This window comes from Varanus komodoensis, unplaced genomic scaffold (genome assembly GCF_004798865.1).
Source record: "Varanus komodoensis strain SLA01 unplaced genomic scaffold, ASM479886v1 scaffold48, whole genome shotgun sequence".
NCBI classification, from domain to species: domain Eukaryota; kingdom Metazoa; phylum Chordata; class Lepidosauria; order Squamata; family Varanidae; genus Varanus; species Varanus komodoensis.
In genome coordinates this window covers 4,896,678-4,966,532 of record NW_025336059.1, presented here as the reverse complement: position 1 = coordinate 4,966,532, position 69,855 = coordinate 4,896,678, and the positions used below count along the sequence as shown (strand labels likewise).

At 50.5% G+C, this 69,855-nt stretch overlaps 1 protein-coding gene across 1 annotated transcript; it reads left to right on the top strand.

Annotated features, from left to right (window-relative positions):
• Positions 1 to 19,522: 19,522 nt before the first annotated feature.
• Positions 19,523 to 68,075, top strand: CFAP74 (cilia and flagella associated protein 74). Its single transcript, XM_044445314.1, has 31 exons — positions 19,523 to 19,594; positions 21,012 to 21,169; positions 22,185 to 22,392; positions 23,098 to 23,274; positions 24,612 to 24,785; positions 26,115 to 26,233; positions 30,061 to 30,127; positions 31,294 to 31,383; positions 35,237 to 35,487; positions 36,671 to 36,822; positions 40,117 to 40,229; positions 41,289 to 41,411; positions 41,686 to 41,807; positions 44,442 to 44,570; positions 49,102 to 49,189; positions 49,864 to 50,037; positions 50,566 to 50,703; positions 52,744 to 53,016; positions 54,270 to 54,404; positions 54,869 to 55,005; positions 56,854 to 56,988; positions 58,230 to 58,339; positions 59,173 to 59,228; positions 60,344 to 60,460; positions 61,170 to 61,325; positions 62,036 to 62,162; positions 62,874 to 63,028; positions 64,534 to 64,669; positions 65,435 to 65,562; positions 66,083 to 66,217; positions 67,491 to 68,075. The coding sequence occupies exons 1-31, from the start codon at positions 19,538 to 19,540 to the stop codon at positions 67,638 to 67,640; spliced, it is 4,290 nt and encodes a 1,429-aa protein (XP_044301249.1). The 5' UTR covers positions 19,523 to 19,537; the 3' UTR covers positions 67,641 to 68,075.
• The last annotated feature ends 1,780 nt before the right edge of the window (positions 68,076 to 69,855 follow it).

Here is a 69,855-nt window from a genome sequence, read left to right as displayed (position 1 = left end):
AGGAGACCCATGTGCACTGGCTTAGAGGACATGCACTGGAGAGACAAACACGAAAGCCTTTCTCTTCTTTTTTGGGAAGCAATGTGCTGCTTTTGCAAAGCAAGTTCAATCTGGGATTCAGCCCATTTGGCAGTTACTCTGGAACAGGCTGGGAGGATTGAAAATACTGAGACACTGTTAAGTTTCTGGTGACTTAAGGGTTTGGGAGAGAGCTGTGTAATTCATGTTTCTGGCTATTTGCAGCCCCATATTTGATTAATTTTAGGACATGCTATTTAGGAAAGGGGCTAGTTCCCCTTATTCCCACAATGCCCCATTTCAGACCCTGTGAGTGTTTTTCACCAGCGCACCTAATTATCTGCATAACTACTCAGAAGTCCTACTTAAACCCTGTAGGGCTCCTGAGCAAGCATGCAGTTGCAGGCCAAATCTTGCAGGCAGGCATGCCCAAACCCCCAAACCTTTTACTTATAAAAAGAAAAGGACCTTGTTAATATTGCTACAATGCAAAATGAAAGTAACTCCTGTTTAAAACAAAACGAAAGTATTTGCCCTTCCTGCAGCTTAACAGTGCAATCATGTGCATGACTGTCTATTGAGAGGTAAGTTGAGGTACTATGCACCTGGTTTGTACCTTTCACATGCGTACTGGGAACGATTTAACTGCTTGTAGCAATTCTGTGCACTGGAACCAGGAAGTAAGCACCCTTCTACTCCATGGAGCATGCGTCTAAGTAGACATACGTCAGATTGCCTGGGTTGTATCATTTATTTATTTAGGACATTTATAGGCTGCCCATCACTGTTGTCTCTGGATGGCTTGCAATATAATATAGTCTATATCCTAAACTAGGTAAGTTAGCTATATCATGACTGTGAATACCTGGGATAGTTAAAATAAGTTAATTGATTTTGATTGCATATTTATTAATTTAACATTAACATATTGGTGAAATAAAAGTCTTGACCTGGTGCCAGAAAGCATATAAGAGCTGGAGAGCCAGTGTGGTGTAGTGGTTGAGAGCGTGGGACTGGAACTCAGGGGATCTGGGTTCGAGTCCCTGCTCAGCCATGGAGCCAACTGGGTGACTTTGGGCCAGTCACAGACTCCCAGCCCAACCTACCTCACAGGGTTGTTGTTGGGGGGATGAGGAGGAGGAGAATGATGTAAGCTGCCTTGAGCCCTTTGTAGGAAAAAGGCAGGATATAAATTGAAAAATAAAATAAATATAATGATGGTGCCAGGCAGACAGGGCTATCTTGTCTACTCAGGAGTAAGACTCCATTGAGTTTGTGGGGGCTTGCTCCCAGGTGAGAATAGGAAATTAGCCTTAGATACTTCAGAGGTAGAATTGCCTATGATTTGATATTCCATGCAGCAGGGCAAATCAGGATGAATGTCCTTCTGCAGTGGTCATTTCTGAGAAGAGACACCATTAAATTATTTCAAGTAAGCATCTTTAGGATCTGAGTGTTCATCCTTTGCCCTGCAAGGCTGTTGAGAAGTTTTGAAACTTCTTAAAATTCCAATCCTTCTTCCTGTTCCTCCTACAATTTATATTATTGGTGACATGACAGGAATGTACTACTCATCCTGAATGTGTCCCCGTGTGGGTGTTTGAACATTTCTGTGTGAGTTTCTCTATCCTTCCTACACACCGAAATCTAACGTGGCATCTCTGCTGCAATCATGTCCTTAGGCCAAGTGGCTTGACATGACGGGTTATATGAAAATGGCCCTAGAATATTGGAATAACCAGAAAATTACTTGGGAGTGTAGAAGTCCTTACTCTGGAGTCTCTCAGGAGTTTGTTTTGACTGTCCCTGGAGAATTCAACCCGTGGCAGCGCCGTTGCAGGTTCCTTCACAGAGCTGTGGTCTTTTGCATACCTGAACTGGGCCTCATTGAACTCAATGGGGCTTCATTCTGAGTGGGGGTCTCGGGGTGCACTGCCAGCCCCACTGAATGTGGAGGGACTTGGGTTTGGGAATGTCACCAGTGTTAATTGTGCCTTTGCTTTTTCTGATATTGCTGGAATGGGCTGCCACACAGGCCGGGGGGACCTAGGTCACATCTTGACAAACTGTTCCATCTAAAATGAATTTTTAAAAACCTCCCTGCAAGTAGAGCTGGGAGCAGGGCAAGGTAGCACCTTATCCTCACAATTTGTTCGTTTTCCACTCAATTTTCTTTTGAAGGGTCGCATTATACCAACTTCCCAATCACCCACGACCTGGCACTCTAAGATCTTGCAGTTCTTTCTTTTGTGGGACTTTGACCCCTTCGTTCTGCAGGTTGTGTCTAGCCCTGGTCTGTCCTGGAGTAGAATATATGAATGGGCCAGGAAATTCAACAATGGGATCTGGCTGGGGGCGGGGGAGGAACTGTGCATTTAGGATACAGGTGAATGGGCGATATTTTATTCAGTGTGTTTTGCAAGATCTCAAAGGAAGGGCCCATGCACGGCACAGAGGCAGTGCGAACGGGCAGCCTGAATCGGAAGCGGCTCCAGTCCAGGGCCAGCTGCTGAAATAGGGACTCCATTGCATTGAATGGCCCTAGCTAGCATCTTGATTGCATGCAGTTCCTCAATCCACCTCCCAAATCCCTTTTTATAAAGAGGGGTTCTTTGGAGACGAAGCCCCTTAAATCCACCCAGACGCTAGAGCCATGTGTAAATGTGCGAGTTTGTGGTCCTTGAGGCTGGAGCCCTGGATCTTTCTTGTACCCGGGGCTATCTGATATATAAAGCTTATCTTGCGGCAACTGTTTGACCTCTGGGTAAGATGAACTTCGAACTGCGATGAGAACTGCTAATGTACGCAGCCTTACAGAAGAGCTCCAGGCTCATTATCTGAGAGGAGAAATGTTTGGCTGCAAGAACTAGATATAAATGAGGCTCATACATGTTGGAAAGTGCTCTTCCCTGCTGTATCCAGCTGTTTGTTTAAGAGTAATGTTAAAGGTAATTAATTCCTGTCACAAAACAGACCCCGAAGCAAAGAAGGACCTAAACTGGCCTGAGAAGTAAATAAAATAATAGATGCATTTTAATAAGCATCTTGTGGAAAATGCAAGCCTGTGAGACTAACATGAGAAAGCAACTTTAGTGATCTACAATATTTTTGTTTTGTGGCTGCACACAAACAAAACTGCTTAGATCTTGCTGGCTTGAATATGGTATGGAGAAAAAATGATCTCCCCCCTCCGTGGCAGCTTTTGGGGTGGGGGGGAAGGACATGTGAAATCCAAGCTAAAAATAGTAACAAAGAAATTGTCACTCAAATGTTGCAGGAGATTTAATTTTATAGGAGTGTGTGTTCGGTTGCCAATTCTAAAAACAGAATGGGGAGAAGAGGGAGCGAAAGAGGGCTGCTTGGAGGAAAACGTGTGTATATATAGAAAATCTGGAGGCCTCTTAATAAGGATTTGGCTGACTGGTTCAAGTCACTCATATTTTTTGGCACTTATCACTGTTGTCCCTCTGTCCCCTGCCAGCTCGTTGGCAAACCTAGTGCAATATGGAGAACGCAACCGGAGATTTGGTTATTAATTGGGACCTGGCATATGGAACATATTTTAGTGGCTTTGAAAGCACTGTCTTTTCTTATGCAGATCAGCTCATTCAGAAGCCACTCCGTGTATGGAATAGAGGCCCAGATCAGCCAGGAAATGCACTTGGTGGTCCTGGCCTACCTCGTAGGGTTGTTGTGAGGATGAAGCAATGGATCATCCATGCTACCCTGAGCTGAGTAGAGGGAGAGTCAAGTCATTTAATGATGAGAACGTTGGGTGTAATACCTGCTCACAGTCTCCCACATGGCAGTGAGATGAGTTGTTTCTAAAGCAGGGGGAGTATGTAAGTATTCCTAGCTTTGCATCTCTACAGCTAAATTAGCAAATGCAAACTTTACCAAAAGAGACCAATCCGTGTAATTTAGGTCTGGGGCTTGAGAGATCTGAGTTTTAGTCCCCACTTGAAGACCAAACTCACTGGGTGACTTTGGGCCCGGCACTGAGGCTTGGCTCAACCTACCTCACAGGCTTGTTGTGAGTGGCGGTGGTGGTTAGTGTCAGACTGCAAGTTGAGAGACCTGGGTTCTAGTTCACCTGCCATGAAGCTCAGTGACTCTGGATCAGTCCCTGGCTCTTAGCCCACCTACCTCATAGGGTTGTTGTGAAGAAGAGAGCTATGCAAGCCACCTGAGGTCCAGGGCAAGAAAGGAAAAGGTGGGATATTCGTGAAATACCTGGAAGTGAACCCAATCCCAGAAACTGGGGACAGTGCCTGATTGGGGGGCTGCCTCGGCTTGAGATAGCTCCCCAGCTGTCTACAGAAGCATCCCCCGTCCTTTGAGGAACTGCACCGGGACGGGGGCTGTTTTCAACCGCTCCAGCATCTCCTTGCGGCCCGATTCCCCCGGTAGGGTGTGCCGCCCAGCCTTTTCCCAGTGCAAGACCCTGGCAAAGGCGAGCGCCCGCAGTCCCGCCTGCACGGGACTCGAGGCGCCTTCGCAGGCACGTGCTCCTGGCCGTCCGGAGCCTGGCCCGGGGAGGCGAGCGCTTCGGACTGCACCATGCCCTCCCCGGAGAAGGGGAGCAGCCGCGCGCTCTCCGTCGCCTTCAGCTCCTGAGAGACCGGCCGAGACACCGAAAATCGTGAGGAAGAGCCCTCGCTCGTCTTGCGGGGCTTCCACGGGGACTGGGGCGCAAGCTGCCGCCGCCGCCTCCAAAAAGGGAGCATGGCCCCCCCTCTTTTCCGCACTTGGTATGCCCCGTTGCCTTAGAAGCCAAGCCAAACGGACGACTCGAAGGCGCTCGGGAGGTGAGTCCGCGGTGGTGGGTTGCTAGTTTGGGCTTTCCTCGTGGCGGTTGGGCGATACCATGCGGAGGGGGCGCGGGAGGGAAGTTTTCCTGAGGGGAAATTTTGGATTGAGGCGTCTAGGAGGAACTTAAGAGGCGCGCGGGGGGGGGGGAAGCCTACAACTCCCAGCATGCCCCAGCAGCGCTGCACCCCAGCATGCCCCAGCTTTGCTGCCTGGGGCATGCTGGGAGTTGTAGGCCTTTATGCCAAAATTTCCATGGGTTTGCATGTTTTAGATACCCAAAGATGGTAGAATTAGGAAAATACAAATAAAATAAAACTCCTCAGGGGTTTCTTGCCATTTTTATGCTGAGTTTCACTGGAGCAAAACTAATAATGAATTTAAAAAGGACAATATGTCCCTATATAGATAAGTGGCACTGAGGTTACATGGACTCAGGAGTTGCAGGTTCCCATCTGCTCATGGCCATGAAGCCCCCTGAGTGACTTTGGGGCCGGCCTCACCTACCTTTCAGGGTTGTTGTGGGAGCCAGGGCAGTGCAGTGGCTTTGATAGCAGGGCGCCTGGATGGCCGGGGCTTGAGTCCGCTTGGCCCCAGAGCATGCAGGGAGGCCCAGAGTCAGCCCCCGAGGCTTGGCCTCGCTCCCTTCACAGTGGCGTTGTGAGTGGCAGTGCCACATAGCGGTTGGAGCGCTGACCCGGGATGCAGGAAATCCGGGTTCTAGTTGCTGCTTGGGCGTGGAGCCCCCGGGTGCCTCTGGGCTGGTCACCTGACCTGCTCGGCCTGACCTACCTCACAGGGAGGGTGTGAGGAAGTGGGAGGTGATAGAAACAGCCTTGCAGGGAAAGGTGGGCCATTAATATCACACGGTGAAAAGTGTGCTTACGCAGAACTGCTTAAAAATAGAGGTATAATGAGTTTACAGGAGCACCTCACCCGCTGGCGGGGCTGAGGGGAAAGCAGCTGAGTTTCATGTTCTTCACCTGTTGAAGGTGCTCACAAGAGGCAGGGTTAAGGTTTCTAACTGTGCCAGGTTGAGGGTTTTAATATTTGTGTATTTATTAGATGCATATCTTGCCCCATTAGCCAGACAGGCGCTCTACTATCTCTACGGGATAAAAAGCAAAGTAATAGGCAGGTTAAAATGCATGTTCAAACAGCATTTTTGTTTTCATTACGTTGCCAGCCTCAGGGCCCTGGGTAAACGGGCCATTTCCGTACTAAATTCTGGCCCTCAGCTTCATCCTTGGTCATGTTTCCAAGTCCCATGTTGGGAAGCAGACTTTGCCCAGGTGCCAGGTTTTTAAATCTCAGAAGTTAGACTGCAGGAGATGAAGCCACCTGTGCTCATCCGTCCCAGTATTAATTTACCTTTATATAGCTATTTATATAAATACCTATACTGCTGTTTTTCCCACATACCCCAAAGTCCCCAGTATGCTTTAGAAATACAAATATGTATCATAAAACAATTCAAATATATATCCATCATATAAACCTGGGCTCTGGCAAGTCCTGCAAAATTGCACCCCAAATTAACCAGGTATAAACTTTGCTTCTTTCTTGATGCCCTCTGGGCCACTGTTTCTGCCTAGAATTGTTTCGAAAGCAAGCTGGTGTATATTTATTTATTTGGAAGCCAAACCGTAACATTGTGACTTAAAAGGACTGGATTTGTAAGCTACAGCAGCTTTGTGTAAATTTCTTATCCTTCAAGATCAAAGGTGGTTACATTAATTTAAAGTGGTTACAGTAATTTAAAGTTTCTTTTGAGGAAACTTAAGTGTTGCCATATATGATTTCTCCTTTTGCTACTTGTAATGTTTGTTTGATAAAACCTGTACAGGCCTGTGGAAAGAGTGGTAATTATTGCTAGAACTAAATGGCTACAGAAAGTCTGAAACTGACAAGAAAGGTTTTAAACTGTTGAGGGGGCATCTTGAACAAAACAGGAAATTCATATTGTCAGTCCTGTTTCTCAGGTACACCTGATTTAGGTATATCAGTGTACGTGGGCCCTGGAAACTCTTTTTTGTCTCTTAGCTCAATCATTCAACCCTGTTGTTTCTATGCCTATGTGCCTCTAGTTTAACTGCCTTCTGATCTCTTACCCTCCGTAAAATTCCTGCCGTAACTAATAGAATATCCTGTGCAGAATCCATTTTCCTTTTTGGGGTCTACCTACATGCTACAAGTTTTTCCTGTGTGTCTGAATAAACTCAAATGCTCTTGTTTGCACACCTATGTATCTGTGTCCACTATCTCTTGACAGTTCACACATTGCTCAAGGGCTTTGCAGAGAGGAAAACTCTAAAATTCAGTGGCCACAGATGCGGTTAAAGTGCCCCTTTCTTGCCATTAAACAGCCTGATGCTGAACCTTCGTTGAAGAAAGTTAGCCAGCGTGTTGTTAAGTTGTAGCTTCTTGCAGGCCTTTATTCAGTCTTCTGAGCTGAGAGGTAACCCTAGCAAAGAGGAGGTGTTGAGGTGTGTGAACACATGCATGCACGCAATTAGCAAAAATTATTATTATTATTATTATTATTATTATTATTATTATTATTATTATTGTTATAACATTTCTATGCCGCCCCTTGCCGAAGCCTCGGGGCGGCTTACAACACAATAAAATACAGTGAAATACAATAGAACATAATAAATTACACTAAATACAAAAATACAAAAAATAAAAAAAAATCAACCATCTAGGTGAAATGCAGGCCAGGGAAGCCTTGAACTCCACATCAAATGGACAAGCCCCTGTGTTAAGGCACATGTGTGCATTGTGGCAGGAAGTCATTAGATTGCACCCTTAGATAATCGTGTTGAGATAATAGGAGGTTGGGCTTTGTTTGGTTCAGGCATGAACTGTATCAAAAATATATATAATGGACATATATATATGTTCAATATATATAAGCACAATAACTGAAGGATTGCTTTGCAGAGACATTGACTTGCATAGAATGATGCATTCATGGAATTTTGCTGCAATTTTTGGCCAGTGCCATATCTGAAAACAGTGGCTCTTGGCATAATTGGGAAGCAAAATGGTTGTTTTTGCAAGGTAGAAGAATAGTTATGATCTTTGCTTTAGTCACAAAACAAGAAGAAGCCCATTCTGTGGTTTTTTGTTTCGTATTGTATTGTATAGTTTGTCTGGAAATAGGGTGGTAATGTCATCTATTTTCTTTGCTAGCTAAGCACCGTTGGAAAGGAGGAAAAAGCTTGCACAGAGGAATGGCATGGCGTTCCCCAGTATTTCAGAGGAGGAGCTCACCCCTGATCTGTACTTTACGGAAGACAGCAATAAAGAAGAAATCAGCCTCACCGTGCCCCACATGCAAGAGAAGGAGAATGGGAAAGGTTAAGACATTAAAATAGTGTGACATTTTGCAAGCTCACGAATTCATATTGTGCTGTGCTTATGGTTGTAAAGCCCTGATACAAACTGATCGAGCTGGAGTGAGAGCACAGAATGTTCACGAACACTCCAATTTCTAAGGGAATAGTCTCAGCACTTGCCTTCCAGCATCTTTAAATGAAGGCTGGATAGTCATCCCTCAGGGCTGGGACAGTGGAACCCTGTGCTTAAAAAGGATCCCTCCTAGCACTGTAATTCTTTGCCCAATCATATTCCTCAATGCATTTGCTGATTTGACCCAACCCTTCAAAGCACTGTAAACTGCATGTCCTCGTTAGGCTCTTTCAGGCCGATTGTCCATGACAGCTCTGGTGGAGAGTGTTGGTCTGCTTAAAGTCCCTGGGTATAAAATTTCTATATTTTCTGGCAAGATTCCCCTTCTCCCAGTTAAACACTCTTAGCAGCGGAACTCTTGGCATGTCATCTCTGTGGCTGAACTTGGCTCTGACTTGGCAAGAAGGAGGTATCAAAGCTGCACATCTGTTAACGGGGAAGTCTTTCATTTCCATCAGGACCTGAAGAAGAGCTCAGGGAGGAGCAGGCTGGTGCTAAAGGTCCTTTGGAAGATGCCACGGGGCCTTCAGCCGCTTGTGGGTGAGTCTGTCTTTGAGTTCTCAGCTATGGCTCTTTTTCATTAGGGCCCGAGAAGACATGCTTTTCACAACTAAAAATAGATCCACTGGTTTTTCTTAAGAACAGAGCAAATTAACAAGACTGAGTGTGTCTAACCAGGTGAAGGGAACACTGAGCAGAGATACAAGAGTGCTCTTCGAATATTTAAAGTCCTGTCCTATATAGGGCAAAAACTTGTTCTCTGCTCCTCTGGGGAACAGATTAGATCTAATGGACTTGAACTGCAAGAGGGTAAATTTCAGCTGAACATTAAGAGAAACTTCTTGAAAGTGGGAGCTGTGATGGGTCCTGCTATCAACGGTGGGCTCATTCTCCGGAAAGGTCTTTAAACATCTTTCAGGAGTGCTCTGTCCCTAGAATTCATACACTGAGCAGGGTTTCTGCATTCAGGTGACAATGTTTATTTCCCTCTTTCCAACCTCAAGGGAAAGTTCCGAGCAACCCAAGGCCCGCAGCAGCAGAAGAACCATGAACTACACGGACAGAGTCCGTGTTCTCAATCTGCGTAGGAACCTGAATCAACTTGACGGCCTAGCCAAAGAAAAGGAGATGATGATTCAAAAAAACAGGTTAGCTTTCCCCTGGCCTCTTCCTGCAATGTAGTAAAAGCTGCTTGAAGGGCTAAAGATTAAGATCGTGTTCTGCTGGAGGGCGCTCCAGCCGATGGACCAACTGTTCTGCCGCCGTGTGTGTGGAGTGCTAGACTAGATGGACTTTCGGTCTGATCCAGCAGGGTTTTTCTCAAGTTCTTAAAGCCCTCTCCTTTGCCATTCTTAGAATGAAAGTGTTCCTGCGTCAAACTACTCCTAAGTTCCTTGCTACAGGAAAGAGGGGCAGGAAACTGAGCTACCAGTCGAGAAGTCTCTAGTGTGAAGGTTCATTTTTTTACCTGTGCACCAAGTGTCACCCCTGTAGAGCATGGCAATAATACCTGTCTCATCCTTGTAAGCCGCTGCCAATCAGTGTTGACAGAACTGGGCTGAAATGCACCCCTGCTTGGGCTCAGGATGAGGCATCCGTGCCTTCTTCCCCTGGCCCTCAACCAGAAAGAGAAAGTTCCACTGCTCCAACGCTTGTTTTCCTCTCCCCTCCTCATTCCTTATTCCTCTTGTGCCATGTCTGTGGATTGCAGGCTCACAGCAGGAACTGTCACCTTTGAATCTCTGCAGAGCACATAACACTTCAGCTGATTTATAAACATCTTAACCAATGCAAAACTATCAGGGATGGAGCTGATATTAAGTGACTGCCAGTGTTAACACCCGTCAGTCAAATCCAAAGAAACATGGATAACATTTCCACTCATCCTCTGCTTATTTTCAGGGAGGAATTGAATGGCTGTCATTTCCGGATGGATTTGCTAACAGCACAGCAGAGGCGCGTGGAGGAAGAAATTGAGAGCGAAAAGGAGGCCGGGAACACGTATGTAGCAGTCTCAGCCTTTCAAATATCTCTTCACATGACCTGGTGCGAGGGGAATCTTGTTACCATCTCCTTGCTGCTGGGTCTGTCCGTCACTGTTTGATTCTCTTCCTGGAAAGGAGGCTTGGTGAGTCCATGATTAAAACCCGCAATAAAACAAATGCGTTTCTCAGAGGGCTTCATCGTGTGGCAGGAAACATGAGCCTTTTTTGGTCTGCTGGGAAGCAGATGGAGGACCAGGTCAGTGAAATCCATCCGTACCACGTATCCATGTGTGCAACAGTTTCGGGAATGCTGGACTCTCTCCACACGTAGCTTTGAGGTCAGATTCCAGCTGGTCAGTTAGAAATGAGAAAGGTGGCTGAGCTCAGCTCTTGGAGCTGTCCTTGTTGCCCAACAAATCAAATCAGTGAGAGACAGTGTGGTGTAGTGGTTAGTGCTAGCCTGGGACTTGAGAAGGCAGGTCTGAGTGCCCACTTGGCCACGACTCTGGGCTCACCACTGGTTCTCAGCCTACCCTCCCTCACGGGGCTGTTGTGAGGATAAAATGGAGAGGCGGATTATGGAGGCCGCTTTGGGTTCTCTGAAGTGGCAAAAGAGGAAATTAATATAGTAATCCGTAAAGGCAGGAGTGCTTCAGAAACAGTAACTGATTTCCAATGTACCCCCATTACATCAAGCTGTTAAGAAGGCAGCAGCAAAATAGGCTTGTTGCTGCAAACAGTTTTACTCACGGGGCTAATTAAAAGTGGAGGGTAATAAGGTCTCTGTGTTCTTAATGGCTCTGTGCACATGGGGGAACAAAATTACAGGGGACCACAATGGTTTAGGCACGAAGTGAATTTGTTCTCAGTACAAACCTCTGAAGAAATTCCACATGTTTCTAGAAACTGATCCTGGCCTCCCCTCCCATTTTTGGTTCTATAAAACAGCATCAAGATCACAGGAAATGCTGGTTGGGTTTGCTCGACTCCTGTGGGTGCTTTTCATCTGAAAAACCATGGATTTCATTTGGCTTTGGATTCTTGGGCAGTGTTTATCAGGCTGCATACTTGCCGGGCTTCTGTGGACCTCCCCGGCTATTTCTGTGCATATTTTCAATTCACCAAAAAGGGTAGGCTGGACCTGCGGTCAGAAAAGCAGCAGTGTAATTTTTTGAAGCAAAACCATTGCTAAAGCTCGGTAGGCTGACTATTTTGGTCCATTGATTCTTCAAGTGCCTGGTTCCCCCCCTCTCTCTCCTTGCGCTTGCTGCCAGGTTACATCTCTCTCCCATCTGTGATTGGGCCCATTTCAATATGTTGCACTCAGAGTCAGTGCTAGCTTCTTTCTTTGTAATCTCTGAGAGCTATTTAGAAACGTGTTGCTAAATTTAGGATACTTATTTGCAGTTTGGAATATTCTTTTACAAAACACATCACAGATGTAGGTTGCATCTCTAGGTTTTGTTTTTACAATGATTTAAAAACCACTAGAAATCTAACACAACCTTGGCTCCTCTATGTATTAATAAATACTTCATCAGCCCTGAGCAGAAGAAGCCTTGTCTTAATTTTAGGGGTAACTTTTGCCTCTCCCTGGCTTGCATTCTGTTATGTAATTTGCGCGTAAGTGAACCTACCCTCTAGTCCTTTCAGGACATTGTCAAAATCTTCCTGGTAAAAAGTGTCCTGAAGTTTCAGCCATTTGCCTTTTACAGGTTTTTGTTCTATAAACCAAAGCAGGGCTGGGGTAACAAAATGTCCCAAATTTTGCCGAAGTATAGTTTTGTGGGGTACTTGAATATCCGCCCAAAATGTCTTCAACAAAGGAGATTAACTGACTCCAAGTTACAACCAAAGCAAATTGAAATCCATTGAAGGAAAGCTTTTTCATGCAGGTTTAAATTTTGTTAGCCAAAATAATTGTAATGCAAATTGAAGGGCAATAGGCTGGGCCTTGTTCTATAGATTACATTGTGATGCATGGCTGAAGAAAAAATGCAATCTTAAATCACCTGTGCTAGGTGAAACCTGAAAGCCCTCCTTGTGCTAATGGAAACCTCGTGGGGGAAGCATCTAGCCCAGGAAAGGCCTTTTCTTTCTACCTGGGGTAGAAAAAGACCCCTTTGAAACCTACAGCTACCTTCTGGGCAGTGTTCCTCAGGTGACCCTGCAGCTGGGACTTGGATCACTGCAGAGAAGCAGAACAATCTTGTCATCTGTCCAGTGGCCAGTGAGCAGAGGCAGGTGGACTTGGGGCCCAGAAGTCTGGAGGTGCCGAGGAAGCCCTTGCCAGCTTCCCCAGGGGATGCCTCATGAGTCAGCTGGCTTGCAGGCCTTCACAGTCCTCCACATCAAAGACATTCCAGCCACCACCCAGCTGGGAGAACCAGAACCGAGGGCTTCGCTGGGCTTGCAGCCTGGTGCCCAGTCATCCCCTGGCGCCAACCAGTCCAAGACTACCCTGTCTGTGGGTCTAGAAATTCCAGGCCCTGGACCAGGTGCTGTTACTTCCACTTCAGGACTGCCCTCGGGCTCCGTTCTCGGTCCTCCCGCAGTGGCCCGTCTCTCCCCCATCTGCCGTTGTGCTGCAGCCCATGGAAATGAGTGGCCCACCCTTTCGGACTGGTTCCCGGAAAGCCCATCCCTCCACCGTTTCCGTTTCACACAGGTGGGGCTGGCAGTAGGAAGCCCCTGCAGGCCCCTCCTGGCTGCACACCGCGTCTTCTCTGCCTGGACACGCCCAATGCTTCCCACTCACTTGCCCTGGTCCCAGTTGCCTGATGACCGAGGGAAGGCACCACCTGCGGGAGCTGCCTCGTTCATGGCCCGGCCCGGCCCGCCCCCTCCCTCCCTCCCTCCCGGGGGCACGTGTGAAGCAGGAGCAGCCAGGCTGAGACTAGCCCAAGCACACAGCCGGCGAACTGGCCCCATGGCACGGCCTTGAGGGCCCCGGCAGCCCTGACCCCACTGCGCGGGGGCGACCACCAAACCCATCCTCTGGCGACCCTGCTTTCTGTCCTGGTGATGCCACCTACATTTGTAAGTAGGCGCCTATTGCAACGTCTCTTCTCCTTTTAAAATCACAAACCACTCAGACTAAGCCGTATTGCCTGCAAAAAGGTTCTTGCTTTGATTATCGTCACTCAACCAGTGCGGAGGGTTTTAAAGAGAATGAAAGGCAAAGGGGGGATACTTTCGGAATGTAATTGAAAGACATTCCATTAATATAAACCAGCGGAATTCTGAAAACAGAGGCCTCCATCCCTCAAGGCGCCATAATTGTTTCTTTTTTATGTGCCAGGTTTTAGCATTATTTCCCATTTTCTTCTCTCCCTCCCCCCCACCCTTTATTGTGACAGCGCTGCAGTGTTCCGCCTACAGGCAATGCATCGGCGCTTGTGTGATGAACTGGCGAATGAAAAGGACCTCGAGTCCAGAATTGCTGCAGTGCTCAACGAAAATATGTAAGTTGAGGAGCGTGAAAGAGATGGCGAAAAGGTTGCCACGCTTTTCTGCTAATGCAGCCTAGCAACTTGGCCCTGCTGGTGTGTCCTGCTTTTAAAGTTTCTTTCTGTCTCTCTGTGTCTCTCTCTCTCTCTCTCTGTGGTAATCAGTAAGTATGCAAATGTGGAACACTTGAGTGGAAGGGAAAGGATAGCTGGCCCATTAGAGGCTGAGCTGCAGTAAAGCAACCTTTTGTGCTTTTCCACCACTGCCTGGAAATACGCTGCCTTCATATCATGTTGGTTCTTGCTAGCTGCCGTGCGCCGGGGAAGTGACAATCTGGTTCCATAGAAGAGCTTTTATTTTAAATAAAGGGGGAACTATCTGTTCCTTTCCCTTGCCTTGTCTCTGTCGCTTTAAAGCCATCTCTCTCGCGCCGGCCTGACTTCAGGCCCGAGGCGATTGGCATCTGTGGGCAGTGGATGGCGTCCCAGGACCCACCTTGGATTCTTGGGGTAGGACCTCGGATTCTTCGAGGCCAGGATGTGTCAGCCTCGGTTTTAATTCCCACAATCACCTGGAGCAAGGAACGGGTTTGGTTCCTGCTCTGATAAGGTCCTCCAATTGCATCGGTCTGTTTTTCTCCATGCGAGTTCATGGCAATGTACATTACCCAGCGGGGACATAGAAGCAGGGAAGGGACGGTGTGAGAAGTCACCTGCAATTTCTGACAGCACATGGTTCTAGCCATGGCCATCAGAGGAGGCTGGCCTGGGGGAAGCTTACCCCTCTGCCCCCGTTTTGGAATCTGTTCTGGGACACGAAAGAGGGACTGGTCCTTGAATTGCAGTGCAGGGAAGGATTCTGCCTTTGGCTGCAGCTCAGGCTGCAGTGCAGGGCCTGCTTACATACCTGGGAGTAAGTCCCACTAAACTCAAGCACACGTCTGGGTAGAAATGTCTAGGACTCTGCTGTTCTAGAAGATTGCAGAAGGGGGCTGCGTTGGTCACGAGGGGAGAGAATTCAGAGGGCTCCCGCAATGTGTGCATTGGTCCATGCTGACCCCCTCCCTATTTTTCAGACCTTTTTGTTAGTACGAAGAATGAAGCAGTCAAAATACTCACAGTGGCTTAGGCAGGGAGGAGATAACCAGCAATGCCTGCGGGTGCATGCTTGCCTCTCTGAGGTAATTCTCCTCCGAGATTTCTGGATTTCTCAGGTTGCCAGTCCAGGCCTCTGTCACTGGCTCTCCGAATAGGGAAAATAGGCTTGTTCTTCCCTTTGTTTTCACCCGACAGCTGTCAAAAGGTAAGCTGCCAGGTGAAAGCAAAGCTGCAAACTCTCTTAGCTTGCAGAAAGGGTGTGTGTTCCACACTTCAGCCTGATTTTATGGACTTGCTTACAGGATTAATGTGTTGCTGTCTATGCCAGAAAGGTGATTTTGGAACAGTGAACAAGAAAAGATAATGCATGTAAAAGGATAAAATATGTAAGAAAGAGGAAACAAGCTCTCTGGCATGGCGGGGGGGGGGGGGAGATTTGGGAGGGGTGCGAGAAGCCCAACCTTTTAAAAGTTGCCTTGAGGTCACAGTACTGTGGCAACTACATCAAAGCCAGCCCAGAAAGAACTACTTATGGAAGTGGTCAAGCAGCGATTAAGCCGAAATCATTCCTTCTGCAGAAGAATTACATTAAAAGCTTCTTTTTCCCCCCTCAAGAAAGAACACTTCTTTGACACTGCTTAGTAGAGCGATTAGCAGGAAATATTTTTAAAATTATAATTCTAAAAAGCTGTCAGGGATAGCCTTGGATGGCCCTAGCTCCTTTGGAGCCAGGAATAGAATTGAGGTGGTTACGCCAGAGGGCACACGTGATGCTGCAGGTCTCGTCCGTATTTTTCATGGCTCCTGTTTGCTCAGAAGCCCCCGTGGATCCTTTGTCCAGCCCTTGGAGGCCTCGTGGATTCTCTGGGGGAAGCCCTGCTTTTAAGGGTTGGCGTTCCCACTTGCATCGCAATGGCAGACAGTCCTTCTGCCTGCCCACCTGGCTAGTGGCTAGTTCTGGGCGGCCTTTGGCACAAACCGTCCGCTGCAAACAAGCTATCTGCCAGAAATAATGGGACATTAGCCTGTACTGATGGAGTGGCTGCCTCATTTAAAGAAATCTGAATCTCAAATAAGCTCTGTTTTAGTCTAACGATTGGCTGCACATTGCTATGCACATCTCAGAAGTTAATCCAGTGGTAGTTATTCCCAATGAAGTATGCATAGGATTGTGGCCTTTATTAATTTTAGGCTTTCCATGTGTCCTGTGCATATTCCTCAAAGCAGCCAGCAAGCCAAGAGGCCAGCGATGCTAAGGTGGTCAGTCCCGGTTGCATTGTTTTGGGTGTCTCCTCCCAGCTCTTCTAGGTTTTTTACCTACTTCCACAAACCTTGGAATTCTCCAAAACACGCCAGTGCTTCTGACTTGTGTCTTTAGATGGGCTGTGCTGCAAAATCGATATGCCTATATCAGCGTGGAAAGGAAGAAAGCAAGCCACCAGGGAAACAATTTTAAGAGCCTTCCTGCAATCAAGTGATGTTTAGAGTGTTGGACTAGGACCAGGGAGACCCGGATGCAAGGTTCCACCCAGCCAGAAAGCCTACCTCACAGGCTGCTGTGCAGGAGAGGACCATGCTTGGTTTGAGTCCTGTGGAGGAAAGACCAGATATAAGTGCAATAGATAAATAAGAGCAGGATAGGCTAGAACATCAGACAGTGGCCAGTTTTGCATTCTGTGTTGTCAGTATTAAATGGTGCTTTTACCTTTGTATGCGTTTAGAGAGTGGCTAACTTTCCCGAAAGACACATGCAGCTTCCATGTAGCCTGAAGTGTCTGATCCTGCCTAATCTTGGAAGCTAAGCAGGGTCAGGCCTGGGCAGAAATGGGATGGGTGACTTGAGTCTATGATTCTATGATTATTGCTGTCAACTGCCTAGAGAGCTTTGGCTATGGGCAGTATAAAAATGTAATAATAATAATAATAATAATACTTCTTGCTCCAAGGAGCTTGTAGTCTGAGCCATAGCATAGCAAGCTGAGCATCACGCAATAGGAAACTCTGCCCTAGATGTCCAGGGACGAGCACGGCGGTATCCAGACAGTTCTCCCTAGAACTAGATCCATGACTGCGGTACCACAAGCCTCCATTGGGCTTCTCCGTAGAACGTCTTCTGCAGGTCTCAACAGGGAAGGTTCATTCTGAAGGCCATGTTCTCAGCTGGGCAACTCATCCCGGTGCACCAGCTCTGGCGATATAGCCTCCAAAGTTCGTGGCAGCGGTCAAACCCCAGCCACCTTCGTGCAACTCAGCCGTTGCATCCCAGCGCATGAGCTGCCGAGGGCTTTCTGCGTGTATTAGTCAAACAAAATGCTTGCTTTGTGTAAATGCACTTTCCTTTCACGGCATCAAAGATGCTGTCGTGCCTGGTTCTGCTTGCATGCGGCCACATCGTTATCTGTGACTTGCAAGTTCGTTTCATGAGCAGGGCAAGCAGTCCTGGGTGGGTGAACTGTGTGAAAACACGTTGGGTGATGGTCTTCGCGAGTGACACCCCTCCCGTAAACACTTACAAGGCTGGAGATATGGAAGATTGAAATCGAGCAAGGCAATTTTTCGGAGCTCCGCAAACAGATCAGGCGCGATGAGGAAGAGCTGGACCAGCGACGCCAGGAGCAAGCGGAAGAGCGACTCCAGAAGCAGGAGGACAGGAAGCGCCTTCTGAGTCGGAGGTGGCTGACCACAGAGCAGTGAGTTGCATGTTGACATGCTTATTAAGCATGCTTCCGAATTTCTCCCCTGCCAAATCTTCCTCCTGGATGTCTGAGTTCTAAATGTCTTGCTTTGTTTGCGGAATGAAAGCACCTTGGTTTAGGAATCCTCCCTTTCTGTATCTTGGTCTCTACATATTTCTACAGCATATATTACTTATAGCTCTAGAAATAGTAGAAACAGTAATAGTTGGTCCATTAAAAAGAAACTCTTCTGTATCTATCCACTTTAGTTCCAAGCACATTCACTGTGATGAATCACCACCAAAACAGAATAGATTATGAGCACATGCTTTCATTAAAAATATGTTGCGCATACTATTGGACCGATAGTACAGAAGCACACGTGAACATCATCAGACATGGCACTGCTTTTTTGGCGGTGTTTCAGCATGAAACTTTTGCTGGATAAAGCAGCAGAGAGCCAGAAAGAGAAGGCAAGTTGTAATTTCGCTGCAAGCTGCAGGTGTTCTAATTCCAGAATAAATTTTAGAAGTTCTCCTAATCAAACCCAGCGAGGAGTTTGAGATTTGGCAGGTGGGGCAGGGATGCGATGATGGGAAGCCAGTGCTCCCTACTGGGGCTGGTGCATGAACTGGCATTGGATCGGTTCTCCAAGAGCACCCAATTCCCAGGACCGGGCTGGTGTTTTACAACTTGGGTACCGACCGTTCCTTCCTTTGGCCAGCGTTTTAGCGGTGCAAAGAGTCCGTGTCTTCTGTCTGTGTATCCATGCCCAAGCAGAGCCTGATGGCTTCGGAAGGAGCGATGCTTGGTGATCCCGAACTGTATCCCCCGCCTTCACTGCTGAGGAATCGCTCCAACAGCCAACCTCTGTTCAGTAGTCTAGGTAAAAGGAGGAAGCTAGGCAGAGAGAGCTAAAAATCCAGGAGCAATACAGCAACATGTGAATCCTCAAACAGCCCTGTTAGCCCTGGTCCTGTTTGGGGAGGGGAGGTGTTCTCAAAATGTTCTCGGTTGGCTTGCTTCCTCCTCCTCACCTCTGTTTCTTAATTACTCGCCTCTCCCTCAGGGCCCAGTCAGCAGCGTCTCTTGGAGAGTAGCGGGGCAATGGGTTTTGGTCGCTCATGCCCTTGGAGAGAGGGATAGGTGAGCAGGCGGCAGCTGGAAGGAGAAAGTGGCAGTGCTGGGGGCTCTAGCAACCCCCCCCCCCCAACTAGGGGGCAGCCCTTGACAGATGCCCGATGCTGCTTCACTCCAGTAACAAATCTATTTGGCTTCTCTGCAGAAAAATAAAGCAAGGCAGCAAGGCGTATGAAGACAGTCTTCCCCAAGCCTTGGAAGATGCTCACCAGAACCACCGGAAGGCAGTCCAGTTTCTGAAGAATAGTTTAAGAAGGTTTGTCATTGGTACTTCTTAAGAACTGTACCTGCACTGGATGGGAAGCTCCGTTCTTGCCTCTGGCAACAGCCACCTCCTAGAGCAGAGGTGGCGGACCTTTGGTGTGTGTGCTGCAGCGGGCACACAGAGCCCTCTCTGGCGGCACACGAGCCAAGCCGCCCCAGCAGCCAAGCGTCAGATAACAGTGCACATAGGGGCCATGCGCATGCTCGGACAGGAGTAGTGGCGCCAGGCGATGATGTCACGAGCCGCAACTTGTCCAAGCTTTTGCATGGCCCGTCAGTGTGCTGCCAAGGAGATGTATATATAGCTTGGACTGGCTGTTTTCAGGTTTTACTGCAGTGTTGGCCCTTTGCGATCAATAAGTGGGTTTTGGGTTGCAGGTCAGATACGCGGTCTCTAAAAGGTTCGCCATCACTGCCCTAGAGGCTTAGCCTGTCTTTCCAAGCTGGATGGAAAGAGCAAGTAAAGGGAGAATGCCAAGTCTCGATCTGGTCTAGGTGTCTTATGTGTGGCATAGCAGAGAGCATCTTCCAATGTTGACGGGTGTGCAAACTTGACTGGCTGTGGTTTTCTGACAGAGTCCGTGAGAAGGAAGCCAGTGAGGAGCTGAAACTCCAGGAATACATGCAAAGGAGAATGGACACCGTGTTGTCGCTGAAGAACAACATCACTGCTAAACGGGTATTTGCCTCATTTTGATGCTCTTGGCCCAGCAATTTCAGAAGCGTAAAGAAGTGAAGGATGGCAAGCTGTTGCCATTCTGGGCAGATCCTGAGCATGTGCCGACCCGGCAGATTGGGTTTATTTATTTATTTATTTATTTATTAAAACATTTTTATGCTGCCCCATTCGCCGAAGCCTCGGGGCGGCTCACATCACTAAGTTAAAATAATTATAATATAAATTAAAAATATAAATATTAAATTAAAAATACAACAATACAGTATAAAATAATCCACCCAGGTCAGATAAAACCAATAATGTTAACAGTTAAAATGCTGCTTAAATAAAAAGGTCTTCGCCTGGCGCTGAAAAACAAATCACGACGGCGCCAGGCAGACCTCTCTGGGGAGTGCATTCCATAGATTGGGCGCCACCGCAGAGAAAGCCCTCCTCCGAGTACCCACCCTCCTAATTTCTTTCACGGAGGGTTCCTGGAGAAGGGCCTCCCCCGCCGATCTCAAGGGGCGGCTGGGCATATATGGTTGGCAAGCCAGCTTCTGCAGAAATGCTTGCAAAGGAAGGGGCTTCATTGCAGGTAGCTAGATTATACGACCTTTCTTATCTTTATCGTTCTAGCATCCTATTATGTTGGGGCTTCTCGTTGGCTTAGGCAGAGGTGACAGAAAATCCACTCTGTGAGTGGATCTCCAGCCAAGGACATTTCCACCTGTTTCTGGTATCCATTCACTTAACAACAGTTGTTATAGAATGAAATGAAGTTGTTAGAATCTCTCACCAGCAGCATCTCTGGTGTAGATTTATACCTGTATTGGAAGGACATCGCAGGGCACGTTTCCTCCTCCCGTGGCACCTTTTGTGTGCATCCCTGTCACCTGAGCTGCTGTTGCTCTCCTGGTGTCTCCCAACCTGAAGATCCCAGATACCATTTCTGTAAATCGGCATGGAAAGAGCAGGACTTGTCTGCAGAATGGAAGCTATTCCAAAGAGAAGGTGGGAGAGAGAGTGGAATCGGGATAAATTGAAGAGCTTTGCCCTTCTTGGCTTGTTTAGTAGGCACTTGCGAGCAGCAAAGGAGCCAGGTTGGCCCCAACACAGGTACAAGTAGGGGTGTGGGGAGAAAATGTTCAGAATTAGGTCCCCTCGATTCTGGTTTGTTAGCCTGGTGCTGGCAGCACTTCACGCATGAGTCAAGCCAACTCACACACCTCCATCTCCAAGCTGGACCATGAACTGTGTCTATTCTTAACCGCAAATTCAGCATGTGTAAATAAGCACCGCAAAACCATCTTGTTGACCAAGGTCTATCTCAGCTGAGTTTAGACAATGTCAGTCGCAGCCCGTGGTCACCAACATACTCAGCCCTTGCGTGTGAACCAGGCACTGCTGAACCTGCCGAAATCTTACTGCCCCATAGGAGAATCTGCAAACCCTGCAGGCCTGCGACAAAGCCAGTGCTCTCCTTTCCCAAGAACAAGACAGGAAAATGGAGGAGGCCCTCCAGGCCAAAGGATGCAACGCCACCCGAGCGATTTTTCTGCAGAAACGACAGGCGGAGTTTGAGAGACAGAAGAAGTGAGTTGCCCTTTCTAATCAAGTATCTCCTTCTCTGTGCTTTTCGACTGGGGGAAAAAAGGCTGATGCCTCTTGCGTTGAAGATACACGATGGTCACTTGTTTTATATTAAGCTAGGAAAATGGCGGCATTCAATTCCTAGACACAAGGGGGAGATTTTGCGGGGGGGGGGGGGTTACTTGTCTGGTTGAGTACCTGTATCTCAGAGAGGGCGAGCAGTGTAGATTAGTCACATGTCCAAGTGGATAGAGGTGGTCTGTGGAGAATTGCCAGGCATTGGTTCTGCAGGATTTCTATACTCGTGCCAAGGCTGTGCAAGATCTCGGGGCCTCCGCGACAGTCCTGGCACTGTCCTGGCATGTTGTCCTTCTGAAGCACATGGCTGACTTCCTTTGGACTAAGTTTTCTTGTTGGCGCAAGTGGGAGAAGGACCTGGAGCCAGGTAAGCTTGCCACAGTTCAGTTGATGGGTTTTGGACAACCTCTGGCTTTTCTTCCTTGTGGAGAGCACACCCACCAAGACACACAGATCCATCACCTGGGGGACAGATGGTTCCAGATGATTCTCGCAGGAGGAGGTAGGATTCCAGCTGACAAAACTCCTGCCAAAGGTGTAGCTGACCTGGGGAGTACAGAGAGAGACAGGTGTCACCAGGATTCAACCTGGTCATAGTCTCCTTATGAGAAGCTATGGTCCCAGGCCACCTGAAGGAGGTGGCTGTAGGACCACTCCTCAGAGTCCTTGCTAGATCCTGAAGATCTGGGCAATTTTATGTGGCTTGTGCAAATTCCTTTCCTTAGCAGTCCCCCTCTCAAGGACCTTACAAGCATTCTTGGATGTTGCTGAGGTGGCAGACACCACAAAAGTATTGAGAGGAGCCATGCAAACAATGTGGAACAACCTATACATTCCCTTCTTCTGTTCCGTGTTCTTGTAAAAATTACAAAATCGGGAGTTTGCTCACTCCTTAGTGCCACTGCCTCTCATAGCTTGTATGTCATCGCTTGAAATGCAGGGAATTTATGGAACAACAGAAAGCAAGGAAAATCGAGATTGTCTCTCGGATTTTGAAAGAAAATGCTCAGCTGGAAAAAGCGAGGCGGGAGTCGCGCCCGCGGATGCCAAAGGGCAGGCGAAAGCTTTCTGATGCCTCAAGGTGGCGCATGAAAACATGGCGGTACATACAGGAGGCGTGTGGAGATTCAGCGGCAACCGTTACGCAGGTGAGTCAAGCACAGGATGCTGCCTAGTCTTTAAGAACCGGGGAACTGGCAGTGTCACTGTGCTGACTTAAAATATCACCAGTCCCTCCTGCGACGTGTAGCCCTGGTGAGACAGGAAGTAGGAAACGGAGCCAGACCTGCAAGTTTCCTTGTCTAAGGGTCTCCAGGTTAGGAGTTCACTGCCACAGCGTGTGCCAATGGCCCATACTAGATAGAAAGCGATCACCTGTCCCAGGTGGCTGGTTCTCCTATCAGACGTAGCATCTGCACTGGATTGGGAGTGCGGGGCCCACGGAGAGCTGCTGCTGCTTTCCGTCCTCTGCTCTCTCCCTTGGAAGTCGCTGCCCCAGCACTGCCCTTGTTCGCCAAAGGAGCCGTTTGCTGTGAAAGCCCCATGCCAGCCACGCTGAGGGCCGGGATGCTGGGAACGAAATGCCGTCCCGGCGTCATCCCCTGGGGCTGCTCTGACGCTTTCTGAGTTCAGCATCACCAGGCAATGCTCACCGCTCTGTCTCCACATCGCCGTTCCCGCTTCCCGCTGCTCTTGGCAATGCGTGGAGCGTTTCCTTGGGACGTTGTCAAGGGTCTCTCGGCTAGTTGGCTTTGTCAGTGACTCTTGGGCTTCCTTTATAGTCAAAGCCAAACCACGCTTCCAAAATGGTGGAAGTTAGGGTAGTCCGTCACCATTGTTTTGTTCCACTGCAGAAAACGTGGCGGTCCCCTTCACCTTGTGACTTGCTTGAGGACAAATGCTACTTTCTGGAAGGATCACAGTGGACAATGCCAGAAATTAAAGATGAAGACGAGGAGGAAGATGGAAGTGAGACGCTAGCCGAGCCAGAGTTTACAGGCATCTGGGATCAAGAGTGCAGGATATCCGAGGTTAACCTTTCATCATTTGGAGACAAAATGTTAGATGAAACACCAAGGTCCTTAGCTTATGGCAGAAGACCGACTCAGATTTTTCTGCATTTAGCCAACCGTACCCTGAATGTAGAACAGAGCTGGCTGCTCCCCTGACCCCAGGAGTCAGGCAGGGTCATCCAAAAGAAGTGGCTCCTTACTTACTCATTTCATTCCTACACTGCCCCACAGCCAAATTTCCCTTGGTGGCTTACACAGTCCCTAAAAGCAGATGAGAAAAATGCAATAGAATATCAGAAACTCAGAAAAAAATTATATTTAAAATGACTAATAATAAAAACAGACGAATATCGCAAAGGCATGACCCTGCAAAGCACTTGGTGATTCCCCTCAAGTCTTTAAAAGTCTCAGAAGGTGGCCATCTTTTAGTGGCACTGAAAAGACAGATTCAGTGCCGGGCAGGCTGCAGTGGAAAGCTTATTCCATAGATGGGGGGGGTCACTGAGAAGCCCCCCCCCACAAGTTGGCACTTGGAGGAAGGTCCCAGAGGTTCAGTGTGGTATCCAGGTAGATTTTGGGTGGGAGAGGTCCCAAGAAAACGTCAAGTTTAATAGGTTAAATCCAGCACTTCCGGTTCGTGTTGTGGTTAGTCTCCTTTCCAGGCGGACATGATTCTCTGCTGGTATCCTGAGGTCTGTTTCTTTATTAAGGGGTGGAAGTTGAATGTGTGGAAGTGTAGCCCATCCATGCTGGTCCTATACGCAGCTTGATCCAACACCCCCCCCCCCATATGCTCTATTTAAGGCCCAAGTGGTGGAGAAGCGAGATATATCTGTCAAATAAATGCATTTGCACTCAGGCACTATATATACATGCATGTGGTATTCAGACAGATAAAACAGTTAATTAGCACTTTCATGGCATTGCCTGCATTCATCTGTACTTGCTTGCCTTCCCCTAAGCCCCCGGAGCTTGCAGGTACTTTAAGTATGAGTAGTGGGAATGTTTGTGAACATTCCATAGCACCTGATCAGCTGAGCTAGTACTTCTGGGCTCTTTTCAAGCAAGTGAAGTTAATGCATCCCATCCAAATAGCCACGGGGGTTTTAAAAATTGTGCTCTGCAGGAGTTTCTTTTGCTTGCATGCTCTAAAAGCTTTGCTGTGTTTACCAAATCTTGGAGGGAGGGGCAGAGGCAAATTAAAAAGCACCCCTTTCCCTCTAAGACCTGCATGTTCTGGCATTTCAATCTGAGTTGCCTCCCTGCAATCTGAACAAAAGTCCCTAAAAGATGATTATCCAAGGGGTAAAATAGATGCTCCGCCTTTCTGAAATATTGTTTCACCACCACTTCAGGTGTCAGACGACAGGAAGGACTCCAAACCTGTCGGTGCAACCAAACTGGAAAAAGAGATTTTTGCTCAGAACCTGGAGAAGCTGCACAGCGGGGTCATTCGCAAGCACAGAGTGTGTGGTCGTGAATTTAAGGGGTGTCCTTTTTACAGCAAGCCAAGCCTCGTTCATTTCAAGGTTAGTGCCAATTTGAAATGGAAACGGGGGGCCACCGCTCCGAAGGCCCCTCACCTTCTTGCCACTAGCTGAGCTTCTCTCAGTGCTGCCACTCAAATGAAGTCCTCTTGAATGCTGCAAATGGCTTTTGGGTTAAATTTTAGGTGGTAGGAGGTAGTCCAACAGGTAATACAGTCCCAAACAAGTAAGTCTCAATACAGAAAATGAACCTGCACCTTAAATAAGACTTCAAGCTCTAGAGAGCCAGTGTGGTGTCGTGGTTAAGAGCGTGGGACTGGGACTCAGGGGATCCGGGTTCGAGTCCCCGCTCAGCCATGGAGCCACCGGGGTGACTTTGAGCCAGCCACAGACTCTCAGCCTGACCTACCTCACAGGGTTGTTGTTGTGGGGATAAGATGGAGGAGGAGGAGGATGTAAGCTGCCTTGAGCCCTCTGTAGGAAAAAGGCAGGATATAAATCAAAAGATAAATTAATAAAATGTTGCTACTTCTGGTTATTTAATTCATGCTGTTAAAATAGGGGCAAAGTCCAAAGAGGAAGCCCCACATAGTGCCAATGTTTACATTTCTATCCTGCCTTTCTTGCAGTGAACACAAGACACAGAATACCATCTCCTGCTTGTATACATCCTATCCCTAGTACAACTTTAATATGTCTTAATGGAAAGAAATTAATTAAGAAATCTTAATGGATAGATTTGAAATGTGTGTATTCTCTACTACGTATGCAGTTGTGCGTGGAGCAAACCGTGTTTTTAAAACATCCTTTTAAATGGTCAAACTTTTCAATGGCACACAGTATGTTGATGCAAAGATACTTAAGGAACTAATTTTATTAATCAGAGTGGGTGTGAGTAACAAGAAGCATCTTCTTGGCCTTTCAAAAGTAAGTTCTTAAAGATACAATCTTATGTGTACGGAAACACAGAAGGCCTACAATTTGCAGCATTCCCCGTGCAGGCTGGGAGTTGTAGGCCTTTACTTGCATCCAAACATGCATAGCGCGGATCACAGTCCCGCCCTTCCTCGAGGGTAGGTGTCATTGACCACACTGGTGTGTTTTTCTGACTGAAAACACACACAGGGTCGTGCTGTCACTCCACTAAACACTGCAGCCCCACTGTTCACCCGCTAGAAGAACGATGTTGGAGTGGGTGTACTTTTTGCTATGTCCGGCACTCCGTTCAGACGTACCACTTGGAGCAAGGCGACTGTAGCGATCGCTCCAGGCCCACTGCGATGTGACGGTGGCTCAGCCAGTCACCCGAGGGTTGTGCTCCTGCCTCCAAAGCTCTGCCGGTGTGACGACATGTGCTCTGATCCGGTGTAGGACTTTGATGTTGGAAAGACATACAAAAAGAAGATGGTCTTGATCAATGCCTTCTACAGCATTAACTACTGCAAACTGGTCGGAGTCAGCGAGCACCTGAAGGATTTTTTCACTGTTCAGTAAGTAGGCCCTGGTGGTCACTGGGACTTGGGCCCTGGGGAGACAGGAGCCAGCTGAGGTGTCTGCCTGGCTTCATACTATGCCACTGATGAGGTCCAGCCGCTGCTGCGCTGCTGGGGACACCAAAGCCCTGCATCCCTTGGGCCAGTTGTAGCCTCTTCTGATGGTGGCTGATGACTGCTCCTCTGGCCACTTCCAAACGGCCGGTTCTGTGGGGTGATGCGAAGAACCGACTCATTTACTTGTCTGGGGGCGTAGCCTGCTCCAACCGGTTGCCAACACTGATTGCAAAACATGAGCTTCACTTACTTCGTCCCCGTTCTTCCAAAGGCTGGTTTAGCTAGAAGGTCTTCCTTTACTGCCAGAAGAAGACATGGGCAGCCATCCAGGGCGAGGGAATTTGTGCAGCCCGAGTCAGGATACCAGTCCCTGTGAAAGCTGCAGGTGATGGATGTGGTGGTGGTGGGCCTTCTTAGAGCACTGAAAGTCCTTGGTAGCACCTTGAGCTCACCTTGAAATGGACCCAGAAGAACACGGGGTGAAGGCTCAAAACTGAGGCCTGAAGGCGGGTGGGTAGAAAGAAGGGTGGGGGGGTATCAGAACCCTTACAGGCATGGTCCAGAGTGCAGCTGCAAACGCTTAGTATATTGCATGACAGTCAGGCTGAGGGGAAGCAAGCAGGGAACATTCTCAATTGCATCTGCCGCCCCTGATCCTTGATGCTGTTAGGGGTTCTGTTGTCCTCACAGCTTTGACGTTTCCCTTCTTGAATAGTTAGGATCAGAGGAGAAAGTTCCTCCTCCTCCTCATCCAAGTTAGACCCCCACCAAAGACACTCCAATAGTTTAAAGGATCCTGTAGGCTCTTCTGCCCTCTCTTAGGGAGAAGGTCATTCCAAGTTTGAGGTAGAAGTGGCTTCCTTGATGGAGGCAACCCTTGTTGACTAGAGCTGATCAGGGCTGCCATGGATAGGACACCTTGGGGCGGGGGGCTTTATAGGTTCGCCAGAAGTCAGAGACCATTTGATGTCGCATCACAACAACGGGGGAGGTGCAAGGATGATCGCCACCCTTCAAAACTTGACCCCTATAACTCTATAGCCTTGTTGGAAGGGGGGAGGAAGGCAGGGGATGGTCCACGGCGAGTCCATTCATCTGTTGGCTGTGCTGTGGGTGCTCCTCTGAGCAACAAACCTAACCCACAGTTGCTTCTTGGTAGTGTGGGTTCGTGTGACGTGCAAACCTGCCCACGCTGCGCTTGCCACATCGATTCCTCCCTCACAGGCCTTTTTCTGCAAGAAAAACGAAGCGGTGGGAAAACATGAGAGGGTTATAAATGGAGCAGTGTGACCCTCCCTTTGCCCACCCACTATAAAATTCCGTGAATGCGGAAGGCGGCGATTGCATAAGGGCCCGCAAGCAACCCCAAACTAAGATTGTTGTCTCCAAATAGCACATCCTGAGCCAAGAACACCCAGATCATTGGTTCCATTGTAGATGAAAAGCCTGGAAGCTTGCAACGGGCAGCGTCTTCCTAATGCCTGCGACTTTCTAATGCGGGACTGACTCAGAAGACTTAGGTGTTTACGTTGGTATCTTAACCAAAATACCAAAAACGTGCTCTTGATCAGTGAACTCACAGGATACAGCAACAGAACTCTCTTTCAGTGCACGTTATCCGAGCTCCTGGCTGGCGCTTTCAAGTCTGCGTTCTTTTCTCGACTAGATTACATGCCCTAGCAGATTACTGCTAGAGATGGGGCTCGTGCCCAGATCAGATCTGTCTGGATTGGACACGGGCTCCGTAATGCTCTCATCTCAAGTTGAAAGCTGTAAATTAGCAGCTTATTACGCTGGCTGGCTTTAGCTAGGTTCTCAGAAATTGTGCTGCAAATCAAGTGGCAACTTGGCATGATCTTAGCTGCATGCCATCCTTTAAGATTCTCAGCTGGGGGTTGCCCTGCAAGGCTAGATTGCTCTCCCCACCCGCAAGGAAGAGCTGAGACATGTGGCATGCTTAGATGGTCCCTGCCGTTGTGTGTCATGACTCTGCTTCTTATTCCAAGGGTGCAAAGCACTCCCACACTGGCGTCAATCCTTAAAACGCGGATTCGGAGCCACAGGATTCAGTAAGAAATCCTTAAAAGTTACACAGAACGCCAGAGGAGTCAAACCAGTCTGCAAATATCAGGTCTTTCAAGAGCAGTGTGACCCTAATCCCTTATGTAAGGCTGACACTCCAGGTTGGAAGGCTTGTTGGACTGGATGGTTGTCTGAGGTGGTCCAGTACCATCTATTCTAGCTTAGCTCTTCAAAATTTTATTTATTTATTTATTTATTTATTAAAACATTTTTATGCCGCCCCATTCGCCGAAGCCTCGGGGCGGCTCACATCATTAAGTTAAAATAATTATAATATAAATTAAAAATATAAATATTAAATTAAAATACAACAATGCAGTATAAAATTTTGGGCAGAGAAGGACGTTTCCCATCACATCCCGTTAAAATGCTCTGATCCCTTTAATGGGCAATTCTGGGATGAAACCCAGGGCCGTCCATGGGCAAGGCAGGCACTGCTCTGCTTGGAAGAAGCCCTTCATAGGAAGCCATACCGAATCTGGCTGGCTCCATATTGACCACACGCGGTTCAGCAGTGGCTCCGCAGGGCGTCATGGCAAGATGTTTCCCCGGATCCACCAGGAGATACCAGGGTGAAACCCCATCCTGCTTCATTTCTCAGCCACTATGTGACACTTCTGTTTTTGGTGCTGTCCACGGGAAGCCCTTTATGAAAGGGCAGGGTTTTGTTCCAGAGGCAGGAAAATGTAGCCGCTCCCTCCACTTTGAGTGGGGCTGTCTGTCCGCGGCAGATTCCGTTCTAGAGGAGCGATCCATGTGCCTACCATAGCTTGAGGACAGACGTTCAGGACCATGGACAGGTCCTTCAAAGCATAGACCAGTATCTGCAGCTGCTCCACAGGCTACCTCGGAAAATCTCCCTGGACAAGAAACGGGCGTTGAGGCCATTCCAGAGATGGAGCCACCAAGCTGTGGCTTCAAAGAACCCAACAGGGGAGGGTAGAGGTGTCTTCAGAAGGAAGAGACGAAAGGCCATGCTGGATCAGACCAAGGTCTGTCCAGTGCAGCTCTTGGTTTTCACGGTAGCAAGCTAGCTGCCCCAGGATCCCTCAGTCAGGATGGGCACGCGAGTCCCTCCCTGCCCAAGCTCCCCAGCAACTGGTGCGTGCAGGCATATTTCCTCTGGTAGCTGAGGCCGCTCGCAGCTCGCAAGACAGGTTGCCATGCAAAGCCCTCCCCAGCATGAATTTCTGCAGTCCCTTTTACAACCCACCCACACTGATGGCCACTGGCTACCGCTACTTCCCGAGGCAGCGAACGCCATCGTTTAACTGTGCAGCGTGTGAAGAATTACTTCGCAAGATTTGATGAGCCCAACATCAAGCAACAGATTTTTTTAAAGATGCTTTTGCTGATTTATATATTGAACACATCCCATAAGTTCTAAGATCTAGATAAAACGAGGATTGGCTTTGGAGCTTCTGCTCTTGGATGCCTGCTGGTAAAAATCAAGAAAGTGGGTGAGCACGAGCTGTGGAGCACCCCTCAGCGTGCAAAAGTGCTATTTTCAGGATCTGAAAAAGCCTTTTTGCAGAAGTTTCAGTAATACAAAATAGATTGAACTCCTTAACGAGATACTGATGGTTAAAATGATTAAGTCATATTCTTTGCCTTCTGTCGTTATGAGAGCTGTGTGAATAAGCTTTGAAATGCTGATCTAATTCTGTCTTTATTTACCACTGTAGCTTTGATCCTCCCGGTCCGATGTCTGCTGGAATGTCTTGTGAAGTCGGGGTGACCTTTAAACCGATGGTAGGAGTAATACGCAATCATTCTGATTAAATGGTACTTGCAAATTTCATGATAGCAAAAGGATTAAATGAGGAGCTGCCCTGGGTTGATACGGGGTTTAAACTGTGAAATGCCATCCTTTTTATAACTCTGCTAGGCATGGAGTGGATGTCTTAAAATGCTTCCATGTTCAAATGAGGAGACAGGAGCAAAGCATTGCACTTCTGAGTGTTTCTCAGTCTACTTCATTGTAGTCTATTCTGACCGGCTGCAGGTTCTCCAAAACCTTCTGGCAGGAATCCTTAATTTCACCTGCTACCTGACTTTCACCTGGAGACACCGGGCACTGAATTTCAGCCCCAGCCCAAGTGGCAGCCAGCACCCAGTGGGACTGGGGGAGGAGAGGGTAGGGTCGCCGTGGGCCTGCTGTCCTTTGCTGAGGGTTACCACAAGCCCGTTATCCAGGCTGTAAGGCTCAAGTTTCTTCTTCCAGCACCAAAGTAGCTTGCAAACAGAGGGAACTTGTGGTATAATCCAGGAGGGCATGTATCATGTGGCTGGCTGGCCCTTCCTTTGCGGTCTGGAGCATCTAGGCATGGCTGCTTTTGTTGCTAAAGTAGGCAAGAATTGCACAAGGACCCACTGTGGGACAGCTGGAAAAGGTTCCCTGGAAGGCAGCAGGGACAATCGGGGCTGCCACAAAGCCCTGTGTGGCCCGGAGAAGGCGGAGGAGTCTTGCGCCGAGGCTTCATCGACAGAAAATCCTCACCCTGCGTAACTGAGAACGTGTTTTTTCCGAACTGTCATGCCTGGCGCAAGGGGCCTGGCTGGGACCGCAGTGCGAGGCGAACGGCCGCAGCGCAAATCGTGTCTTTTATGGATCGGCTCCCCGTGTTTTGTGCTTAGAAGACCTCCTCTCTTGCCTTCCCAAGATGGTTTGCAGTCAGATCCCAGCAAAGCGCAGTGGGAAGTAATTGGCAGCATGGAAATGAAAACCCAAGCAAACTGTGCAGCTCCGCAGCTGTGCAGCTGCCTCTCAGAAGCACTCTGCAGCCAGCAGATGCTGTCAACGGCAAACGATCTGCCGCACAAATTTTGCGTATGGCCTAGCAACTCCTTAAATGGGCTCAATGCTTAATTTGCTGCCGCATGTAATGGAACTTTGAACGTCTCCTGTTTCCTACCAGATAAATGAAGACCTTGAGGGAGAAATCACGTTTTTATCTCAGATCGGTTCCTTTTCAGTCCCGCTAAAATGTTCAACCAAGAAGTGTGTGGTAAGTCGAAGATTTACTGCTGGCTTAGAGGCGACTGTCTTGTTTCAGAGCGCGAAACTTGCTCCCTTCAGCATGATAAATGCCCCACCTCCATTCAGAGCGAACACGGCCGTTTCCCATTTGTTCCAACAACGTCTTTGTGAAGCTGCGACTTGTGTAATTTCCTTCTTATATGCAGCTTTTCCAGAATCTTCCCTTTGGATAAGTTTCCAAATGAACTTTCGTTACCGAGTTACTTCGGTTTCGCTAGATGCAGATTGTGACGTTGTTTTAAACAGGACACAGTCAATGGCTGTCAACAGTTCCACTTCTATGGGGAGGAAAACTTGCTTTCGGAAACCGTGGGAAATAGAGAGTCCCCCCTTTTGGCGCGACATCTCCTTTTTCATTCTCTACTCCACAGGCAGCTTTATAAGCATCCTATACTTAGAAGTGACTTTAGAAGCTTCACATCCCACATTGCTCTCTCAGATGTGAACCCAAAGCAGTTCAGGTAGATCGGAGCAAATACCAGTCCAGTAGAGAAAATTCGGTCGGGGGGATCTGTTTGGTCACACCCTTGATCAGGTGCCCCTGAACTTGGAGGTGTCCAGTCTTCTCAGGTAGGGCTGGAGTTGCTTCCCTGCCCAGCCATCTTGTGCATTTCACTAGTGATGGCACTTCAGAGATTTGGCATAACCGTATCCTGGCCGTTCCAGTCTCCCAACGCCCCTTTATCCCCCTCTCCGAAGATGATTTTCTGACCTATTCACGGGAGGTGGCTCAGGCCTCTGATCTCGCTTCCTCAGTTGGTGCGCGTGCTCAGACCTCGGAGATGCTTGGGCCACATCTTGAGGCCACAAGATTGCTACCTAATACACTGTGACAATACCATCTCAGCCTGCAAGGCAGGCATGGCATAAAATCACTCTTTGATTTGTGCCGGGAGAATCTCACCAGGCAGCCAAAGAGTAAGTAATATACAAGGTCACGTCACCGCCCAAAGCTAGTGTGATTGCTTGCAAACTGCCCAGAGAGCTTCAGCTATTGGGTGGTAACATTAAGCAAACTACACAAATGATGGATGAAGATGACTTTAAAATGGCCAGAAAACAATTAGCCAACAGCTTTCCAAAAGAGCCAGTACCAAAAAGAGAACCTGTAGCAGCTGGAACACTTCTCTGGAAAGACTGTTCTGCAGAGTTGGGCACCAGTGCTGAAAGGCCCGTGGTGTGGTGTGGTGTGTGTGTGTGGGGGGGGGCACTTCACTTGGCTGCAGCACCCAGAGGAGTGCCCCAAGAATCTAGAAGCTGGGTATGTTCAGTGAGAACAATAATGCTCTCATTATGGATTTTCAAAATTATGTTTATTAAAAAGACTATAGGAGGGCGCTTGCCAAAATGCCTATTTCGGAGGACCCTCTCCAAGAATTAGTCACGGCAGTTGGAAACAACATCTTTAGATCTCACCAGCAGTTTGCAATAAGAGTTTATGAGCCATTTTTGCCAATCCATTGTTAGCAGTTTTTGGAGAAATGTTCAAGGCCGATACTGAAGGGAAAAGACGTCAATGCATTATTTTTAGGATTTAAATAGTTTCATCAAGGACGGTTGTTTTTATTAAATACAAATGCTCATACCCTACAAGCTGTTACTAGCTTATAGACTGCCCAGGACATAATTAACTCGATGGCGTGTTTCCGTTTGTATTGAAAAGTGGCAGCATTTTCTTTAGATTGAGAATGTGATGTGTAGAAAGTCAGACAAGTGAAAAGGGTGGCTTTAACTGTGGGATCTTAGAAACAGCAAATGAGGCAGTCAAAGAACAGATTTCGAGATCCTGACTTTGCATCCCCTTTCTGGGTACATTCCCCTCTCTCAACAGCCCATCCTGACAGCATGCTGTGGTGGGTTGATTGTTGTTCAAACAACCCATGGTGCACCTGACAGATGGTCAGGGCCACTGTGGGTTGTCTGCAGCCTCCCTGCCCCTCAGGGCCTCCCACGGGGTGTTGCTGGGGACACTGTGGCAGAACTGACTCGTCTCTCCACCCCACTCGTCAGTTTGCAAGCCTCTTTGCGCACAGGTTGGTTTTCTGGCACACACAAGTCGTTCTGACGGCCCCTCCAAGGTGCTGCTTGGGCGCCTGGGAGGGCTGTCAAAATGGGGAAGGCTGGCTTTCGTGCACTCCGCACTGGCTTTGTGAAATGGTCCAGGGAGAAATGGCACTGGGCAGCCACAAGCAGCGGGTCTTGCAGCCTGCACACTGCCTCGGGCACGGGACGCGAGGCCCGGGCCCTGCCCCCTGAGCCCCCTTTCAGCTCCCACTGTGCCGTGCATGTCCCCCTTCAAAGGCATCCTCTCCCTTTCCTAGGTGACGTGGCCATACCTTTGTGATCTGTATCTTCTGCTTTTGCGATGTGGAGGAAGGAGCTAATCTTGCATCCGAACTGGTGTCGTGCCTTTGCTAGGGTCTGAGCCTCCTCGGAAAGCCATGAGCTTGGGCTCGGGGAGATTTTGGGATGCAGCCTTCCATTAATCTTCAGGCAAAGCAGGTTGATCAGCCAAGCCACTGAAGAAGTCCCTAACCACATTAGGCGGGAGCAGCTGATGCCCTGCTCCCTTAACCCTCACAAGAGCTTTCGGATCCAGGCTGGGCCCTGGGCGGGGCAGCAAGGGGGCCCTGCTTGGCGCCTTTTCCTCTGCCACAGGCTCAGCTCTGGCCCAGTGCAGTCTGCCTTCCCTTGCCTGGGGAGCCTCTCCAGCATTCTTGCACTGGTTCCCATAAGACAACTTGCCGTGAGTATAAATGGAATGCTACAGGAGTCGGGGTCCCCAGAGCTTGTTCTGGGAGAGCCACCTCTGGAGATAAGGTTCTTATCCTTCTCAGATGCTTCTTCTAATCTTTTCTTGCCCATCGACCAAACCACGAGGAGCCCTCAATGCCTGGCTTGGATCGGTTCCTGCCGGCTTTCCGTGGCAACATCGCCAAGTTTAGAAACGTGCCCTGTGACTTGGCAGGAAACAAGTAGCTTAATAAATCAGTTTCTTGGAACACTTATTTGTCATTAAATGTCAAACTTAGCACAACAAACATGTCTAAATACCAAAATAGCTGTAGTGTGGAAATGGAGCTCCTTTGCGAAAGGCCCAGTCCTTGGAGGAGCAACATTAGCGTCTTTGAGGGTCTGCCCCCGGGGACCGATGTTGTTGTACCCAGAAAGGTTCTCTCCCGTTCTGTCCTGTGTGTGATGGCAAGGAACTTTGTCTGAATTTAGAGTCTCGGCTGTGGGCAATAAAAATGGGAAAGGCTGCCATGTGGCAGAGCGATTCTGCAAGTCTCCTCACAGCCACGGGCCTGTACCCTGAAGCTGCAGGGAAGACGAGCAAGATGCTCTGGCAGACCTGCGGAGGAGTTGCAAATGTCGATCAAGCCGTTATCTGAAGGCAGCCACCTAGCGGGAACCGTACAATGACTACTTTTCTTGCCCATGTGACATTTACAGTTGAACGTTTGCAGCCTTCAGGGTCACCCAAGCATCTAATTACTACCTCGTTGCACAGATCTCTCTCTTTGTGGGGCCAACTCTTGCCTCTTGACAAAGAGGTTTTGCAGCGTCGTTTCGTTTTGCATTTCCTTCCCTCGTGAGCAACACGCACGCAGGCACGGCAGTGATTCCAGAGAGGATCTCTGTGTGTACATGTGTGTGGTGGGGAGCTTTTCGATTGTTCAGGTAGCTGCATGACAGTCCGACCGGAGGGGAAGTCTCTCTGGGCCATCAGGTCTCTCTGTTCAGGTGCTGTGCTTGAAATGTTCATTTCACTGTCTTTATAGGGCACTAATACTTCCGTTTCCCCACCACCTCCTTTTCAGCTGGCTCTGGATAAAGAGCTCATTGATTTTGGCACTCATGTGGTGGGAGAGACAATTTCACGGACCATCACCTTGACGAACTCCGGTGCCTTGGGAACCCGGTTCCAGCTGTGCAGATCAGGCAGCTCGGATGTGGCACACGCTGAGATGCTTCTGCCCTCCGCTGAGAAAATGGTTGGTTTGTCTCCGCTTCCTCAGATGAACTTTCAAGCCCTTGGTGGTTCGAAGCCCTGGCTTCTCAGAAGGAAACGGTGACCCTAAGATGGTCTGGCAAGAGTTTGTGTGAAAGGAGCTTGGTGTTGCAGACGATCCAAAGTGGAATGTGATGTAGGATCGTTTGTTTGTTTTTTTACAAATGCAAATTGTTAAAAAAAAATAATGCTTTTTTCAATTTGCGTTTGTAAAACAGGTCAAATGCAAAGTTAGGTTCCACGGCTAGAAGTTTGGTTTCAAAATAGCAGGAAATAATTCCATTTGCTTCGAATACCATGCCCAGCTCTGGACACATCCTTTTGAAAAGGAGTCGGCTAAATCAGGGGAGAGGCAACGAAGATGACCAGGGACTAGAACCTTAAATCCTGTAAGAAAAGAGGGATGGAAACAGGGAACTTTCTCCTTGAGAAGAGGGAAGGTGGGTATCAGATTGTTCAACTACCTAAAGGGTGGTCACACTGAGAGGAACAGTGCCCTGTTCATCACGGACCAAGGCTGCAGGACTCAACGGGCTGCGGTTGCCAGAAGGCAGTTCTCGATTAAACATCACGGAAAACGTCCCAGCAGCAACAGCCTGGCAAGGGGAACCAATGCCCAGGGAGGCAGTGCTGGTCTCCACTCATCGCAGGAGCAGCAGCAGCGATAAGCTTGGCGGCCGTTTCTGAGGCAGCCTTGTCTTTCTTCACCTCCTCCTGCCTGTCGTGTCCTTTGGGGGCGTGTGAGATGGGGATGGTGGCCGTGCCGCAATTTCTGCGCAGTGACCAGCTTGTCTCTCTAATTGCCAGAGTGACCATGAATTACCCCAGAATTCTGCGGGGGTGACAGGTCCACCAAACTCAGGGTTAAGAAACAAAAAACACATTCCCGTGTCTCTGTCTATTCCTATCTTTCCTCAAGTGTGTGTTGGTTCCTCAGTTCAGCATGGGCAACGTCCCTGTCTTTTGGCAGGTGCCGTCTCCCAGGGCCAAGTGATCCGAAAACAGGTCTGAGGACACAGCACCGTATTCTCTAAAGGCTCTCTTGGTACAAAGCAAGTGGCCAATTCTGGGGACACTGTGAGGGGAAATCTTTCTCTCTTCACAGCACTAGGCCAAACCAGATGTAGAGGTACATGTCTTCCAGCCTGCATAGTCCATCCAGCAAGAACTGAAATCCAGCCTGTTAAAACCTGCATCCTTTAACTCTCCTAATTTAGGTCTGCCCCCCTGTGCTGGGAATAAGCAGCGCTGAGAAAAGCAGCATCAACAGCCAGAGAGACTCCGTGGTTGACAAGGAAACGGTCTCTCCTTCCCGCTCCGAAGAGGTTATCCAGCACAGCAACCTGATGCCCGAGAAGCTGAGGTCCGACGTGACGGCAAGCGTCATCCAGTTGGGTAGGATTTCTGCTTCAAAAAAAAAAAAAAAGAGTTAAGTTCCAAGAGTAGAAGTCAGAGGAACGACAAGCCTCTCGCAGGGTTCCTCTGACACATTGCCCAGCCTTGCTTCCTCGTGAGAAAGTGGCTGGATGCCCCTCGCAGCCTCTGCCCTGCAGTGGCAGGGATGGTGGGTGGGAATGAGCCACCTTTCCTGCCTCCTGGAGAGGAAGGCAAGCCGTGCAGCTGGGCACCCCCGCCCCAATCCCCCCAGTGGGGAAACGGGGCGGGATGTGCACTGCCCCCTCTGTTAGGAAGGCCTCAATAACCGAAGAGCTGAGCACTGAGGCACCCTCTGAGCCGTGCCAAGCCGTGCAACACTGGCCGTGGCCTGCGTGTGAAAATAGTAGTGCTCCCCAGGTGCAGCACGTTGTGTGAACCCAGCCAGCGTGTCGGTGCTGCCTCTGGAACGCACAACACTCGGCTGGCATTCAGCGTGCAGCTCTTGGTCCGGGCAGATGGTGCTTCTTGGTCCATGAAGGGTGTCAGTGCGGTGTGGGACCCTTTCTCCTACGAATGTTTGCCTTTTTATATTAAGAAGTTTGTTTGATAGGGGGGATCAAAGGTCAAATTCTCCCTTCCTTGGCTTTAAAAACATAGTTGTAGATGGGGAAACATAAAGCGCAGAGAGATTACAAATGGAAAGGAGAAGGTTGTGTGTTAAAGCATTGTGCTGCTTAGAGTGTGCGAAGGAAGAGGATCAGAGTAGCGAGAGGCAAATTTTCAGTGCTCCCAGCCAGGCCAGTGAAAGTTGTCAACAAACAGCATCAAAAACCTTGGCTTGACCCTTGCAAGGAATTTTCTGCTGCTCACAAAATGACCATTCCCATGATGCCTTGTCAGATCAAACTCTTGTTGAGCTGATTAGAGAGAATGAGCCTTCTCTCAGCCCACTGTCCGTAAGAACCTCAGCTGAAGAAACCCTGTTTCTGCGGCTATACATCTTGCTGGCTGCAAGTTGTCATCTCCCCTTGTTGCTAGCTTTGCTTGTTTCTGTTCCTGTGCTAGCAATGTGCATTGGTTTTCTCTTGGTTCAGCTATTATGTGATTTCTTTCCCCTGCAGAGGAGGGCAGGATGCGCTCCAACAGAGCCAAGCTCAAGGGACCGAGGTTCCATTTGGATGCCAGGAAGCACTTCCTGACAGTTAGGACCCCGAGGGTGTGGAATGGGCTTCCACGGGAGGTGGTTGAGGCCCCATCGGTGCGGGTCTTCAAGGACAGGCTGGACGTGCACATGGTGGGCATGTCGTGAGCAGAGCCGGCTGGAGCCGGGGGTCAGACTAGATGGCCCCGCAGACCCCCTTCTGATTCGCTCTTTTTCTATGTTTCCAAACCACCCTGGGAATTGCAGTTCATTGGTGCTGTGATCTATCGTCATGAGAGATTGCTTGCCCCTTCCTTGCTGACTTCTATTCCCAGGGTTCCATAGCGATAGGGGAATAACTTAATCCAGTTTGAAGTTGTATTATAAATATGTCATGAATGCAACACACATACAGTCAAGATGCAATAAAACATTTTTCCTCTTCCAGTTTGCAGGTTCTGGCACCATAAAAAGCCATGATCTTTATACACATAAAGTCAGCTAAAATTATACAGTGGCAACCTTAACCGAGAAGCAAAACCTTCCAAAATCATTTTGGAGTTTTCTTTTCAAGGCCACAGAATGTTCCTTTTTCTCACTTCTCCTTATCTGAACACCCACCTTCCGAAAGAGAACCACATGACAAGCTTATTTTTATAACCTGTAATTTTACAAATGAAATGACGCAAAGATAATCCACATAAGAATTATTCCACCATCTCTGCCACTCCGTCATATCCCAGGAAGTGTCATAAATGGCTTTGGGAAGAATGAAGCCATTCGATTTGGGAAAGTTATTGCCTGGTGTAGCTGCACTGTGGTGCTGACGTTTTGCAAAACACCAGCTTGGATTTTGCATTTCATGGAGGGTCGGTTGTCAGTCAGACCAGAGAGGATGAAACAGTCTCAAATAATCCTGGCCACACCGTTACTTACATGGGGCTTGCACCGCAATACAGGCATGCTTGCTGATCCTGCCGATACTTCCCTGTTTGGGTATGAGGGCACTTCAGCTGCTTCACACACTATACGAGGTGTGTCCAGAAAGTAACGAGAATGATATTTTAAAAATTCTTGTATAGAACAAATTTACAACTGAACATTGTCTCCTTCAAACTATGTACCTTGCGAGTGTCCAGCAATTTCCCCCGTCTTCAGAGCATCCCTGGAAGTCTTCCAGTAGGGTGGCGTTCAAAGCCTGCGCAGTGGCTCTTTGGACGTTATCCACACAACCAAAATGGTGTCCTTTCAAACTGTTCTCCATCTTTGGGAGTATGAAAAAGTCACCAGGAGCCCAGTCGGGGCTGTAGGACGGGTGGGGAAGCCCCATGATGTGTTTCTCAGCCAAAACCCCTGTTCTGTTCCTTTCCGGGGGGTGTCCAGATCATTGTCCGTCTGCAACACTTTCTCATCCATCCTTGAAGGCCTTGTGCCATCGGTACCCTTGTGCGGCTGGCAGCACAGCTTCTCCATAAGCTTTCCTCACCCTTTCCAAAGTTTCTGATGCTCTTTCACACAATTTTATTGCATAGCGCTGTTCCAAACTCGCTTGCGTCATTCTTAATATGAGGCACTAGAACAGGGTGTCCCAAAAGAGAACGTCTCGACTCTGGCAGGGCAGGAAAGCAGCTGATCGGTCTTCCAACGTACCCCTGGCACCCCACCCCAAGCCCCTTGGCCAGCTTCCCCCTTCCCGGAGCCCTTCTTGAGCGCAGGGATTCATTCTCGCTACGTTTTGGATGCACTCGTACATTCTGCACTGTCGCAGGCTTGAAGCCTTTGCACCGACAAAGCCCACAAAATCAATGGAGTTGTGCATCCTGGGTAGCAAAATAGAAGAACAGGATGCCAGGACCTCAAAGAGGTAAGATATGCCCATGGGAAAGCTGCTTTGACTAGAAAACATAGATCCAAAGCCTGTTTCCGGAAGCTGGAAATAAACAGCAGGAGTGCTCCATTCCTGCCAAAAGTATTTGTTCGTACCCATTCGGTTTTTCCGCAGAGCGCTAGCAAGAAACACGTGGACTTGGGGCAATTTTGCAGGGGTCAACAGGCCATTGGTTTGATGGTTTTCCAACATCAGAGGCACAGTTTGCTCTATGAGAAGAACATTAAGTCTTCGGAGGAAAAGAGCTAATAGTCCCACATACCTTCATTTGTTTGTTTTCTAGAGCATTTCTGTCACGCGGCTTCGACGGTAGACATAACCCGAGGAAGCCCCCTGCCCTCCCTCGTAATGAGCTCCCTGGAATGCCTGTGGAAGGAAGAAATCGTGGCTGGCAAGGTAACTGCAGGAGAAGCAGGAGGCAGCAGAACACCTGCTTAGGTGTGACCCAGGAACCCCGCTTCCGTCGACGGCAGCATTCCCCCCGGGATGATCTTGTGAGGGTCAGAACCACCTGCTGCTGGTGGAGAGGGCTTCTCTGTCTTCCTACCCCCCGTTTCTTCCTCCCCCTCTTCTGTCCTGGCTAAGGAGCTTCTGGGGAAGAGAGAGGGGTTATCTGCTTGCTCAAAGGGGGCTTCTGAATTTGGCCTCGAGTCCCAGGCTGCCCACCCCGATATAGCGGGTACCTTAAAGCGGTGCCTTCCTAGCAGGAATGTCTCAGCCACTCTCAGCATAGATGTGGCTTGTGCTTGTACCCCATTTTATCGGGGTTCAGCATGGCCCCTGTAGTTTCCTATCGTCACCCTCACAGTGCTGCCAAAAATGCAACACGGACTCTGTGGGTTTGCAAAGTTGGTTTTAGAAAGCCTAATAAATAGTACTGTATAAACCCAAGCTGTGCAAAATAGTACCATAGACAACGAATGGATTTAAAACATACGACAGAGTTTTAAATGACTTGGGATGCAATTCTGTGCTGGCTTAGGCAGAAAACGACCTACAGCCCTTGGCCTTCCACACCTTCTTGCTGTCTAAACAAGTGCAGAATTGCTTCTTTCTGCCTAGCAAGTCAGGTCTCTGGTTTTTCTGCACGGTTTGCTTTCCCCAGCAGGCACAGTCTTTCCCTCGCTTGTCACTTGCACCTTTGGCCAGAGATGCTGAGGACTGGGGGGCTTCTGCCTGCATAGGCACCTGTTCCAGCCGTTATACTCTAATCTCTTGGCTGGCTGGGCACCCCACTGAACATGACCCTGTTCCGAATGAACACACGTTAGCTTGGATTGCATGAATGTGCAACTGGCCACACAAAAACTCGTACGGGCCTCTGCTTCTGGGGAGGAAGAAGAGAGGGCAGAAAAGAAACTGAGTCGATACCAAGAAGTTGAGGGGGGAACAAGAATCGAGACTGCCCTTTTGGAAGGGCAAGCTTTAATTGCCCTACCTTGGCTTGTCATCCAGGTTACAGAAGGAGACATTGCGCCGTTCAGCTCCGTCAAACTTCAGATTAATTTCATCCCAGCCATCCCGGGGGACGTGCAGGCCGATTTCAAGATCGTCTTCGACAACCCCGACTGCAAGCCCGTGAGTGGTTTTGATTTTCTTTTGCTGTGGTGGGGAGTCCGTCCTGGGGCAGCTGGCCATGGGGACCCGGTGGCCGTTCCTCCAGGTGTGGGAGAAGCTGGTCGCTGGGTGGGGCGAGCTGGCGCTGCTGCTGCTTGTCCCCTGCTCTGCAGGCCTGGGCCAGCGACAGGGCGATTGCGAAGCGCGGTCCACACCTGGGCGGCTCGGGGTGACACGCTTTTCGTGTGCGGAGGCCACTGCGTGTCCAGCGTGGCTTGCCTTTCTCGCACTCCAGTTGTGTTTCAGCGCCACCGCAGTGTCCATGGCGGTGCCGGTGTGGGTGCCCAACCCAGATGTGGACCTCAAGATCTGCATGTACGACAGACTTTATCAGGACTGCATCGTGATTCACAGCAGGTAAGCAACCTGGCAGCACACCTGCTGCTCCCTGGTTAATTCGCATGGACTTCACAGGGATAATATCAACATTACAGCACAGAACCGATGCAGTACAGCGGCTGACATTATTATCGTTATCAGAATTCGCGTTTCCCTACTATTCAGCGGCCAAAGCTCTGTGGATCATACAGAGAAGACTAAAACATTAATGGTTGCAACATAATATAGAAACCTCCAACACACAGTTTAAAATATTCCTCAGGAAACATCACAGGACCGGTTAAAAACTTACCCTGCTGCTGCTGCTGTTGTTACATTTATATCCCACTTTATCTTCCCCTTGCATGGAATCCAAAACAGGCTTTCCAAATCCAACTAGTTTATAATTGAAGCTGGTTTATTTTTTGTTTTGTTTAATTCGTTTATGTATTAGATTTATATCCTGCCTCCTTCCAAAAATGCAAAGCATCTTACAATATTCTCTTGCCAGGGCTTCTCAGTCTTACCCCCACAACAAGAACCCAAATTGCTTAAGTCCCAGAGCCATGTTTCAACCACACTGGCTTTGATGTGTTCACTCGGAGTAACAATATTCAGCATTTAAATATTTTCATCAATCAGTAAGATATTTATGGCCCTCTTTTTTTGCTCAGAGACTCTTCAAAGCAGTTTAGCCATTTAAAACAATATTTAAAGACCGATGACAAAAATAGCACAGAACTCATGTTGAAGAACACCAGTTGAGCAGAAAAGAAAGAGCTTAGAATAACTGGGTTGAATGAGCTATTATTTGCCTCAGTAAGTTTCGGCATTATTTTAATGGCAAGAAAGTGCCTCTTGCTGGTATTTTAGCTTTTGAGACCGATTTATGTCATCTCTTCTGACCAGCAGTTGCTGACTCTTACCTTTCTCTCAGTCCATGAAATCTGCTGGCTAGAAGTTCAGTTGTGCTATTTTTAACTTCCCCTTCTTTCTCATTGCTTTATATTCTATTTAAATACAAGTAAATAACTTTTCTTTCTTTCTTTCTTTCTTTCTTTCTTTCTTTCTTTCTTTCTTTCTTTCTTTCTTTCTTTCTTTCTCTTTTACAATTTCCTTTGGAAGGTGTATATTCTGAACTTCTTACTAAAATTCCACTCCCCTGAGAATCTTCACAGTTGGAGGGAAATGAGCAAAACTGTTATCTCAGAAATTCAGCTTGCACGTCTGACAGGTGTTGAGTTATGTAAGATTTTCCGGGGTTTAGATAACCCCCGCTCCCAGAAAAGGGTTCATAAGTACATCAGTGGAATAACCTCTCCCATTAGACCAATCTGATTCATCTTTCCAGTGCAAATCCCAGGGTTTGGAGGGATTCCTATTTGATAGCTGTCAAGTTCCTTAGCCCAAAACCAGATCTGTGTCACTCAATGTTTGGTTTTTTAAAAAAATATACTTTTAACGGCAGTAAGCATCTTGCACAAGATGAAATCTCTCATGCCAGTTTCAAAAGAACTCCCTGAATGGGACAATGTTTGCGTTGTCTGAAGCACTGGATGTGTTACCTTCTGGAGCCACAACCTTTGATCCGGCAGCACAGTTGACTTAGTCTTTGCGGAGATGGCCTTAGCTCAGTGGGAGGGAACATCCCATGTCAGACCTAGGTGCTTCAGGTAGAGCTGTGAGCACCTGACACCTTGGAGACCCTCTAACAGGACAGATAAAGCTGACCTCAGCGGATCAGTGGCCTGGCCCGGTACAAGGCAGTCTCCCAATTTTGCCAGAATAGGTACGTTCACTCTGTGCCTGTCTTGCAAGCTTCCGCTTCAGCTAAGGAGGCATGATAGTTCCGATCAGCCGCTCCTTCCTTAGGTGAGCCATTGGGTAGAAATGCAAAGTCAGCCCTCTGGGCCAGGCCAGGCCATGCTGAGAGGCACTGCCTGGCCCAGAGTCACCACATGGGACCTGGAACCAGCTCTCCCTTGCCCAGTCCAGTGGCGTGTGCCCCCCACCCCCCCGCCACACTGCATCGCTGCCTCTGACACGGCAAGAGGCGAGGATGCTGCAGTGCACACCACACTGGTCCGACGTCTGAGCTTTGAGTTCCCTCACATGCGTTTCTCCACTGCGGTTGGCAGGGCGTGATTGACTGTGGAGAGAGCCTAAATTCTATGCTTTGCCAGGCTGTGTAGGTGGAGAAGGCAGTGCCGTTTGGCTCTCTGTTGATTTCCATGGGAACGTTCTAACTTTCACGCTCTCTCTCGCTAGCTCGCATTATGCAGTCGCTGGGGAGGAGGGGGAGGAGGGCAGGGGTGTCAGAAGCAGCTTCGAATCTTAATTCCCACCACCCGTTTCTACCTCTCGGCGTTGTGCCGGTGAGAGAGCCCAGCCGACGCACAGGTGGCTCCGGCGTGTCCTGGCAATGCGTTGGCCATGGAGCCAGTCCACCGTCAAGCCCCAGCCGTTCCTGGCGGCGTGAATGAAGCACGGGGGGGGGGGCATCGTCGGGGGCCTGAAGCGAGCCACGCTCTCTCCGCAAAACAGGCTCGGCTCTGCTTCAGCAGCGCAAAGAGAAAAGAGAGCCCAAGTCCCAGCGCAAATCTGTGGGCAGAGCTGGCTGGGGCCAGGCGGCGGTCACTCCTCCTCCTCCGCTCTTCCCGTTTCTCTTCGCAGAGCGACCAGTGCCCTGCGCCTGAAGTTCGACGTTTGCAAGGAACTGGCCAACCACATGGAGCTGCTTCCCAAGACGGGCTACATCCAAGCTCAGTCGTGCTTTAGCGTGCAGCTGAAATTCCTGCCCAGGTAGGCCTCGGCCGGCCAGCCGTCCGTCCCTCCAGGCTTCTTCAACGGGGCCCCGGAAAAGAGAGGCTTCCAAAAGTGTGAAGGCCATCAGCAGCACTTAAAGCTGGGACGCAGCGGAGTTAAAAGCAGAACTGAGCCACTGCACCGGCCCAGCAAAGTTCAAGGGAGTAACGCCTTGCCCGACGGCCAAACGGGGGCTCTGAGAGCACATCCCAGTCCGGGCCCTGCTCCAGGGAAGGGTCAGCAGTGCCTTGGTGGCCAGACCTTGGGGCAGACGGTCTCCCCACATCACAGTCCCAGCTCGGGTTGCCCACACGATCCGAGCAGCTATTCAGGCAAGGAAAGCCCAGCTCAAACATGGCCCTCATAGGACTGACCGCCCATTTGGCTCGGCTCAGGGGGCTGCGTCGCACCCTCCGGCCGGTGGCCTCACCGCTGTACAAGCACTGCCCTCGTTGCAGCAGCTGCTCTGGCAGGACTGCCCACGGGAAGCGGTCTCGCCAAATGCCCTCGGCTTGGCAAATGACCTGCCAGGTGCGGAGATGGCTACCTGAGAATCCAGGTGCAGCACACACACACCTGGTTCAGCAAAGGAGAGGCCTCTGTCTCCCTGGAAGGCCAAGCGCTGCCTGCAGACTCCGGTGCCCATGACCCCCTGTTCAAAGCTCTCAGGGCACAGGCTGGGAAAGAGTCCGCCTGCAGCCCTAAGGAGTGGCCATCCATGGGAACAGAAAGCATGCGCAGGGTGGGCATGTCGTGAGCGGAGCCGGCTGGTGCCGGCGGTCAGACTAGAAGGCCCGGGAGGCCCCTTCAGGCTCGCTCTGCTTCTATGATTCTACGTTTCTAAAACACGGACCGGGATCTGCTCGAGTCTGTGCTTGGCACCGTGGCCGGAATGCGTTCCTGGGAGTCTTCTGCGGCACTTCTGCAGGGATCACCCCGATGCAGCACTCTCCTCACACGGCGGATTCCCGTCCCACTGTGGAGACAGAGCCGGTGCTATTGTGACAGCTCCCCCACCCCCCGCGCTTGCAGTGTTGGGAAACAGTGCTACGGTTTTGCCGAGTGGGTAGAGGCGCATGGCTCGGATTAAAAACGCTAATCTGTGATCTCCATTTTTAAAAAAAAATAGAGTGGGGGAGCGCTTCAGAAGGAGATTTGATGAGATTAAGGCAGTTCTGGCTTGGGAAATGGCCCCGGGCTGGTTCGCTAAACAAAGATCAGTCGAAAGGGGGCTCCTGGGGGGGGGCTCACGAACGTGCTGAGCCCATGCCAGGTGATGGCAAAAGAGGGTGCCCTTTTTAACAGCCGCCCTTAATGCTTTTTGAAGAGTATTCGCTGTGTGGTTGCCTCCACTGAGCTGTTGATGATCACTTTAGGGTTTTGTCTAAGCCGGCCTGGGCTTCCTGACCTTTGGCTGGTGGCATTCAGAAGGCAGGGGTTATGCAGGGCTGAAACCCGTGCTCCCCCTGGCTGGGTGGGCCGCAAGAAGGGGAGTCCTGGTTCAGCTGCACAGCTAAGCCATCGTCGGGCACGCCAGGAGTGCCCCCGTCGAAGCCTTGGTGAACATGTCTCCCCTCCCCGATCCTTCCTACATTGGGAAAGGGGGGCCCCAACCTTCCTGTTCAGAACTCCAGTTCCTCTCCAGAGGTCCAGCAAAGGACAGAAATGTCCCTCTGCCCCGTCTGTCATACAGCAGCCTCCTTAGAAGGAAGCTGTGGAGCTATGATGCCGTTCGGAAGAAAGACAGCCCTGCTCGTCCAGTCACAGCTCTCTCGCAGAAGAGGCCCCTGATCTCCTGGCCCAGTCGGGCCACTGGGCACATGCCCGCTTCCAAGCGGCAGTGGCTCCGAGAAGGACGCCCCTTTGCGGTAAATCGGCTCCAACCCGCAAGCCAGGCTTGTGTTTCTCTGGCCAGCGATCTCTTCACACCCCTTCTCCACGGTGGGTAATCAGACAGACGGGGCCGGTGTGCAAGGTTTTCCTCGCAGCCTGTTCTTATTTTTGTAACTGCGTGGCATCGCCGCCCTATGGATCCTGGCTCAGAGGCACTGGGAGTTAATTAACGTCAATGTCAAGAGGAACAGATTGCCCAAGATGGGTATCTGATCTGTGCTCATGCCTACAGCTGGGCCCGAGGAAGCTTACACACCAATTACCAAGCAACTTTTCCAAGCACTATTTATAGCCCTCAGTATTCTGCTAGAAAAAGAGCAATATATCGGTTAATACTTTCTTAAAATGCTGGTAAATACATCAACTCCCTTGAATAATGCAAGCTGAAAACACTTAGGAGAGCATTAATAGGAATTACGGGCAAAGGCACAGCAGACAAGGGCCTTTAAAGTCCTGCTTTGTAATTCCCACATGGAATTGGTGCTTAAAATGATGCCATTGCACGAAAAGCGGCTGGATTTGCATTTGGACTATCTGCATTGCCGAAAACAACTGCACTGGTTTCTCCACATCATTGGGTTGTGGGGGAGGTGCGGTTGCAGGAGATTTTGGAAGATGTTAGCAATACAGCACTCAGTTCACTCTCCAAAGCACTTTTCTGCATGCTCGTGTGCTGGGCGAAACTCGTTTCAGCCAGACCTCGTGCTGCCAAGATCATAAAGACGTAGCTTGTGGAGGTCCGACTGTTGTTCTTCAGGTGCAGCTTGATCATTAGATATTTGAACTTCAAGAATGAGAGGATCTTCTCAGGGCCCTGCTTCTACCTTGTTATAACCTTTGGCTGCGAACATCATGAGACCCGATCAGTCACGACAAATGAGATGCTCCAAGAGAGGTTTCCAGCTTGTGTCTCTCGTGACCATTTCTGCAAGACCAAGGATCGTCCACCTATGAGGCATCAGCAGGTGAAGTTGCTTTGCAGGAACACCTTGTTCCTCCAGCCTCAGTTGTCCAGTTCCGCACCATGTTGCCAGGCCGTGTTGAATATCGAATACCATTCTGGCGAACAACAGAGGGCTGATCTGGCCACCACCTGCTGAAGCACAGCAGGAACCAAAAGAACATAACGATCTACACAAATATCTAACACGGGTGTGGAACTGTGCTGCTTAGGCCATTGGAGAGAAAACGTCTCATTTCTCAGGGAAGTGGCAGAGATCAACCAGGAGTCCTGGGATCATGGGTCTGACAAAGACATTTGGCCTTGGAACCTTCTACCAAGTCATCTTTAATTTACATAATATACGGTGCAAGTCCAAAGTTGAAAGGACTACCATTTGCTTCCAAGAGTTTGAAGAAGACTTCCGAGGGCCTGTAATTACAGATAACGGTATCATCTACGGTGATATTCTCATCACCGCCCACAGATCCTACCACATGGTGTTTGCTAGACCAGAGAACGTTAGAATCCACCACCTCCCGCGAAACATCTCGGACCGATCCTGTGTGATGATGTGAAAATCAAGGCCACATCCCATAATACCATACGAGACCATGAAATGCACCACTGCAGCCGTGTGAGCAAAAAGTGAACCTGGCATTGCAGATAAGCAGCTGAACAGTGGGGCCGTCCTGAAGTCCTTGAGAAGACCCTACAATCTCCTTGGGTCTTTCCAGTCCGATTTGGCCTAACGGATGTGCTCAAAATTTGTCAAATGCCTTCAAGACGTGCTGTGTGAGGACACGTCCACCCAGCAGCATAACTGCTTCGCAGCTGAACCGTGCCTCCATGACGGGAACATTCAGCATTTCTCATTTAGTCTGTTTTACCTCGGTACTTGGGCCAGGCTTAGCTCTGGATTTTCCTGCTTCACAAGTTGATCAGCCTCGGGGGCCCGGTCACCCTGGAGTGGCCGGGGGGTGGGGGTCTCCATCTATACTTTCTGCTTCACCCAAGGACCTTCCCGTGAAACCGAGATTCCTGCCATAATAACCTGTATTGTCCGCAGCCGCTCCGGGGGTGTGGTGGGGACTGTCACTGTCCCTTCAAGCGACGGGTGAGCCTGGCCTCAGGATCAAGAGGGAGGCTGCCCTTCGGTCTCCAAGTCCCTCCACTTCCGGTCTTCTGCTGGGTCTTGAAGGGCTCATCCCAGCCGCCTCCAGCTGCAAAGGCTGGCTAAGCTGGCCCATGCCTCAGCGCTCCTCCACTTCTAGGGCAGCCCCTTGGTCGGATCCCTCCACTCCCCCCTGCCTGCCAGCTCCCCCTTCTCCCACCAAGCTCTTTCCCGTTGGCTGTCAAGTCTGAGCTCTGCTCCTGGGCCTTCTCCACCTGGTGCCTTACCTGGGTTACTGGTACCCTCTCCCTTGACCACTACTTCAGGCTCTTTCCCTGAACATGGGTCTCTCTTGCAGTCTTGTTTGCTAGTCATCGGCCACAGTACCTGGTTTTCTGTATTCAGGTACCCAGAGGAAAGCTGCGTTGTAGGAATGAAGGACAATATTGTCCTCTGGACTTCTCTTCAAAGGAAAGATTGTTCTGATGTTCTTCCGCTCAGGAATCACCAACGCCAAAGGTTTTCACTAGGAAAGGGTTTAAATGCAGTTTCCATCTGATCTCAACACTTTCCTGTTTTAGGCATTCTCTTCCGGAAGATGCAGCAAAGTACTTCGATGAGAAAACTGGTGTTCTGGAAGTCCCAATGCTGATAACAGTTTCGGATCAGGTCAGTGGTGCGAATTTCAGCTGCTCCCTGTGGGTGAGCACCGGAAAAGTGCTCACAGGGTCAGTTCCATTGTCTTGACCCGGTGACTGTTACGTTTTTCCTGATATTCAACCGAAATTTGTCTTCATGTAAGCCTGTTATTTCATGCCTTACGGTCTTAAATGACAGAGGACTGCTTCACAGCGCTCTCTCAGGCTCTGTCTCCTTGTAGTCGAGTTATCAAGCGGTAATTCTTGTTAATTGTTGTTATTACGTCTAGCCTGTGGTAATCATTCTGAATTGTGTTGCTGTCTTCTAAGGCAAAAAGCAGAAACAACTCTGTGTCTTCTGGCCATTGGACATATGTTTCTTTCACCTCTTCCTCTGAGTTATTAAGAAAAATATTGAAGAGTACAGGGCCCTAGACCAAGCCGAGAGGCAACCAATTCAGTATCTCCTCCTAGTTTGATGAGGAGCCATTGACAAGCGTGGATGGATGCCATATATATCCCTCAATTCCCCCAAGGAACTCAAGGCAATATACCTGGTGTTCCCCACTGGATCCTCACAAGAAATCCCATGAGGCAGGTTAAGCTGCAGGATTAGTGACGGCCACAGGTCACCCACGGATCGGAACCTGGGCCCCCTCAGTCCCTCCCTGTACTGCATCACACCGGCTCATTTTTCTGTTTCAGAGCAAGCCTGTTGAGTTTACGGTCCATGCGATCATCACCACCTCGGATCTGGAGATCAGCCCAGCAGAACTGGATTTCGGCTACTGCTCCGTCTATGAAGCTGTCCGGACAAAAATCACCATAACCAACAAAGCCATGCTGCCCCAGGAGTTTGGTTTTGTCGGACCCCCAGCGGTAGGCTGCTGCTTTTCATTCTGTAGCACAGGTGTCTCCCTCATGGTTTAGCACAGGTGTCTCCCTCAAGGTTTAGCACAGGTGTATCCCTCGAGGTTTGCTATCAAAGAGAGAATTGTGTCCAGTAGTGTTTCACAATTTAATTTATCAGTTAAAAGTATCCATTTCTACTCGTCATGGCAGAATGGTAAGGAGGTAAACGTCGCCAAAACACTTTCAGGCGTGCTTTTTATTGCTGTGTGGGTTAGGAACTTGCCTATTTTGAACATGTGGCTTCAGAAGCAGAATTCTGTGTTTAGTACTAGATTCAAGATGGCACTCTTTCAAAAGTTCAGCAAATGCACTGACCTTGTTCTGACAATATGTGTAGACAAGGATCAAATTAATCTCTGCTCCACACAGTAGTAAGATCGCATGCTCTCGTTCATTCCCTTTGACAGGTTATACGGCTTATCTGGAGTTTTTTGTTTTTCACCTCTTTGTATATACACGTTCATTTATTTTTTTTCCATTTATTGTTTTGGAAAGTTTGTAGAAATTCAGCCCAATGATGGATTCGGAATCCTCCTGCCACTTGAAAGCTTGGATTTGGATGTAATCTTCAAAGCCAAGGAGGCAAAGGAATACAGCTTTCAGCTAACTTGCAAGACGGAGATCAACAGGTATGTGCAGGATCTGGGCCAGTGGGTGTTTTCACAATGAGGTAGTGACTGGATTTGGTCGCAGCGTCCAAGGTTTGTTAGGCAAAATGATTTAATGGAATCATAGTGTCCATGTTTGATGCAGGAAAATATTTATTATTCATTTATTTATTTGGAATTCTTGTATGCCGTCCCATTCGCATAAGCCTCAGGGCGGTTTCCAACACATAAATAAATACCTATACAAATACATAAAAAACTGGAAACATTCTGGCATAATAATTTAAAACCAATAAATAAAATCAGCAATTATTAAAATAACGTTTAAATAAAAAGGTCTTGGCCTGGCGCCGAAAAACAAATAACGACGGTGCCAGGCGGACCTCTCTGGGGAGCGCATTCCATAGGTGGGGCGCCACCGCAGAGAAGGCCCTCCTCCGGGTACTCACCCTCCTAATATCCTTCACGGAGGGCTCCCGGAGATGGGCCTCTGCTGCTGATCTCAAGGGATTGGAGGGCAAATATGGATGCAGGCGCTCCTTTAGATAACCAGAAGAAATTCAGAACTAGAATAACCCCTACAGGTAACTGCCTTCAACTTCCACCCTGGTAAATTATCATTAATTAATTTCTTTTCTGTACTGCTACATATCTGAAACTCTGAGCAGCTCATGACATAAATGTGGATACAATGATGAAAATAGATGTATTTAGTTTTATTTATTATTACAGCGATACTCTGGTTTTTTTCCCCTTTGCAAGAAACCCCCATAATAGCTTACAGGGTCCCCTCTGGTCCATTTTATCCTCACAACACCCCTGTGAGGTAGGTTAGGCTGGTCCAGAGTCACCCAGAAGGTTTCTTGAGCAAGAGAAGACTAGAACCTGGATTGATACAAATACATAAGCACTACAGTACAGCATAAATTCCAAAGCATACAATTGAAAATGGTTCAAACAACCAAAGCGATTTCAATGAAAAACAGACCTGTTAAAACAGCTGGGACCATCCAAGGCTCTTGGGTAGAGGTCAGGCTTAACTTGTGGCCAAAAAGGTGGTGTTAGCACAGGACGAGCCTCAGTAGGGGAAATCATTTAATAACTTGGGGGGCTACCAGTAAGGAGCCCCCCTTCCTTGTTGCCTCCCTCGGAGGTAGCTTGGAGGAAGACCTCGGACAGAGCTTGTAGTGTCTGGACAGAATGAAATCAGGAAAGGTTTTCCAAGGGGTATTGTGGGCCCAAGCTGTGTGGGACTTTATATGTTAGAAGCAGCCAGTGCAAACGGGCCAGAATTGACCCCATGTATTTGGACTTTCTGGTCCGGGTCGTTCTCCGGCTGCTGCATTTTGTGCCCGCTGCAGCTTAAAGGGCATTAAGTCATTCCTAATGTTCCATCTCCATCTGTCCTCCTGCAATTCAACTTACGAGAACTAGCCCTGCTCTCCAGCGCAGCAGATCATAAACCTTTGCCCTCTTCTAGTTGCCTCCAGTTCACCCTTCCCGGTTTGCAGATTGCCCTCTGCCTCTGACACTCCTGCCCAGACCCTCAGACAACACCCAGTTAGCCAGGAAACCCAACTGGGGACCATGCGGGTGGGAAATCTGTCAGGCTCCCACAGGGGAACCATCCCTGGAAGGCTGAATCGGGCCATTTCCCTTCCTGCTGCTCCTCTTGCCCGTTGCCCCGTTCCCCAACCTCCTACTTTATCTTTCAAAGGCAAAACCCGAACTGAGAATCCTACCTTTGATTCTAAGTACCTCGTTTTTCTTGGAGTGCATCTTAGCGCTAACTTGGCTATATACACGTCTGAGTGCCCCTAAGTACATCGGCAGCCAAGCTGCAGTGTAGATTCAAAGGATTCCACTCCATCTCCCATCATCAAGTTTTCACATTCTTTTTAATTCTGGGGGCTGCCCGCAAACTTCAGATGCACAGTGGGCATATCCGGCTGCTTGGGGACTGGGGCGATGGATACCAGACGCGTAACGAGGTCTATTTCAGGGCCTGGCAAGAGGCTGAGCCGTGTGCTGTGACCCTTTCAGCCCTGTTTCCATTTTTAGGCAGTTCAAGCTGTCGTGCAAGGCGGTGGGAGTCCACCCTCCTCTCCAGCTCTCTCATTCCTTGGTGCAGTTTTCCGCCACCGCTCTGAACGACGTGTCAACAGCAACGCTCTTTGTCATCAACTCGCACGTCAGCCTCAGTCAGTTCAATCACGCTGGCCCGAGGATCGGCAGCGGGGAGGTGGCCCCCGTCGGGCCGACTTCCTTCCAGTTTCTGGTTCCTGAAGACGCACCCATCACGATCATGCCGTGTGTCGGAACTGTCCTGCCCGGGAAGGTAAACATTCCTCGCCTGTGTCAAAGCCCCAACTGCAAACAACTTCAGTTCTCGAAGGCGCACCGAAGCCCATTGCAAGTTTCCAACAGAATCAAATCTGGGTGCACAAATTGCTTTAACCACACTTGGGGCCGGTGGGGGGGCAAGCCCTCCTTTTTCTGCATCAGGTACAGTTCAGGTTTTCCACTAAAGAAAGCCCATCCTGCAAGCATTGGCACCGGAAGGCATCACGGTGAGGAAATGGATCGGCCTGATTTGCTCGTCCAAACTGTATTCCTTGGGGATCTGGAGCGAGGCAATGAAATGACAGGCCGTGCGGGGGCCCAGATACGGGGTGCTCTGAGGAAGAACGGGGGGTACACTTACAGGAGCGCAGCTGCAGGTTAGACCCTTGCAGGTCGCACGTTACATGCTCAGCATCTCCAGCTGGAAGGAGCAGGTTGCAGTTCACGGGAAATGCCTCCTGCCCACCCCAGAGCAAGAGGAAACCTTGCTAAATCAGCAAGAGCCGAGAAGGAAACTTTTCCTCTTCCATGTTCTGGGAGGAAAAGGGTGTCTAGCCTAGGACTGGGGGGGTGTTGGGAGGCCAGGGCCTGGCTTAACAACTTTGCCGGCAAGCCAGGGCAGGCTTGAGAATGTGGGTCAGGGAGCGGGAGGCAGGGCCAGAAGGGGTGGGGGGTGGATGTTGCTAGCCGAGGAATCTGGACCCGGGCCCATGCCAGAGGAAACACTGCGCAGCACCGCATGATGCAAGGTCCCCTTGCGGGCACACACAGTTTAACGTTCTCCATTCACGTGGCAGCTGCACAGCTTCCGTGGGAGAGCCCACCCATGGCCGGCCAGCGTGTCGCCATGGACTGGCACGACCAGACCATTCCTCGGCACCTCCTTTGCCGCTGCGTGCAGTGGTTTTGCGCCTGTCCTCTCCATGGTGCAGAACGTAAACCTCCCCATTCAGGAGCAGTCTACCCCGGAATATTGCATACTGTGGGGCGAGGCGGGGCGGGTGGAAGGATACTTTCATGCCTTCCTTTTAGGGAGTTGAGAGGCCTCTGGGTGATCACTAATGGAAACAATGCTGGCTTAGATGGACTTCGGGGCCGCTCCAGCAGGCCGCAGCTTCTGTACCCCAGCAAAAATAGTTATTCAGCTGGGAATTGTGTGCCCTCTGCACAAGAGCACTTGGACTCTCTTTGCTCCAAGCTGGCTGTACTTGCTCTTTCTTTCTCTTGACGGCTGTTTTCCGACTCCAGAAATGCTTGATCGAAGTGTCCTTCCGCCCGGTGTTGTGCGATCAGCTGATCCGGCTGGAGGCTGTCAACTTGCTGTGCCAGGCTGCCGAAAGCAAGGCGCTGGTGGAAAAGAAGGCCCGGGAGCTGGAGCTGCAGGTGCGTGAGGGCACGATCCACGCCTCCGAGGCGTTGCCTGTTGCACAGAACATCTGGCGTAGGCATGGAAATGCAGCCCGAGGAGGCAACGGGGGAGGCTCATTTGCACAGCCGTTTCGTAGGCTAATTTAGATGCAAAGATGCAGTGTGGAAATAATTATTATACTTTAGAGAGGAATACAGTACATGGGAGATGGTGACCTGCGTGGCTGCCCGCTTTGCCGGCCCGGCACTGTCGAGAGCCGACTTCCGTGTTGGTCTGGTGACTCTCCCTCTTTCGTCACGCTTGAATCGGGCAGCCTTGCATGCAGAGGGCTCCTTCGAAGGACCTCTGGCCCGGCCCTTCGGCGATCCTGCGGAGAGTGGGCCGCAGAGACAGCCCTCTGCTTGGAGGGCTCCAGCAGAGCGAGCGCGGCTGGGCGGTTTTGCTGACCCCTCTCTCTCTCTCTCTCTCTCCACGGCAGAGGAAGAAAGAGGAGGCCATGGCAGGTCGGAAAGATGGCAAGAAGCTGGCAAGCATCTCATTCCTGGGTCAGCTCTCCAAGGACAAGCATGGCAACAAGCTGTTTGAGCCCCCCAGCCCAGAAGACATATGTCCAGAGTGAGTATGGCAAACTGGGCAGGGAGACCTTGCCTGTGTCTCCATCGGTTGTTGCCGAGATGAGTAGCGCAATGACAGGGAGAGCATTCCATTTCTTGTGCCCAGGAAGCAATCGTCACAGTGCCCCTCCGCCAGAAAAAGATGCCCCGGTGATGTCGGGGGGCGGAATTTTAGAGGGAGGGGCTCTGGCCCACCTTCCAGTGCCGCAGGATGCTCCAGAGGGCGAGCAGGACCCGGGAACAGCCCACACCTGCTCTGCAAACATTTAAAAGTGCCGCCTGGCAAGCGTTGCAGAGTCTCAGGATGGCTGTGATATTCCTCAGACTCCCTTGCCGGAATTAATGGCTCTTTCCTCTCCTGGACATTCCAAAGGCATGTATTCCACCTTCAGCTGTGCTGCTCCCGGATCATGTCAACCTGGTTTGGTTCAGCGTATCATTATTTTGCAGTAGCCCGAAGTGTGAGAGTCTGTGAAGGCCGCCAGCTGCCTGGGCTTTCAGGCACGTCGGTCCCTCGCTTTCCTGAGCCAGGCGCTTCCTGCTCTTCGCAAGTCTGCACAGAGCATTCGTTATCCTCAGCACGTCAATCCGGGATTGTCTCTCTGGGCTCCTTCCAAACAAGCCGGGCTTAATTCTGCAGGGCTTTGAAACACCTGCTGCCTCCCCAGCTGTAAAAACAAGGGGCTTTGTGATTAAAGCATACCAAGGGGCTGGGAGTGTCTCCGAGGCTTCCCTTTTGGATAAGCAGGGGCTCCGACTGCCAGTTCCAGTGCGATGTGTTCCGTATTAAAGCTTCTAATTCCTGTGCCACAGAGAAGCAAAAGAATTATCCATCCCGCTTGCATCCGTCTCCCAGCCACAGCTTAGGCTCTGCCACAGATTCTTCCTCACATTCCCTTTGGTTCTGTGAATGCTTAGTCCATAGCCCAAGAGGTCCTGTGCCAGAGAGCTGCCCTGCCTTGGTCTCTGATGCTTTTATTTTCAAGCGGCCCGTAGCTTCCAGAGCTCCAGAACCAAGCTTTCTCATTCTGCTTTCCCCAAAAAACAGAAACCATGCTGCAGCTTGTCCTCTGGATTCCTTTTCCCCATCGAGATCTTCTCCAACAGGTCTTCCTGCTGCTTTAACTCTCTCTTATCCAAACCCTCTTGTGACAATCACCTTTCTCTTACCCATGTTTTGCATCTAATACGAGAAAGTGGAATATTGCCCAGAACCCCAGCTGAGATAGGAATGGCCCCGAGTTGCATTCTGCCCCCCTCAAATACACGTGCGTCTACACCTTGAGATTTTTTTCATCCCAATGACAAAGGGGGCATTTAGATTAGAGCAAGAGCTGCCAGCAACCTTCTCCCAGTGAAAACGAAATGGGATGGGAAGAGTAACCTGGGGAACCCGAATTTCCAACTCAGGGCCCTTGACTGGCTGCTTATGCCCAGGTGAGTGGGCATAGCATCAAACGTGTGCCAAACAGCATCTGTGGAATAAGAGAGATCCACGCAACCCTGCTTTGCCTCATTTCTACCAGTGGCCAAATTTACTTTTTCTTCTGGTGCCATTTTGAGTCACCTGTTGGCACCCAATGATATCTACGTGGTACTTTTGAGGGTGAAACCTGCCAGATGCATGCATCTCCTGTTGCCTGCCCGCCCGCCCACCTGCCCCCACTGCTAGCCTTCAGTGAGACAGACTTCCCCTGACTATGGAAGTTCCATTTTGCAACCAGGGCTGACAACTCTGAGTTGATTTTTCCTCTGTGGAAAACGTGTCGGATTCCAAACCCTGACCGCTTGCGAGCCGCTTTGCAATGCTTTCCGGCAGTCCTCTCCCTCCTCTTGTGTCCCTCTCTAGTTCTGAGGAGTACATCGCGGCTCACCTCTCTCTGGTCCGGAGCTTCAGCGGCCGATTTGACAAATACGTCATCCCTTGTTTTGTGGCCAGCGGTGATATAGATGAGAAGAAAGGGGCAGAAAACCTTCAGTACAGGTACTGTGAACATGGGGCAGCATCAGACCCTACGTGGCTACGGTCCCCGGGGGCCAGTGAAACAAGTCTTGTTCTTTGCGGTCTGCGTGGTCTGAGAAGCAACACCGTGTCCTTCAACATCACTCTGGCTACATCTGCAGTTGCTAAAATTAGCAAGTCGTCTGTATCCCAGTTGCAAGAGACACAGACTGGTTTGCGTCACAACATAATTAGAACCTAGTCGTACTTTTGCGTGTTCTTTGCCACACTCAGTTCCACGTTTTCCACGCACAGTTGTGGGTTTCGGTGCCTAGGTGGTGAGGAGGAGGGCGAGCGAGCAGGGGAGGCTCCGCGTTATCTCAGCCACGCTGTGTGAACATTTTGCAGGCATCGACATGAGCCTCATCCTCTGCTTTTCTACAAGGGTCAATTATGTAGCCTCGAGGGATTAAATGAGTGTGCGGTGACTCAGCTCCACTTCCGTTCCCGGCCCTCCAAGGTCTCCAAGAAGCCATTCTCAGTCTTAGCCCCATGTGCAACTCAGGACAAATTATACCGGCTGTGGGAGTTGATGCTATTTATTTATGAAGCACCTAATTGCCCAGAGATTGAGGAAACAGTGGTCCCTTAGCTGACAATCGAATCAATGCCATTCCAAAAGAAAGGAGCACAGAGCAAAAAGCCTGCAAATTCACACACGAGAGGCTCTGTTCTAGGCCTGTTGGGGGAACTAGAACAGAGTGGAACTTTTCCCTGTCTGAACACACATAGGATTGCTCCTTACCTGGATGTACCAGTTCCTGGGGGTCGGATGGAATATAATCAGGTACGAAGTCGGGGTGGTATTGATGCTTGTAGGTGATAGAGGGGTGGGCACTGGGACATTCCGTGGGCCCCAGGAGTGTCAAATGCCCGGGACAAGAACCCTAATCCTATTCTCCCTTACACCAACCCCCACAGCCCCCCCACACCTCTTGTTTTCACTGCTGTTCACCCTGGGGTTGGGGGAACTCCCTCTGGAGTTTTTAAACTGTCAAACAATGCTCTGTTTTTAATAATTAGCCTTTTCCTCCAATACATGCACTGAAGGGGAGCTAGGGTTTAGAGCAGTAGCTTCCTGTCCCCAGAATCCATCCCCGCACCCAAAACCTGACTCCTCCTAGCCAGTCCTTGCACGACTGCCAAAGTACATCACACTGCATAGCTCTGGCCGTACGCAAACAAGCGTGCTCACATTTATTTATATTTCATTGCACCTGCAGCCCTTATAATACCTTGTACCTTGAGCTCCACTGCCCTGCCGTGGCCCCTGCTGTGGTCGTGGTGTCAAACAACGGGAAAACCGTGTTCAACTTCGGCGACGTCGCCATCGGTACGGGACTCTTTGCAAGTGCTCTCCTCGCGCTCGGTAGCCTTTGTTCCTGGGTAAAGGTTAGCCTCCTCCTGGGTTTCTACTTGAAACTAAAACCCCCAACTCATAACATTCTTTCTCCTCCTTGTAAGTACGTGGAATTTCACAGGAGCTGAATGTTTTAAATTCTTCCCATGGTGACGCTCGTCTCTGCCACAAACTCATTGGGTGCCTCTCCCCCTTGGTCCTTATCTCTCCTTCTACAAAATTAAGAACAATAGTACTGATGGACTCGACAGTCATTGTGAGAGTTGCGGCTTTCTCACACACGTGAAGCCCTTCGGACATTGGGAAGCTCAATCCTCACGGAACTGAGTGTTTCCCACCGCAGGGGTTCAGAAGAAGGGTTTGTCCTCTCCTGGTCCAGTCGTCGAGGCTCTGGGGTGAAGGTCCATTCAGGGCTCCTCGTTTGCTTTAAGCAAGTAGAAACAAACGCTAGTTGCTGACTTGTGGGAGAACAAACTAAGCTGAGATGCTGGGGTGGCGTGTTTGGGATCTTCGGTCCTCAGTTCTGGCCCACCGTTCCTGACTGTGGGGACCGTGCGCTGCGACGTCTGTTGTCCTCCAACCTGAAGGACATGAAATGTTGAGCAGCCGAGGGGGGCGCTGCCCATTTTCGTCCTTGGGAGCATCCATTATTGGGAGAATCCTTTATTCTTCTCTGCTGGAAGAATCCTTCCTTTTCTGAAGCCGTGTAGGCACAACTTCCGGGTGTTTTATTTTCAAAAACGATCTTCCACTGGCTGTATTTATCTGGCTATTGATGACAAATATGGAACTCTCTCATCCTGCAGGGCACAGAATTAAAAAAGAAGTCAAGATTCAGAATATAACTCAAGAACAACTAACAGTATCCTTTAACGGAATTGTTTCTTCTCTTCTCTCAAATCCATTGCTCAATGGAGGCATCTTCATGTCTCCATCAGCTGGATTCTTAATAGAGCCTTCACACGGCCACTCTCTCCCATCAAGCATTAAATATTTCAGAATACTGAAATACGATGGATATTCCAGAATAAAACTGTGGCACCCACCTCCAATTCTGTTGGCACGGACATGGATTGTGGTGTCCATGATGGGAGTACCAAGACTAACAAATTGAATGGATCTGATACCTGCTTTTAATGAGCGTCAGTGGGGCATTGTGGGATAGGAGACATGGGAGCAGCGTGCAGCACAGGTCACAGTTCTTTTGCTGCTGCTCTATGCCGCCCCCACCTTACCTGCCGCCCAGCCCATAAGCCGGATACCTGAAGGAACACCACCTTCCCCATGTGCCAGCCCTCCGCTTGAGCTCTGAGGCAGAGGTCCTGCTCTGGGAGCCCTCCTTGAATGGAATCAGGAGGGCAGCTACTTGGAGGAGGGCCTTTTCGGTGGTGGCACCCCGTACACGCTCCCCAGGAGCTTCGCCTGGCGCCGTCACTCGATTCTTTTCGGCACCAGGCAAAGACCTTCTATTCTCCCAATATTTCAACAGTCGGTTGGTTTTATCCTTGTTTTTATCATTCTCTGTTGGATGCAGTGTGCTGTCTGTCATTGTTATGAGTGCTTTGTTTTTGGTTTTGTGCTTTTTGTAAGCCGTCTAGAGACTTCTGGTATTGGGGTGGCACACCAAACAAAAATTAAATAAGGCTGGGGAGAGCGAGAGTCAGTGTGGCGAGGTTCCCAGGGGGCCACTAGCTCGAACCTGGCTGCCAGCCTTGCTCCATCAGACAGCCCTCTTGCCGTGTGGGCAGTGAAGAACCGGCGACCAAGCTAAGCCCAGGTGTGGGTGGCTGCCATCTCTCCCCCGTCACAGCCTGCTGGGTTCCCCTGGTACCCACGAGAGGAAGCACGTCATAACCTGATCCACAGATTTCTGGAACTGCCCCTCAGTAGCAGATTGCCATGGTCCTCTCCTCTCCTCTCCGAAATGGTTGCTTTGGTTACCACGAAGCTTGTGATTCCTTGAGCCACCTTTTCCAGCTGGGATTCTCCCTCCTGAATCCCTTCGGACCCTTCCTGTTGGTGAATCCCATTCGTACCCTTAGAGAAGAATCCTGCAATCTTATAATCTCATTCTGTCCAGAGGAGAAAAAGTGGGTGAGTCTGTAAGCAAGGAATTAATGGAGATGATTTCACGGATTCCCAGTTTTTCCTTCAAGGATCTTGGGGAGGCACATCCGGGGTCCCTCCAGTGTCCCTATTCCATCTGCGGGATCCAGGAAAAGTACTTACATGTATGATTGTAAGTCCTAGAGGTCCTGCAGTGGATGCAGACAGGAGACAAATGTTTTAAATATATAAATATTTAAAGTGGTGCCCTCCATTGCAATTTGATATATTCGCCCCATGGGCTGGCCTATAGACACTTAGCGTGGGCAGGCCAAAGGTGTCTGCCTATATTGGACATGTTAACTCTCTGCACGTGCAGAACAATGCACTCGCGAAGTCACATGGAAAGAGAAGAGCCCAGCTCAGCACGGCCTCATCTGTTCTTGGCCGGTGGCAGGTTTCCAGGGTCGGAGGCAGGGAAAGGTCCTTCCACTTACCCACTTCCCAGCTGAGCAGCAAAGCAACCTGCCTCCAATGGGGCACAGCAACAACTCTCGGAATTGCTGAGCGACAGTCGATGGTGTAGATTGGCAGAGAAAACAGTCCCTGTGCAGCCTTCGTAGTAGAGACTCCCAAACATTGGGACAATGCCCTGGACCCGGCCTTTATGGAGACGCTCACAAGGCCCACACGGGCTGTAGCAATGCCGCAAGGGGAACTCTTGTGTGTGTTCTTACTAAGAAAGTTTCCTCCATAGTTCTTTGAAACACTGGAAATCAAAAGCGAGAAAGCGACCCTCACCCTGACCTTGATCGGTCAGGGAGTGATCCCCTCCATCACCTGCTCCATCGAAGGAGACGTGTTCAACATGGGATATGTGGTTGCCAAGGAAATGGCCACTGCCACCTTCAAGGTAACGCAGAATCTCACTGTCGGGACGGGGCCGGGCGCCGTGTCCGAACTGAGCTGCCAGGAGGAGTGTGCTGCTCATTCCGTACCATTCAGGTTCTGGACGTGTTAGAAGTTCAAAGAGGTGGGACAGATCCATGGGAGTTCGTTGGCTTTGTTCACAGGGAAATCTCATCACAAGATGAAACATCTTTAATAATCAGTGGTTGAGCCATACCTATTTTGAATCCTGCCTCTGCCATGAGCTGATTGGGTAGCCTCACTCCTTCCCTCCTTCGTCTCTCTCTCCCTCTCTCCCTCTCCTTCCCCTTCCCCTTCCCCACCCCTCTCAAAATCCTTTTTTCCTTCCTTCTCTCCTTCTTTCCTTCCCCTTCCTTCTCTCTTTCTCTCTCTCTCTCTCTTTACTTCCCCTTCCCTCTCTCTCTCTCTCTCAAAATCCTTCCTTCCTTCCTTCCTTCCTTCCTTCCCTCTCCCTCTCTCAAAATCCTTCCTTCCTTCCTTCCCTCCCTCTCCGCCCCGCCTCTGAGAGTTGTAAGGGCTGCAGTGAACTGATGCCTGTGAAGTGCTCTGGATACTCGAAAGTGCCACGCAAGGCAGCTGCTGCTAAGACGGCCTGCTCGGACCGGAGAGGAAGGAGCCACACCCTGCAAGAAGAGGTGAGTGAGTGAGTGCGGCCGGCCCGGCGTCTGACTCTGCCCTTCGGTGGCCTTGCAGATCGAGAACACGTCGCCCCTGCCCCTGACATTCACCATCCACCTGGAGTCGCTCTCGCCGAACCGAGACCAGGAACAGCAGGCGCTCCCCCCATTCCTCACGTCTCGCAGGAAAACGAACTTAGTGGGTAAGTAGTGGCTCTGTCGGTTCTGAATCCGCGGCGGCACCACGGGCGGTTCGGGGCTTCCCTGAGGCACCCCCCCGTTGAGCGAGGTCCACGTGTTTCGAATGAGTGGTCCAGAGACCATATACGATGGAGAACCAGACTCTTCCGCACAGGCTGCAAGGGACTTCTTCCCTTCCATGCTTGGACAGGCCAGAAGGCAGTGGAGAGCAAGGGGTGGGGAGCCGCTTTCCAGGGTGGGTGGGATCAAAGGCGAGGGGGCGGGGCCAAAACGCCAGCCTGCAGCTAAGCCTTAGGAGAGACGTCCTGACGGGAGGAAAAGCTGCCGAGGCTGGGAGGACATCAGAGAGCCCATGGCTACGTGGAAAGGGGGTGACAGCGGGGAAGGAAGCGTGGGCACCCAGCATGGCCCGGGGGGTCCGACTGGGACTCCGAGAGGGTCAGATTCCGGACCCAGAGGTCCAGGGAGGAAACTTGATGTCACGAAACAGCCGAAAACAAACGCATTAAAATAGCTTTGCGACGGGGGACTGGGACAGGGGCAGCCAGCGAAGATGCCCCCCTTGCCAGCATGCATGCCCCAGGCAGGCGTCTGGGGTCGCTGGGCCTCCTCTTGTGCTGCTCCCGTTCCGTGGCAGCTGGGCTCTGGGGGAAGGTGTGCCATGCCTGGCGTGTCCTCCCGCAGGCGCTCATCTCATCCCGTCCCGTTCCCAGGCACACAGAACTACAGCGGCCTGAGCGTGTTCAGCGTCACCCCCATGGAAGGCACCATCGGCCTCGGGAAGGCCCAGGAGTTCACCGTCACCTTCAGCCCCGACCACGAGAGCCTCTACTATTCCGACTGCATTCGGGTCCTGCTCTTCGGCAAGGTGAGCCCAAACCGAGGCCTGTTAGGCGAAGAACTGCGCTCCACCTGGGCATCTGGGCAGGATGCGGCCCTCCGGGCTTGGAGCTCCCTCCCAGGGCACCCCGATGGCACACCAGCTTTACCTCTTCCTTTCAGTCTGGTCCCCAAACCCGACTTTTATGGGAAGCCCTTGATCATCCTCCCCAACCGAAATGAGGCCGAAGTGTAAGTTTTGAGCACTTGCCAGCTCAGCGGTGCTGTAGTGGAACCAAGGCTCATGGGGACACAGTGCCAGCACTTCGCTTTTAGTGGGGATGCCAACACCCATCACCCTGCTCAGGCTTCCCCGTCCCCTGACCTCTGGCGAGTCCACGAAGGAGAGCCCTCCAAAGCATCCTCCTCAAGAGCCCCGCTGGGGCTTCCTTGATGGGGCTTCCTTGATGGAGTCAACCCAACTCCAAGCTGGTCTTCCTCCTCCTCCTCTTCCTCCTCCAACTTTCCCTAGTGCAATTCTCTTCTCCATGGCGTCTTGCCTTCTCTTGAGGCCCCCAAAGTACGACAGCTTCAGGTTCATCATGGAGTAGAAGACATCACAGGGACGGGTCATGGAAAATAAATAGATCCAAGTCCCTATACTTGTGGCGAGCAAGAACGGGCACCAAAGAAGCAGCTTTGGAGAGGATTCAAGGGGCGGCCGGTGCCGGCTGAACTGACCTGGCGGGCCGTCCTGTGTCTGATACGGATCTGTATTTGTTTATATCCAGACTGTATCTATTTATTCCCATGCTCCTCCTGTCTTCCTCTCCATTTTCCATTTAAACTGCAAGCCCTTTGGGGCAGCATGCTTATTGACTAATTAAAAGTATCTACCACAGTAACGGGAAAGGGGAGGACACATGGGCGCTTTCCCTACTTCCCTCCCTCTCTCCCCAGTTTACTCGCAGACACACCTCCCGAGAGGATGAGGAAAGCCAAGCTCACAATTCTACACCCAGGAAGGTATCTCAGACTGCAGCCATTTGCCTGGGGCTACTAGAGCTTCCGGCTGTATTTCCTAAAACCAAAATTCAGGAAGGTCATTGTTTAGTGTCAGAGGATGTACTTCGCATGCAGAAGGTTCTGGCATCTTCCATGAAAAGGGTGAAGGACCCTTCTCTGCTGAGACCCCGAGGAGTTGCTGCCCGGGGTGTCAAGACGGGGCTGGATAGACAATGAGCTGAACTCCCGCTGTTCTGCCTACGCTTGCCACGAATAAACCAAGACCGTGTGCTTGGGTTGCCATCTAGTGTCTGCCATGCCGAAGCGCACGGCACAGCCAAGTGGACCTGCAGTGAACGAGACGCTTCCGTCTCCAGATCCACCCAAACCAGAAGAGCCCAGAACTCCGGCTGGGCCTCCCGCTGCTGAGTATTGCCAGCTGGCAGGGAGCTTAGCTGCCCAGAGTTGCTTCTTCCGTCCCTTCAAAAAGAACTCTGGGCAGTGGCAAAAAGGCAGGGTGATCTTCAGGCTGTGTTAAATTCCTTCTAGGAAGTCATCCGCGTGATCCAGCTGAAAGGGGCAGCCAGGAATCACATGATGTTTGTGGAAGGAGGCGAGCCGTTGGACGTGTCCATAGAATCGCTGGCCGTGACGACGTCTCTGTCGGAAGAGCTGGCCAAAGCAGGTAACGGAGCCTTGAAACTGCCGCTTGTACATGTTGCTCCGCAAGCAAAAGAGGCACAGCGCTGGGTTCTTGTGGGCCGAGGCAAGACTGGGCATGTCGCCTTCACGCAGGGACCCAGTCCAAAAGCGTCTCAAGGCCCAGAGGGGCCTTGCTTTGAAGTCTCCCTGCAGCGGAGAAGTAGCTCAACTTGACAGGACTTTCAAGTCGGGACTATCAGACAAAGCAGTGTTTGCTAAGACGTGGGCTTGGTATTTCTTGGAGCCCAGCTGTGTGCTTCTGAGTTGGATTCTCCTGCATGGCTGTACGTATCTGGCGGAGCACCTTTCCCAACCGCAGTCTTCCTGGACGCTGGGATCAACACCCAAATCGTTCCTCTGAGGGAGGCGTGGAAGTTGGCATCAAGGGCACGGGGCCTTCCTGGTAACAGCCCCCCCGACTGTGGAACCCTCTCCTCCCTGAGGCCTGCCTGGCAGCCCCTGTGCCTAGACATTTAAAAACCTCCAGAGAGATTCAGTGGCTTGAGGAGGGTATCCACGTCAGATGTTTTGACAGGTCTACTCTATTATTTATATCAATTTGTTTTTAGATGTTGCATTTTGGGTGGGAAAAACGTTGTGGTGTTGCCTTGTCTTGTCCCGTTTCATGCATTCTTGCAAGCTGTCCAACGAACTTCCGCTAGCAGGCAGCATAGAAATCCACATTAATGTGGAATCAACTCGACTGCAGTTGTGCCACCACAAACCGAAACCTTTCTGACTCCTGCAGAAAGTGACAAGTCCACAAGCTCCATTCTCCTCAGCCTGGAATCTGTTCAGTCAGAGACCCTCGTCATCCCAGCTGTGAGAGAACTGAAAATCGGAGGGATACGCACGTCCCAGTTCGCATCCAAGAAGGTAAAGAGCAGCGTTTCCACCCACCTGGGTCCCGGGAACCCGTCACTGTACCCTCCGCACTGCACGGGAAGGAGGGTGCTCAGAGCACTTATAAACAGAGACAAGGCGAATTCTGCCCCTGCAGTTCTGTTCTGCTTTTCCCCGCTTCTCATAAACTGTTTTGTGAGCTTAACTGGAGGAGCCACACCCTGAAGGGTGGGTGATGCCCTGGGACATTCCCCCTGAAGCAGGGCCTACCTGGCACAGCAAAACCAGGTCAGTGGGCAGGTGGGACACCTCTGCAGGAGTCCCGTGTGGTCCTCCAGAGTCGACAGACTCCAGACCCTCATCGCCCACTTAAATTGGCCATGTGATGGGCCTTTCATGAAATACTCTGGGAGACGGAGATCTTCCCTGAGAAGCTGTCTCTTTCCGGCTCTTTTTAAAGTCTTCTCTGACTGGGGCTTATGGACGGAAGCAGATCGGGTCTTGTCCCAAAGGTTTTTGCCAACAGCAGTAACCCATCTGCTCATTTCTGCAGAATGTGGAATTCAGCTGGGAAGGCCTGCAGCTTCTCCAGCTCAAAGGATTCACCGTGGACCCCGTGAAAGGAAACGTGGATCGCGGGCAGACCAAAGCCGTCACCGTTTCTTGGGTGCCCCCTGCCGGCTCAGACGTATGTCACAGGTTTTGGAGCGTGCCGTTTTAATATGAGGGGAGCCAGCTGTGGGTGGGGGGCGGGGGCATGGCCAGCGGGTTGAGCTGCCCAGACGGCAAGGCCGGGAGTAAACCTTTGCCTGAGACACTTAAGAGCAGCCACGAGTGAGAGCAGACACATCATGGCTTGGACGGACCATGGGATTTGGCTCTGGAAGGATAAAATCCTGCAGCCCTGAGACATGGTGCTCCAGCCCCGAGAATGGAAGCTCTCACTGCATCTGTCAAAAGAACCATGCAGCCGTCTCTGTGAGGCTGGGGGCTTGTCCTCGGAGAAGGGGGTACTTTGGCGGCTGGGAGGGACAGTGACTGAAGAGGCCGAGATGCCGGTCACCCTGTGGCCCTTCTCCTCTCCTTCCAGCCTGCATGAGATGCCAAAGGCTTGCGAGCACCACGGGCCCATCCCATAAGCAGCTGGGGAGCCAGATAGTGCTGTGGTACCTCTCTGCTTAGAAGCAGCAGGCTGCGGGACTCACCCCGTCACAGCCAGCATCCGCTTCAGAAGAAGGGCGACATTTTCCTTGCCACACCTCCGGCAGCCCCAGTCGCTAGCCTCCGTCTCCAGCCGACGCCGCCTGCATTTAAACCTGTACCTTCGATGCAGCCACGCATTGCCCCTGGGGAGGCTGAACGCAGCAGCAGCACCCCAAAGTGGCCGTCCCGACCCCCCTCCCACCTGCCGCTTCCCCACCCTTTTGCGAAACCCGCCCTCCCATCCTCCTGGCTGTTTTGCTGGGCTCTGGGCCCCCACTGCTTGCTTTCAGGTCGCCACTAGCCGCTGGCTATCAAAGGCCGTGTGTCAGGTAGCCAGCCTCAGCTAGCAGGGTTCTCTCTGCGCAAGAGAAGGCCTTGAGAGAAGCCCGGTTTGCCGTTCCGAAGGCGCACTCCCGACTCCGGCCGCGATCCCATGCTGTGCTTCCCAGGAAGGGCTCCCAGTGAACCAATAATTAAGAGCCCCACGTGGAAGGAGCAAATTATCACATAGGCTCCTCCCTGACGCACTCAGAGGACCGTCACTCGCGGTGGGCGGGCGGGTGGGCTGGCTTTTCGCAAAGGCGGGGCGGGGGCACTTCAGTGTGGCTGTGGAAAGGGCGCAGAGAGTGACATCCACACCCGCATGGTTATACCTCGTGGGCCATCCGAGAGACTTGGCGGGCAGCGGGACCGGCCTCCTCGCTTTCGCCGCCGTGCAGAAAAGCAGCCTGCGCCCCCCTTCCATCTCGTCCCCGCAGCTCAATCAGCCCGTGACGGGCTCAGCCACCCTGGTCGTCAGAGGAGACGTGAAGGAAATTTACAGCGTCTACTGTGTGGGCAGGATCGTGACCAAGGCAGCCCCCGCCGACTCGAAGTGTCCCGTCGCCGCTGCCTCTCCAGACAGATGACGGGGCCGCGTCCTGCCTGCCAGCCGATCGCAGGACCCAACGTGGCGGATCCCGCATCTTTCCCACTCTGCCGAAAGAGGGCTCTCGGCACTGAGCTCTCTCGGCCGTCGCAATTCACTCCCCTGATGACCTTTGTGGCTCCAACCACAGCTCCCCACACATGGTGGAAACCGCCTTTGCAGAAGCTCAGTCCTCTGAAGTTATTCCAGGCCTCTTGCAAACCGATGTCGATCACCCTGAAGGGCCGATAATGGCTGCTTATCTTTGCCGGCTGATCGGCATCCCCGCTGTTGAGCAGCGAGGCCAATCCCCGGGTGATGATTGCACGTCTCGGGTGGAGCTAGAAAAGGCAGTAATTATCCTCTCACCTGCGCTGCCCAGTATGTCGGCACAAATGCTTGTTAGCAAGCCGTTGTTACAATAAACACACGCCCGCTGGAATATTTTGTAATGTGAAGGCTCGGGACGCAACAGGCTTTTCCGTCCACATCAGGGCTGGCCCAAGGAGAACTTTGGCCAAATAAGCACATCCGTGAGTACAGGCGGAGCTTCTGGGGCCGTGTGAGGGATGCCAGGCCTGCGTCATTGAGCTCTTGCCAATGCTTGTGTCCCGGGGCGGCGGGGATGGGGAGGCATCCTCTGCAAATGGGGGTCTTTCACTGTTCCCCCCACGCCACAAAGCCTGCTGCTGCCACAGGGAGAACCCGAGGCATCTCGCCATCACAGAGGTGGCAGGCTGGAGTATTTCCCGTCCGAGGGGCCTGGCTGACGGACATGCTGCCGCCCTCTTCCGCCTTGCAGCCCTTTGAAAAGCGCTGTGTCCCCCGTCAGTCTTCCCCCGTTCCTTCCATCTTCCCCTCGTTTCTAGTCCCCCGACCTTCTCTGCTGCTTTCTCAAACTGCGTTCTGATTTTAACCAGATCCTCCTGAAAGGGTGCTGTCCAGGAGGGGATGCAGCCTTGAAGCGAGGTCACCTCGGAGTTTCGTGCAGTTGGCCGATTTGCCTGCTATGTTGGGTGAATTCCAGAGTGTTGGCAGGCTGTGCTTCTGGAAGCCTGGGCCAGTGTCGTCCGTGGGAGGCCCGCCTGTGGCTTGGCTACCGGTCGCAGGGTTGCACGGACACGGGTTGCTCAGGAGCCGAACCCCACGGTCTGAACCCACGCAGGAGCTGGGCAGGAGAGGGCCGCATGGCCGCGATCCGAGCGTGTCCTTCAGGGAGGACATAGGAGGCTTCCTTAAGCACCTGGTCAGTTGTCAGGGAAGGTACCCAGATGGGGAGCAGGGAGAAGCCTTGGAGAGAGAAAAAACTGTTCTTGCTGTAGCACAAAGAACAGAACCTCAGTATATACGTGGTGGTTGGATCTGCTGATCGCAAATAGCCCTGTAAGAGCAGGACAGTGTCTGATTTATGCTGCTGGAAGCAGGTCTTGGTGAACTGAAGTGGGGGCAGCGGGTTGGGAGGACCTGGGACCTGCAGATCGGTCCCAAGCAGGGCTGGCGAAGTTCCAGCCATCTGGGTGGCGGTGGGCTGAACTCCAGCACCTTTCGTCCCTGGCCACCGGCCATGCTAATAAGAGTGGAATGCAATTTCTTTCCCTTCTTTCCCTCCCCTCCCCTTCCCTCCCCTCCCCTCCTCCACCCAATAGCTGAGGCTTATGGCCACACAGAGAGAGAGAGAAAACACCACTGGGTTCACACAACCGCCCCAACTGCGCATGGGAAGCCATGGCTGGCGTGGGCCACATGGGACTTCGGGAGCAGGGCCCATGGGGTGCCTCGGGTTGCCCTCGCCGTCCATCTGCCGTGAAGGGAAGGACCCAGCTGGAGACTCGGGGGGGGGGGGCACCCCAAGGCCCAAAGGCGATCACGAGCCATTCTAGCATGCTTGTGCAAGGCAAATTTGGGGTGTTCGTCTGCAGGGAGAGCAGCTACTTCAAACTGCCCTTGTTCCACCGTTTTCCCACTCGGTCTCCACGTCAAGCTGCTTTTTCCATCACTGTGGAAAGCGCACAGCTGATTGGAGAAATGTGGCCTGTGGCCTGCCTTGGCTTTCTCCTAAAGTGGATGGGCGACGGCAGGAGGTCCCAGGAGAGCCCAGGGCACACACCCTGCAGAGGAGGGCAAGTTAAAAAAATAGCTGGTTCGCCCCAGAAGTGGGTGATTTGTGCTAACCCTTTGCTAAAATATCCAACTAGGCACCCTATACATTCCAGTGG

What these genes read in the sequence shown, in the direction of transcription:
- CFAP74 (XM_044445314.1), top strand. Translation starts at nt 19,538, where the DNA reads ATGCAAAGGAGAATGGACACCGTGTTGTCGCTGAAGAACAACATCACT. An exon ending in AAGGATTTTTTCACTGTTCA is followed by an intron (nt 26,234 to 30,060) that starts GTAAGTAGGCCC and finishes TTACCACTGTAG; the next exon opens with CTTTGATCCTCCCGGTCCGA. An exon ending in TGGCTTCTCAGAAGGAAACG is followed by an intron (nt 35,488 to 36,670) that starts GTGACCCTAAGA and finishes GCTGGGAATAAG; the next exon opens with CAGCGCTGAGAAAAGCAGCA.